Here is a 57,992-nt window from a genome sequence, read left to right as displayed (position 1 = left end):
AAACAGTGTTCTACCTCTATCCTTGGACTAGTGGTCTGGGTCCCAGAGGCCCCCTTGCCCTCCACCTAAGGGGTCCCTGATCCCAGCAAGCTACCCAGGGGCTTACCTCTCTCCCTGGACTTGCAGTCTGGGCCCTAAAGTCCCACTTGACCTCCAAATAATGGTTCCCTGACCCCAGCAAGCTACCCAGGGGCTAACCTCTTTCCCTTGACTAGCAGTTTAGGCCCCGAAGGGCGCCCTTGACCTCCACCCAAAGGGTCCCTGATCCCAGCAAGCTACCCCGGGGCCAACCTCTCTCCCTGGACTAGTGGTCTGGGCCCCAGAGGCCCCCTTGCTTTAAACCTAAGGAGTCCCTGACCCCAGCCAGCTACCTAGGGTCCTACCTCTATCCCAGGACTAGCGGTCTGGGCCTGAGAGGCCCCCTTGTCCTGCACCTAAGGGGTCCCTGACACCAGCTATTTACCCAGGGGCCTAATTGTCTTCCTGGACTTGCTGTCTGGGCCCTCGAGGGCCCCCTTGCCCTCCAAATAAGCGGTCGTTGACCCCAGCAAGCTACTCAGGGGCCAACCTCTTTCCCTGGACTTGCAGTTTGGGCCCCTAAGGGCTCCGTGGACCTCCACCTAAAGGGTCCTTGATCCCAACAAGCTACCCAGGGGCCTACCTCTATCCGTAGACTAGCAGTCTGAGCCCCAAAAGCCCCGTTGACCTCTACCTAAGCGGTCCATGACGCCAGCAAGCTACCCAGGGGCCAACCTCTCTCCCTGGACTAGCAGTTTGGGCCCCAGAGGGCGCCCAAGACCTCTTCCTAAAGTGACCCTGACCCCAGCAAGCCGCCCAAAGGCCTACCTCTCTCCCTGGACTAGCTGTCTGAGCTCCAGAGGCCCCATTGCCCTCTACCCAAGGGGTCCTTGACTCCTGCAAGCTACCCAGGAGCCAACCTCTCTCCCTGGACTTGCAGTCTGGGCCCCAGAGGCCCCCTTGTCTTCCACCTAAGGGGTCCCTGACCCCAGCAAGCTAGCCACGGGCCTACATCTTTCCCTGGACTTGTATTCTGGGCCATAGTGGGCCCCCTTTCCCTCCACCTAAGGAGTCCCTGCCCCCAGCAAGCTACCCAGGGGCCTACCTGTCATCCTGGACCAGCTGTCTGGGCGCCAGAGACCCCCTTGCCCTCCAACTAAGTGGTCCCTGACCCCAACAAGCTACCCAATGGCCTACTTCTCTCCCTGGACTTGCAGTCTGTGCTCCAGAGGCCCCCTTGACCTCCACCTAAAGGGTCCCTGACCCCAGCAAGCTACCCTGGGGGCAACTTCTTTCCCTGGACTTGCAGTCTGGGCCCAAGAGGGCCTCCTTGCCCTCCACTTAAGGGGTCTCTGACCCCAGCGAGCTACCCAGGGGCCTACCTCTCCCTGGACTTGCAGTCTGGGCCCTAGAGGGCCCCCTTTCCCTCCATATAAGGAGTCCCTGACCCCAGCTAGCTACCCAGGGGACTACCTCTCTCCCTGGACTTGCGGTCTGGGCCCCAGAGGCCCCCTGGACCTCCACCTAAAGGGTCCCTGACCCCAGCAAGCTAGCCAGGGGCCTACCTCTCTCCCTGAACTTGTATTCTGTGGCCTAGAGGGCCCTCTTGCCCTCAACATAAGGGGTCGTTGACCCCACCAAGCTACCCAGGGGCCTACCTCTCTCCCTGGACTTGCAGACTGGGCCCTAGAGGCCCCCTTGCCCTCCACCTAAGGTGTCCCTGATCCCAGCAAGCTACCCGGGGCCCAACCTTTCTCCCTGGACTTGCAGTCTAGGCCTGAGAGGGCGCCCTTGCCTTCAACTTAAGGTGTCCCTGACACCAGCAAGCTACCCAGGGCCCAACCTCTCCCCCTGGACTTGCAGTCTGGGCCCCAGAGGGCGCCCTTGCCCTCCACCTAAGGGGTTCCTGACCCCAGCAAGCTACCCAGGGACCAACCTCTCTCCATGGACTTGCAGTCTGGGCCCCAGAGGGCCCACTTGCTTTCTTCCGAAGGGATCCCTGACCTCAGCAGGCTACCCAGGAGCCAACCTTTCTCCCTGGACTTGCAGTCTGGGCCCCAGGGGGCCCCTTGCCCTCCAGTTATGGGGTTCCTGACCCCAGCAAGCTACCCTGGGGCCAACCTCTCTCCCTGGATATGCAGTCTGGGCCACAGAGGGCCCCTTGCCCTCCAATTTTGGGGTCCCTGACCCCAACAAGCTACCCAGGGGTCAACCCTCTCCCTGGACTTGCAGTCTGGGCCCCAGGGGGCCCCTTGCCCTCCAAATATGGGGTTCCTGACCCCAGCAAGCTACCCTGGGGCAACTTCTTTCCCTGGACTTGCAGTCTGGGCCCAAGAGGGCCTCCTTGCCCTCCACTTAAGGGGTCTCTGACCCCAGCGAGCTACCCAGGGGCCTACCTCTCCCTGGACTTGCAGTCTGGGCCCTAGAGGGCCCCCTTTCTCTCCATATAAGGAGTCCCTGACCCCAGCTAGCTACCCAGGGGACTACCTCTCTCCCTGGACTTGCGGTCTGGGCCCCAGAGGCCCCCTGGACCTCCACCTAAAGGGTCCCTGACCCCAGCAAGCTAGCCAGGGGCCTACCTCTCTCCCTGAACTTGTATTCTGTGCCCTAGAGGGCCCTCTTGCCCTCAACATAAGGGGTCGTTGACTCCACCAAGCTACCCAGGGGCCTACCTCTCTCCCTGGACTTGCAGACTGGGCCCTAGAGGCCCCCTTGCCCTCCACCTAAGGTGTGCCTGACCCCAGCAAGCTACCCAGGGCCCAACCTCTCCCCCTGGACTTGCAGTCTGGGCCCCAGAGGGCGCCCTGCCCGCCACCTAAGGGGTCCCTGACCCCAGCTAGCTACCCAGGGGCCAACCTCTCTCTATGGACTTGCAGTCTGGGCCCCAGAGGGCCCCCTTGCCCTCTACCTTAGGGGTCCCTGAACCCAGCAAGCTACCCGGGGCCCAACCTTTCTCCCTGGACTTGCAGTCTGGGCCCCAGGGGGCCCCTTGCCCTCCAAATATGGGGTTTCTCACCCCAGCAAGCTACCCTGGGGCCAACCTCTCTCCCCGTACTTGCAGTCTGGGCCCCAGAGGGCTCCTTGCCCTCCGCCTAAGGGGTCCCTGATCCCAGCAAGCTACCCAGAGGCCAAACTAAAATGCTAAATGATAGATAAAAATCTCATTCTAAGTCTATATTTAAAAAATAAACAAAAACAAACATCTGATTAAATATCTAAGAATGCAAATATGGAATATCTTTGGGTTTTCAATTCAATTTAAACAACAGTTTTAATCTAAATAATGGGTTTGTCCATATTTGGCCCAACATTTTGCTTTCAGTTAAATTTAAATTACACTACTTTTTGATATGAGATATCATTAAGTTTTAATAATTATTCTCAATGCTATACCAAACCATGTCCCTGTTAAAAAGTTATTTATATCAGCCAGGTTATCCTGTTAAAAGACGCCCACAGAAGCCTCAGAGAAGCAGCAGATGCCTTCACGAAAACAAACATTGCTGCTGTGAAACCTAAGATTTTCTCAATCAAAGTCAAGATCACATGGACGGATGGAAAAAAAGATTTATGGATGGATGGATGAATAAAAAGACATGGATGGATGGATGAGCTTTAGTTAGAATCATAGTTAATGGTTGTTTTCTATTCCCAGTTATCCCCCCTAAGCCCTATTTATATTGACCTTATTCTTCAATGCGGAAGTGCGCTCGTTTTTGCAATTGTTTTAGAATGTCCAATTCAGCTGCCTATGGGAGAAACGACTAGGAATAATAAACAACAGAAAATGATCAAAATACTTATTCTACAAACAAGTGTTTGCATGACAATACAGACAAAGTATAATGATATAATAAGAAAATGTCAATTTGCAACACCAAACAGCAAAACGAGCTGTTTTTAACGTCTAAAAATGAATGGAAGTCAATGAGACCGGAAGTCTTGAGCCAAAATAATTCAAATGGCTGCACCCACTCGTTACGCGGAGAATAAGGTGAATAGAACGTTCCAACATTTAAACATTAAAAAAAAAAAAGAAACATTAAAGCAATCTCTTTTATGTCTAATTTGCTTTCAAAGTATTTTTTGCAGTTCAGTTTGAGCTATCATCATCCTGACACTTGTGCTCCCTTCGTAGTGCACTTTGAAATCATTTATGCCATGTTGAATGCCGCCGTGGCTCATGACAAAAGCTATAGGTGACCTTTGGAATGCAGAATGTACATTATGTCTCCAAAGCTTGGGGAAACAAAAATATATTGGCTACGTTAAGGGTTTTAATTTATAGTAATATTTATAGTAGGCTATTTATTAAAAAATGTATGTAATGTACATGACATGGGCCTATAGGCTAGAACAGGGGTCACCAACCTCGGTCCTGGAGGGCCGGTGTTCCTGCAGAGTTTAGCTCCAACTTGCCTTAACACACCTGCTTGGATGATTCAAGTATACCTAGTAAGACCTTGATTACGTTGTTCAGGTGTGTTTGATTAGAGTTGGAGCTAAAATCTGTAGAGCACCGGCCCTTTAAGAACAAGTTTGGTGACCCCTGGGCTAGAACATTGCTGCAGCAGGGATTTGAATGTGTCAAATTTGTAAATTTGTAAAAAAAAAAAAGTAGACATTAATAAAAAAACATAATATACTAAAAAAAAAATAATAATAAATAACAAAAAAAAAAAAAAAAAAAAAAAAAAAAATATATATATATATATATATATATATATATATATATAATAACTCATTTCTAATAACTGATTTATTTTATCTTTGCCATAATGACAGTAAATAATATTTGACTAGATATTTTCAAGACACTTCTATACAGCTTAAAGTGACATTTAAAGGCTTAGGTTAATTAGGTTAACTAGGCAGGGTAGGGTAATTAGGCAAGTTATTGTATAATGAAAGTTTGTTCTGTAGATCATCGAAAAAAATATATAGCTTAATGGGGCTAATAATTTTGACCTTAAAATGGCTTTTAAAAAATTAAAAACTGCTTTTATTCCAGCCGAAATAAAACAAATAAGACTTTCTCCAGAAGAACAAATATTTTTAGACATATTGTGAAAATTTCCTTGCTCTATTAAACATCATTTGAGAAATATTTTAAAAAGAAAAATAATTTAAAGGGGGCTAATAATTCTGACTTCAACTGTATATATATATATATATATATATATATATATATATATATATATATATATATATATATATATATATATATATATATATATATATATATATATACAGTTGAAGTCAGAATTATTATCCCCCCTGAATTATTAGCCCTCCTGTTTATTTTTTTTCCCCAATTTCTGTTTAATGGAGAGATTTATTCAACACATTTCTAAACATAATAGTTTTAATGACTCATTTCTAATAACTGATTTATTTTCTCTTTACCATGATGACAGTAAATAAAATTTTATTAGATATTCCTCAAGACACTTCTATACAGCTTAAAGTGACATTTAAAGGCTTAACTAGATTTGTTAGGTTACCTAGGCAGGTTAAGGTAATTAGGCAAGTTATTGTATAATGATGGTTTGTTCTGTAGACGAAAAAAAATAGCTTAAAGAGGATAATAATTTTGACCTTAAAATGGCTTTTAAAAAATTTAAAACTGCTTTTATTCTAACCGAAATAAAACAAATAAGACTTTCTCCAGAAGACAAAAATAATATCAGACATACTGTGAAAATGTCCTTGCTCTGTTAAACATCATCTGGGAAATATAAAAAATAATAATATTAATTTGGCTAATAATTCGGACTTCAACTATATATATATATATATATATATATATATATATATATATATATATATATATATATATATATATATATATATATATATATATTTAATTATTATTAAGTAGGATATTGTTTTTTTTTTATTTTATTTCTTAATAAATAGCCTAATTAAACTATTAATGTGACAATTTATATATAACATTAGAATATGAGTTAGAGTTTTGTAAGTGATTTTATGTTTTAGAATAGAATATGGAATATTCTCAATAATATTCATAAAGGAAACATAGGCCGTATATGTGCCATTTGTATTTATTTCAATTAATATGGAAAACGAGTGCATGTTTTTTTCCAAAACTAATATTGGATTTTTTTAAAAATGCATGTGCATATAAAGCAATAATTCTCACAAAGAAAAAGTTATGGGGATTTTCTTGAAAGTAGTTGTTACTCTATCCCATTTCGAGCATCATTATGGACATTTTACTTTACAACTTATGTAGTTCAAATGATGGATCTGCGACAGAGCAAGTAAAGTTTTGGGAAACACTTGTCACTATATTGTTCTTTTCCCAAACGATGCATTGTACTATGAAAGTTCTGCCAAGAGTTATGTTGTTGTTTGGGAAATGCACCCCCACTGTAAAAAGTAAAGGTGCTTCAAGTACTCTGTTGAGTACTCAAGGAACTTCAACATGTATTTTAAGTGCCTCAAAGCTCTTTCTCTCAAAAAGGGGTTCCTTGAGGAACCACTGACAGTCTTTGCAGTGCTTGCAGGACCCTTTTGCAGTAACTGGGATCCTACAAGCACTTTTTTGTCAATACTGAGGTTCTGGAGTCACTGTTTCCTTACACTAAGACCTCGAAGCACTTTGAAAGTTATTGGAGGAACTCAATTTTCAAAAAAGAGTTACTGAAAGATCTATGAACTTATATAATGGTTCCTGGTGGATCTCTCCTCTAAAAGCTAGCACTTAAAGGAACCAAAAGATTTTTTTTTTTTGTTATAATTAAATAGACAATTGTGGAGACCAGAAAATGAGATGGATGTTAATTTACTTAATATTTACTTAGTTATTTGTGCTTTTAGAATGATATGAAATTTGGTGTTTGTTTTTCTTTTTTGTGTGGCACTCACTGTGAACACAAGAATATCATTGATAAGAGTCTAAATGTTGACTTGATTGCAGTTAGGAGACTGACTGGGAAATTGTGAAAAAATGTGAAAATGTAAAAGTAATTTTGGAGAATAAAATACAAATGAGCCACAACAGAGGAAAAAAGAGACAAAAACATGCACAGGCTTGTACAATTATGAAAATGATAATTATTATAGGGGGCTAATTCAATTTTCTGTCAATTTGTCTGTCATTTAAAACAATAATAATAACAACAACAACTGCTGCAATAATAATATTAACAATAATAATAATAAATATTAAGCTATTATTATTGTTGTTATTTTTATAAAAATAGAACTATTATAGCACAGTTCTTCAAAAATCCACTCATGAAAAATATTTAAGATATAACTAAACTTAAGTATATAGGCTATGGGCTCTGGGTTATTAATAAAAAGTATTCCTCCAGTTTGTTTTGATAAACCAACAAAGATAACTTGCTAATGAATGCAGTATTTTGTACATTTTTATTTTTCTAAATTAAATGTTTTTTTTCATCTGTTTCTTGGATTAATGGAATGGAATTAATTGTGTTGCCAAAATAAATAAATAAAAATTAACCGGAACTAACAAAATAATATAAACATGACGCGGACGCGCATCATCGTGCACGCGCAGGTCGCAGGAGCGTTTTCAAATAGCGAGTTGTAACGGCTCCTTTCCTCCATTTCATGACGGCTGTCATCTCTAACACACGGAAGGTGAGTAAGTTGGCAAAATAAATATACAAATTAGATACGATTTGCACACTAATATCTACACTTACACGCATCATTATGTCGTGTAACCTGTTTTAGGAACGTCTCGCGAAGCGATTGCTGTTGTATAAGATTGGGTAAACATTATTATTTTGCGATAATAACAATCGGCTGGATATACATAATCACTCAAATTACACGTCTACCTCACACAAATATAAATAATTTGATGTAAAATATTGATTTATGTCGAAATATTTTATTGTCATTGAACACGAAGCTTCCATGAAAGCCATTGCAAGCGACCGTTAATTTCAAATTAAACAGATAACGTTATACATTCGTACTTATTAGACGGCTTTACCCACAAATAGATTTATTTATTTATTGTCTTCCCTTACATAAACAGTGTGTAGCAAGTGTCTTGAGCAGGGTTGCTTATATTATTTTCTAGCCGCGATGCTATCTAATATTCTTTCCTTTTATTGTTTGTGAGTAATATTACGCATTTGTTATTATTTGCGTTTCTTAAACAGTTACCTGTGTGACAAATTGTGTCTAAGTTATGTACTTCAATATATTTTTTATTCATTCACACAAATAATGTACATAAAGCCTGCCTTTTTCCTTCTCAGAACCTCCACATAAACCCTGAAATTGTTCAGTATTCTCTCTCAAACAGCCGTTTGAGTCACCTCAAATGTAAGTATTTTTTTAAGTAACTAACTGAATTGGAAATAAATGTAAAAATACTTCATTTAACAAACAATATTCTTTGATAATCATTATCCAGCTGGGTAACACTGAACTAATGACATTAAACTTTTAACCTTTTAAGTGTTTAAATCACTCACTTATTTTCTCATTTGCTTGTTTCTGATGTATCCATATTAGGTGTAAATCATTGTGACAGATATAGACTAGAAATTTAAAGTTTGCTGTATCAAATCCAGGTAGCAGAGGGCCAGGTTAAAACGGTCCGATGCACTTCACTTGCAATGCAGATCATCATTTCTGGACAGCTTTCTACTTACTGCTGTGGACATGAAAGGTTCAGCAGACTTTTTGCTCTGAATGAATGGCTATTACATGGTGTGAAGAATTTGCTCTTTATTAACAATTGGAATCTTTTCTAGGATCGTCCTAGGCTTGCCCATGCTGATGGGCTGCACCACAGCAGTACTGGAGCTGAATTCCTGTCGGACAACATCTTCAGGATGCTTTGACTAGTTAGTGAAAATCCACATTTTAGTCATGTAGACTTTTGCTCGTCCCACTTTAATCACAGTAATGCATATCTGGCTAACTTCATAGAAACTGTCTGTTTCTCGCATTATTAGATCAAGAATTTAATTTACTATGTGTTCTAGAAAAAAATCTATTAAAAATCAAACCAGAAAAATGGTAAATAAGTGAAAATACTTTTTTTTTTTTTTTAAGTTCGGTCTTCTAAACGTCAGGCCACTTGCACCTAAAGCAAGTATTGTAAATGAACAGACAACAATCTTAATGCACTAATAATCCTAATCTTAATGTCTTACTGAAACCTGACTAAAGCAAAATAACTACAGTATGTGAACTTGAATTTAATTAAATTACATTTATTATTAGATAAAGCAACATAATGCTTGGGTAATACATTTAAAATTAATAGTTGTTCAATTAAAATAATATTTATAAAGTGTCCACCAAATTAAAGTTTTTTAACAAAGTAGTGAGTTAGTTAATACCACCTCACAAATAAACATGGTTTAAAGTAAATAAAAATTTTGTCATCATTTACCCACCTCTAATATGTTCCAAACCTGTTTGATTTTCTTTCTTTAGTTGAGTGCAAAACATTATATTTTGATTAAAGCTGAGCATTTTTAACCGTTAAAAATAAATTATAACCAGTATAACAAAAGTATGGATTGTGGTTATAGGTTTTCTGTTTTCAGTTTAACAGATGAAAGAAACTTAAACAGGATTGGAACAAGTGAAGGTTGAGTAAATGATGACAGAATTAAATTTTTTGGGTGAACTGTCCCTTTAAAGTGGAAGTGAAGCACTCAGTCAAGTTTACATTCATTTGTGAATTGATGTCCAGTTTAGTGAAAATATAATAAACAAACTCGATTAATGTAACCATTATTGAAGAAAAGAGCATGTTTTACAATAGTTTATATTTTTAGAGCTAGGGTGCAGCTATTTTGGAATATCACTGTCTGACGTCACAAGGTTGGTTCCGTTCCCTCAGCTGAACAGATACAGTGGAAGTAATGGACTGAACACGGACACTAGAAAGCCTAATTTAACACAATGCATAAAGTTTTGGATGTGCATCACAGAGCTGGTGCAAATACAAGCATTACATTTACAGTTAAAGTCAGAATTATTAACCCCCCTTTGAATTTTTTTTTTCTTTTTTTTAAATATTTTCCAAATGATGTTTAGCAGAGGAAGGAAATTTTCACAGTATGTCTGATACTATTTTTTCTTCTGGAGAAAGTTTTATTTCAGCTAGAATAAAAGCTGTTTTTAATTTTTTTTAAAGCCATTTTAAGGTCAAAATTATTAGCCCTTTTAAGTTATATTTTTTGATAGTTTACAGAACAAACCATCGTTATACAGTAACTTGCCTAATTACCCTAACCTGCCTAGTTAACCTAATTAACCTAGTTAAGCCTTTAAATGTCACTTTAAGCTGAATACTAGTGTTCTGAAAAATATCTAGTAAAATATTATTTACTCTCATCATGGCAAAGATAAAATAAAACAGTTATTAGAAATGAGTTACTAAAACTATTATGTTTAGAAATGTGTTAAAAAAATTGGAAATTAGGGAAAAAAATAAACAAGGGTGCTAATAATTCAATGGAGCTAATAATTCTGACTTCAACTGTATGTCCGAAACATAAAAATACATTTTTAAATTTTTCTTTTATTATCGATCAATTGATGTGCTTTGGTCCACTCTCTGTTTTACGATGCCTGACTGCCCTCAATGTCTTTAACAAGATCTGGTACCTGACGTAATGGAGGCGGGTACTTTCACTTTTCACTATATAGCCCCTCACTTCTGTTCATGTTCAAACCAAACTAAGATCGGTGCCGTTTTTCACATCACAGGTTTTTTCGTGCTTCATATTTAATGTTGAAAGATTATTGTAATCGTTGCATTAGTCTGAATGTAAATCACCGTGCCAGGCAGCGCTGCACCAGTGTGAGAGAGTAGACCAAAGCACATCAAATGAACAGTATTTAAAAGAAAAATAGTAAACATTTTTTAAAAAATTAGATTTTAAACACAAGTGTGTTCCTTGTATTTGTACCAGCTCTGCGATGCATGTCCACAACTTCACGCATTGTGTTAAATTAGGCTTTTCAGTCTTCATGTTCAGTCCATTACTTCCACGACATCAGTTCAGTTGAGGGAATGGAATCAACCCGGTGACACAGCGACATTCCAAAATAGCTGCACCCTAGCTCTAAAAACTACAGTAAAACATGGCATTTTCTTCAAAATGGTTACATTAATCGAGTTTGTAATATATATTTTCATTAAAGTAGAAAACAATTCGCAAAATAACGTAAACTTGACAGACTGCTTTACTTTCATTTATATATTTTAAAAAACAAGACCAACTTTATATTAAGGCACCTTAACCACAGTACTTAAAGTTAAATTAATAATATGGTACAATGCACTTATTAAGTACTGTATATACATGTTTTTACATTGTATTATTGTAAAAACTTATTGTTGAGCCCTGTAATATTAATTTCTGTATTTCAAAGGCCACTTAAATTGTCCAAAAACAATATTTGACCTTCATGCATAGTTGATTTAAATTTTTAACTCATTTAATTTTCTCTTTATTTAATGTGTTTTTAATCAACTAATGGTTAATTAAAAAAAAAAGCTAATAACTACAACCTGAATAAAATAACAATATCGCATATGCAGTACACTCAAAATTATAGTGCATTATCTGTGTGAATGAGTGGGAAAATATGTGGGGTGCACTAAGGAGGGAGTGGTTTCAGACAGCTTTTGTGTTGTCTTATTTCTGCTTGTGCTCAGATATTTGAGAGGTTTACATTCTATGAATTTTGCCTTTATTGATGTATACGGGCACTCTGCAAGCAGTGAAAAAAAATCCTTTTATATAAATTAAGACAATTCCTAACTTTATTGATGTTTCCTTTTGTTATTCAGAAATGTTCTGCATATCTTTTGTGTATATGTCTTGATAAGTAAAAAAAATGGCTCTGGGAATATTGTGAATTTCCTTTGTTTTTATAACTTCTCAGGTTAACTACTTTTTAATTTACTTTTATAGGGACACCTCCAATGTGAAGCAGTGGACAGCTAAAGATGTTGCTGACTGTTATTGCTAGACATTATTTAAATTTGATTATTTGCATTAAAATGTATATTACATTATTAATCATATTATGTGAATGTAATTGTGATGTATATTGATTAATAAAAGTAATTATTTAAGAAAAATGCAATTGTATTTTTTAAAAATCTATAAACATGTATAGATAGATAGATAGATAGATGTCTATTGAATTTGTGATTAAACATGTTTGCACAAACCATAAATTAAGAGAGATAGGAAAAACAAGCATTAAAAAATAAAATGGTGCTTCAAAGCACTCAAGGTGGTTCCTGGTCATTCTTAATAAGAGGGTTCCTCAGAGAACTGCTCCTTTTGAAATAGTGCCTAGAGGTTCTTTAGAGGGTTCCGCTGGCGTGGCAATTTGAAGAACCCCAAAAAGTGCCTCCATGAACCTTTCGTTTTTACAGTGTTAATAAGAGGGTTCTTCCAGGAACCCTTGAAGTTCCTCAAAGAACTGCCCTTTTTTGAAATGGTGCCTAGAGCTTCTTTAGAGGGTTCCGCCGGTGTGGCAATGTGAAAAACCCCAAAAAGTGCCTCCAGGAACCTTTAATTTTTACAGTGTGTGCTGTTGTGTTGGCATTTCAGTTACTGCAAACTCCCCATGCTGCATCATTGGAAAAAAAGGTATTACAAATTTGTTAAATGTGTTTTTAGTTGTGTAAAATAATGTGTGTTTTTCGAAATATAAAGTTATTTGTTTTGTAAAGCAGAGTGGCTTTTGATTTAATTAATTACCTCAGATTTAGGCTTATTAATTCGCATGTGATTTAAATGGTGTGGGACACAGAAGATAGACTCAAGCAATTTTGCCATGCTTGAAGCTTAGAAGTGGAATATAATTAAAGTTAGTTTCTGTGTGCACAGGAGGAACCACAAACCATACCCGTGTCTGCCTGAAAACAGTGGTTTGTGTGCGGTTAACGCAAACTTCACAGTTCACTTAAAGTAATCTTATTTGGACCAAATCATGGAAATGGTGCACATATGAGTTGGTCAAGCAGTGTATTTATGCATTTAATCACTCACTTTTCTTACACACACACTCTAAATGACCCTCAATAAGCAGATCTAATTTCTTATTTAAATATGCAATTCCAAATAATATTAAAATACAAGTTAATGCTTAGATTTCAAAGGTATACAAATAAGTATATGTACATGCAACATATATTTCAAAATTTATCAAAAACATTTCCAGGTTTTGATGAATAAGCTACTACATGTTGTAAGAGGTTAAATTATTATATGCGTTTGTTTACATGACAAAACATGTAATTTTGATTCAAGAAGGTCCATGCTAGCTCCAAAGGCAGATACTGATAAGATCAGGGCCTGGTATGTGGACTTTGGGGGTTTTACGATGTGGTCTCATGTTGATTGGTCAGTTTGAATGTCTCAACATTTGGGCTTTAGTCACATGGTCAAGAAAGATACAAAATACATGGTAAAACGCTGCTCTGCCTCTTTTCTTTTCCTGGCCTGTCTTTTCCTGGTCACTTTTCCTGGTCTGCTCCTCTCCTTCTCTGGAGTCTATCTTCTCTGACTTTACTGCTATCAGGCTAACTTCTGGGCCTGCTCTCTTTGTCTCTCTCTCTGTCCCTCCCCCTGTGTCTCTCCTTCTACCTCTGGTAACTTTAATTTTACATTTAAGCTGGGTACAATTTATATAATATGTTTTATCATTTCATATTTGATCATTTTATACAGTTATTTTGTAACTAATTCAGTTGTAAGCATAGAGAATTATTGTCATTAAATCATCTCATTTTCAAGTATTTGTGAATTACTTTTGATTTAACATCAACACTTAACTGTTCCATATTGCAATACAATACAATCACATAATATCAACGCTCTCCCACATTTATAGCTATTAATATTGCCCATTCGGCAGAACTACAGTTCGAACCGCTGTGGTTTTAAACCAAATCTTACAATGTTAATACTTTACATTTAAGTACAGCAGTTCTTTTTTTGACTTTTCAAGAACAGAGCCATTTTTGATACATTTTTAAAAGCACATTTTAATTTAAACTTTGAATTTTTTTTATTTATTTTTGTTTTTTTTCTGCAAGCACAGTTAATATTCAAATTATTTATAATGTTTAAAGTGGTTGACAATAATAACTATTCTTAATAATAGGAATTAATCTGCCTTGTTTTTCAACTGCGCAGTGCTGTGGCAGCTTAATTAGGTCTACTATGCTATGCTGACATTTATTTTTCTGAGGTGAAAAAAGTTTGAGAGCCACTGGCCTAAACCCTTGAGCACTGGAATCTACACTGTTGTGATGTCCCAATTGCATTGCATTCTGTGACATGCAGGTTCTGGAGTGTAGATTTTAGGCAGAGGGGTCGAGGGTATGTCCATGTAAGATTCTCTCATTTACTTGAAGTGGAATGCATTTTACAATGGCTGTGGAGATTCCTTTGAGGTGACATGGTTAGGAAACAATGGAACAAAATACTCTATGGGGAAAATAAATGATCATCTTTCTGATTGTCCTCCATTCAAAACAGTATGCAATTGCTGTACTTGTGTGCAATTGCTGATAAATAGTTGTAATATTATGATGTAATATTCAAAACAAGCACAGGATACAAATGGAGATGCATGATCAATATTGTTTTTTCAAAAAGAACTAAAATTATTCATTCATTCACTATCCTTTGGCTTAGTTCCTGATTTATTTATTATATTTATTTTTTATATTTATTTTAAAAAACTAATAAGGGGCTTTATTAGGAGTCATAAAACAACATAGTGGGTCTCAGAATTACAGGGTCACGGATGTGTCCCTGTATACCATGGTGACCCTGTAATGCTGGTGAGTAACCTGGTGTTTTGACCCTGTAAACCATGTATACAAGAACACACACACACACACGCACACACACACACAGAGACAGTTTACATGAGAATTGTTTTTATTACAGAATCAATACAATGGTTTGTGCAAATGTGCTGTTTAGTCATAAACACATTTCTGAAAACCACTGAACTGGTCATAGGTACCCTCATAAAACGGAGGGCAGATGCTTCACAAGTTACCAACAAATTCTTACAGTTTCACATTGTATACACAAAAGTCGACATAAAACATAATCCCTGACTGACTCACAATAAATAACTTGACATGCTTGATGAATTAACCACAAAAGAGTCTGACAGCCAGAATAGGGTTGGGTTCATGTAACTGCAAGGTTTGGAATATAAATTAATGCAGAAAAATTATTTTAAGAAACAAAAAAGAAAAGAAGATCCAAGTTTTGAATAGCTTGTAGCTACATTAATACAGAGATTGTCCATCCCGAATTGAACATACGGTCATTATTTATTCACTCTGGTGCTATTCCAATGAGTTTCAAACCAAAAAATTACATACTTTATGAGTTCCTCCTCACAGTTTTCCATACAACTTTAGTGAAAATCCAGCAACTATGTAATTTCCTGCTAATATACATATTTTACTGGCTGTTTTTAAGGAGCATTTTCTTATTTATTGATTTTTTTTTTTTTTTTGCAATCATGAAATAACATTCCCAAACTATTAAAGACATGATAACCTACAACCTAAAAATAATAACCTAGCCTGAATATTCCCTGCAGGTTATTATTATATAGATAAAACTGTGTAAATCAAGTAATTTTTTATTTCATAATTCTAAATTAGATGTCGCAAAATTACATGACAATACATCAAGTTAAATTAAGTTCATCACTGTTTTATTTTCATAAATCATGTTTTTTCACAAATGATCATGAAAAGCATGATTTTTGTAAATTATTAGAACAGTGATCTGTTTTGGCAAGTTAATTATTCTAATGTAGAAATTGCCAAAACATTATAAAAATGTTAAGAAAATTTAAGCATATAAACAAAAATATTTACGTATATAGCAAAAAACATCGAAAAAACAAGTAAACGAGAATCAACTGAGTTGGTTTGCTGTCTGCATCTACATGCATGAACAATCGTAAATAATTAACTAACAATTGTTTAATATCTTTACTTAATACTTGTAAAAAAAAAAACGAAATCGTCATCTATTTACAGATACTCGCTGATTACTATTTAGGCTATATTGACGTTTTTTAAAGGTCCCATGAAGTGCTTGGAAATATGCATTTTTATTCGACGTTTGACGTAATCTCAACCAAAATACGAAGAGAGGGTGGGGCATACTGTAGCTCCTCCCCTTTAAAAAAAAACTGTCAATAGTGTTTTGTTTTTATCACAGCTCTGTCAGTGAGAGCAATTGAGCTCAAGTGCATCAAATGAAAAGCAAACGAGAATCATCAGGGGGCAGGGCTTGTAAGATACTAGAGAGCAATTGATTGGTTGTGGTTTGATGAAAAACTAAAGTATGAGGTGACTTGGATAAAAAAAAAACGTTGATCCATTTAGGCGGAAATGACGAACTACAAGCTTTATATTAGTTTATATCAGTTTTATATGTTCTAAACATGAATTTTGTCCTTGTTTTAGAGCACACTAGCTAATAGATATCCTAAAAACTAACAATACTGATGCTAACATCTAAAACACTTTATTTTTATTTCATGGGAGCTTTAAATATCTTATGGTAAAAAAGGACATCCCTTACATGAATTAACTATTGTTTTACTACAAATACCTCCACAACCAAACAAAAAATTTTTTTTTTAGGTGGCAATAGTTAAATAGTAAAATTGCACTTATACGCGACAATTATATTACAAAGGTACGAAATCACTGCATCAAAAATGTATGGTTACCACACTTTTACTATATAACAACAACGGTTAATTTTCCATCAGAACAACACCAAGGTGAGTAAACAATGCCTCACTTTTTTCATTTTTGGATGGACTATCTAGGAGTCAAGCACAGAAATGCAATAAATACAGTACGTCTTAGGAAGTTAGATAGTTTCTGTAGCGCACGAGGATCAGGAAAGAACCTACTTCTATACTCGGAGGTCAGTTAAAGAGCAGTGGATCTGCTGTTGAAGTGCTGGAGTCTCTCTAGTGGTCAATCATATTTGAACATTGGTCTAAATGACATCCTGCAGCATCCTCCACAGAGAGCCTTTGTCTGTCCTTCGTTGTCTCCTATCTGAGGTGGTTCAGCTGGTTGCTCATTCCTGAGTAATCATCCATGTCTGAACTTCGTGAGCCACCTGGACCGGGGTAGATACGGGATTACTCACTTACATCCTTTTCTATTGACTTTATTCTTTCACTTAAAGGAATAGTTACTCTCAAAAATGAAAATTCTTACCCCATAATTTGCCTCAAGCCAGCTCTTATGTATATGACTTTTTTATTTTTATTTTAGACAATTTAAAATGTTATCCTAGCTTATCGATGCTGTATAATGTTGTTGAATAGTGGATTTTATTTTGAAGCTGCAAAACAAAGGCATAAATCTGTTGTCTAACCAACCCATATGCCACCAGGGGGTTAACCAATGTCTTATGAAGCAGACTGATGTGTTTTTTATAAACTCCAATCACCCACTGACCCAATATTTCACCTGGGAAGCTCCGGTAATTTGAATGGCCCAATCTAGTTACGAAAAATCCCTTTTTGTACATGTTAGTCAGGTTGCAAGATCTTGTATGAAGCTCATCGCCTAATGAATTTGACGACACAACTCATCACCACACAATTGACTAAATATTCAAAGCATTTTTTACCAAAATCTGGCAACTCCCCAGGTCACCCGGCAGACAAATATTGTATGCATATATGTATAACTCATGACATAAGACAAGTATATGTGCAATGGCATTCTTAGTGTAATATACTCAGTGTTGGGGTAATGCATTAACAGTAACATAATAATTACATAATAATTTTACTTTTTTAAAGTAACCCATTACTTAAAAAATTTATGATAATATTTGAGTTACTTTTTTAAAAAGTAATATGTAATGTGAGTTACTTTTTATTTTAATTTGATCAGCTTTTAAAAATAAATTGCTGAAATAAAGTTGATGTAGTCACGAACACGCACTCAATGCGAGAATACTTTCATTATTTTGAACGCATTGAATAAAAGGATGACGACTGTCTCAATGGACAGCAATTTTACAAAACTAATAAGACAAAATTAAGTCTTAGCAAAAGTACAGAAAAATAAAAACAACAAAGGTAATGTAACGCATTACGATAAAAAGTAAGCTCAGTATTGTAATGCATTACTTCAAACGTAACTTTCCTGAACATCGAATATACTGTATAATGTTATCCAGTAACGCCAGGCTAACTAGCTTCTTATTTATCGTCATCTTCTGTGCTAAACAAACTGTGATAAATAACTCTCACAAGACGCATCTATTCTTGAAGATTCTGTTTTATGTCATGTGTCATAACTAGGCCCACACGGAATTTGCACGTGCAGAATTCCACAGATTTCCACAGATTTTTAGCCCATCATTAATTCTGCTTATTTACTTGAGTAAATGTGTGTAAATCTATATTTATTCAGTTTTTAAATAAATTACAGTAATATTATTGACTAATATGAAACTGTTCATCTGATTTATGTACAATACAGTTTATAAAGTAATACTTTCTGTCTTTTAGTTGATATATGAGAGACTTGCTTTGTTTACCAAATAAAGTGAATCTAATTGGATTTGCATTTTAAACATTAAAATAAAAGTAAAAAAATCATATTTTATTATTTCACATATTAAGATTTTAGTTATGATACTCCCAAAATAATTCTGCAGAAATCCGCAGATTTTTACCAAAATTCTTCGCAAAAATAGCAAAAAACGTGCACAGATTACGTCTGGCCCTAGTCATAACGTCGTTTACATCAGTCGTGCATAACAACTGAACAATTATAATTAAAAAAATATGTAAGTTGAAGTCAGAATTATTAGCCCCCTGTCTTTAATCTTCCCCCAATTTCTTTCAATTGACAGATTTTAGCACTTTTGAATAGCTTCAAAATAAAAGTCACTATCCAACACCATAATGCAGCATCCAGGATATAAAATGTAAAACTACTTGCCCTAAATGGAACATCACTTTCTCAAGACTATTCTCATTCACTTCCATTGATATTAAACTATACAATAAAACAGCTTGTTAGGCCGCTTGATGTTGCAATCTGGTAATTTTGTTATATTATATTAATTAAATTTTTGGAATTTTGGAATAAACACAACCGTTTATAGACAGTGTAATTGTGGACTTTACTGCCATGTGTTATTTCTAGTTATTTCCCCAATAAAATAATGAAAGGGAAGTCTGAAAAGAATCGCAGAAAAGAGCTTTACATAATTAAGGTTTTTTTCTAACCAACTCACCTATATGACAGCTGTATGTCCATATCCTGTATCCATCATAGCGGCACTTGCACTTCATGACGTTGTTGGTGTAATCTGATTCAGCGACATCATAGTTTGGATTGATTACCACCTGTGTGACAGACAGAGACATGTCAGGAAAATAACATTTTTGATGCTGACTTTTGATTAAAAGTTTTTAAAAGTCTCTTTATGCTCAACAAGGCTGCAGTTCTTCAATCAAGAATAAAGGAAAATAAGAAAACTAAGACAGTCTGTAAATTTTCTTATTCTGTATTATATACTACTGCAGTATGTATGGTCTTGTTATATACAAATAAAAAATAGAGTAAAAACAGTAATATTATGAAATATTAATACAATTGAAAAATACCTGTTTTCTATTTTCATTTATTTTATCTTACAAAGTTGACTTTTCAGTTTTTATTGGACTATCAGGAATCTAAATACTCGAAAGTTCAAAAGAATGGCATTTAAATGAAATAAAAATATATTTTGTAACATTATATATATATATTGCTGTGACTTTTGTCGCACTCTTCTTTGATAAAATATTAATTTCTTATTTTCTTTTTTTTAAATTATATCCCCAGTTTAAATGGCATTTTATCAGTTTCCAAAAATATATTAAGAAGCACAGTTTCTACAATTGATAATAATAATAAGTGTTTCTTGAGCACCAAATCAGCATACACAAAATGACTCAAAGTTGATTTCTTGGATTTACTAAATTTATTTGAGTTAAGTGGATTGTAAAAAAATTATTTGGGCTCAATTTAATCAAACAAGTTAAATTGAACATTACATTACAGACCAACAGTGAGCTGAAATGGTACCTGGAAAATGTAGTCTCCTGGTTTGACATCTGTGACATCAATCCACTGACAATCAATGTCATGTCTGTAAGTGTCCCAGCAGCCAACAGTGATGCCCTGTTCACCAAAGTTAGCACAATGGTACCGCTTCGAAATACCTAGTCCAAATAAAACAACCAGTTAGGTCAGTTAGACAGCTTCAATACGAGTTGACTAAAACTGACAGGCTACTCATATTTGTCAGCTTGAACTTAATAAAGTTCAGGGGATCAGCCCTCGCGTTCTCACCTTCATCACAATGAGTGTCCTCTAGACAGAAACTGGCCTTGTGACCCTCTGCCACCTTGGTGCCGTTCAAGCTCAGCAAGTCATAATGAGTAAAAACCTCCATGCTGTGATAATGCCTGTGCAGATACACAACAATACAATATGAGATTTGTATCCTGTATCATACTGAAGTGCCCCAATTGTGCTATTTTAAAGGTCAATCCAAAGTCAAAAAGCAATAAATTTACTCATAAATAATATACATTGAAACTCTTTTCTCTCAGTGTCTAAAATTAAAGTCTCTTTAAACCTCTCCTCTGCTCTGATTGGTCAGATGGCCTTCATCAGTAAACTCGAACAAATTAACAATAAGAATGGTGTGTGTCGGTTTTACTGTGTCAGTTAAAGTCTTTGGAAGAGCATTCAGATTAAATGCACTTTTCAAAAAAAAAAAAAAAATCACAATCTTTTTATGACACAAACCAAACTCTTCCATGCCTTAGCTATGGCGTTTGAGGGTCAAGGTAGATGTTCATGAGGAGCCAATGAAATTACTGACTGATATTTCAGAATATTCTTTATGTTGAGAGATTATAATTACAAAGGTCTGTACAAAGGTGGTTGATTGATTGCTGTCGTCAATTTACATAAAAGTTGACAACATTAATATAAATTTGTCATTTGCGTTAGCAATCTGAAGCATGTCTGTGAATGTGCTGGCAGTAGCAGGTCTCAGTATGTGGTGCTCTGCACCAATAAAATCTATGTACACTCACCAGCCACTTTATTAGGTACACCGTACCTAATTACTAGTACCAGGTTGGACCCCCATTTTGCCTTCAGAACTGCCTTAATCCTTTGAGCATAAATTCAACAAGGTACTGGAAAATTCCTTTGAGATTTTGGTCCATATTGACATGATAGCATTGCGCAGTTGCTGCATATTTGTCGGCTGCACATCTATGATCGAATCTCTCATTGTACCACATCCCAAATGTGCTCTATTGGATCTGGAGACTGTAGAGGCCATTTGAGTACAGTGAACTTATTGTCATGTTCAAGTAACCAGTCTGAGTTGATTCACGCTTTATGACATGCTGCGTTATCCTGCTGGAAGTAGCGATCAGAAGATGGGTACACTGTGGTCATAAAGGGATAGACATGATCAGCAACAATACTCAGGTAGGCTGTGGTGTTGATACAATGCTCATTTGGTACTAACAAGCCCAAAGTGTGCCAAGAAAATATCTCCCACACCATTACACCACCACCACCAGCCTGAACCGTTGATACAAGGCAGGATGGATCCATGCTTTCATGTTGTTGAAGCCAAATTCTGACCCTACCATCCGAATGTCGCAGCAGAAATCGAGACTCATCAGCAACGTTTTTCCAATCTTCTATTGTCCAATTTTGGTGAACCTGTGCTAATTGTAGCCTCAGTTTCCTGTTAACCGACAGTAGTGACACCCGGTGTGGTCTTTTGCTGCGTTCAGAGATGCTCTTCTGCATACCTCAGTTGTAACGAGTGGAAATTTAAGTTAGTGTTGTCATTCTATCAGCTCAAACCAGTCTGGCCATTCTCCTCTGACCTCTGACATCAACAAGGCATTTTCACCCACAGAACTGGCGCTCACTGGATATTTTCTCTTTTTCTGACCATTCTCTGTAAACCCCAGAGATGTTTGTGTGTGAAAATTCCAGTAGATCAACAGTTTCTGAAATACTCAGACCAGCCCGTCTGGCACCAACAACCATGCCAAGTTCAAAGTCACTTAAATCACCCTTTTCCCCATTCTGATGCTTCCTGTCTTGACCATGTCTACATGCCTAAATGCATTGAATTGCTGCCATGTGATTGGCTGATTAGAAATTTGCATTAACTAACAGTTGGACAGGTGTACCTAATAAAGTGTCCGGTGAGTGTATATATACATAATATATCTATATCTAACATGCATGCCCTCAAGAACGAACACATGAAAATGTCCATACAAATATTCATCACCATACTAAAACTTTCCGTAATTTGTCATGACAGAACTTTCCATTAGCAAATAGCTTCATTACTCACAGCATGAACGGTGATTTTTTGAAAAAGCAAACATATATAAGTACACCCCTTTTAAAAAAATTATGTTTTTATCCATTTCTAAGTGAATGTAGACAATATGCAGTATTTTGGTGCATTTAGTTTAATAACAGTTTCATTAAACAGTTACATTCATTAAAATAAGAATATGGTCACCTGATATTTTTAGGAACAGGAAGACAACACAAACATGGTGTTGCAAAAATAAATTAAACTAAATGTTTTTTTTTTTTTTTATGGTTCTCTTTTATTATTGAAATTTTGTTTAATATTTTTCCCAACATATTCATAGTTGCTGCACCACAATCTTGTTATTTTGTTAGATTAGTTCCAGTTTTGGCTTTGGTGGTGACTACTCTAATGTATATGCATGAATATCTGTTGTGTAGCATCCTATAAAGTATAAATAAGAGAGATCTGTGTGTACTGATTTATGCTGGGCATTGTAACGGGTGGTTATATTCATCAAATTTTTGCTGTTATTTATTATTGGGAATAGTATTGGTAATAATCTGTGATCATGGAGTGATGTTTGTGGGTCTTACCTGTGACACTCGTGCCAGGTCCAGGCGTGGTATCCCAGTTTTGGTCTGAAGTCGGATTGGCCCACGTTGTGTATCTGTGAAGAAAAGCGTAGCAGGCGGCGGTAGGAGCTGTGGTCATTCTTTCGGGCAGTGCTGGACAGGCAGTTCTCTTCTAGAGCGCACTGAAGAGCATACATGGGCCGGTCCTCCAGATAGGTGGTCTGCTCCACCAACTGAGCGTTGAGCACCAGGTCAGGGGCCGCTGTGATGGATGCCGTCAGAGGTCAGAGTCAGACAGAAACAAATTCCTCTGTTCAAATTAGTCTGGAGCACTAGGGCTTTTAGCTGCTTCTGAAGATCACCCATTGTGAGTTGATTAAAGGGCTAATCATCCAAAATGACAATTCAGTCATCATTTACTCATTTACTCCAACTATTTATGTCAGTGGGGAATGTGGTATCAACTTTACCAGCATATCTTATGTATGTGTCTGTGTGTGTGTGTTAAATAGAAAAAGAAACTCATGCAAGGTTGGAACAACTTGAGGGTGAGTATAATGAGAGTAAGTTTGGATTTTTTAGTGAACAATCCCTTTAAGTTAATCGAAAATCTTCAGTATTTTCACTCTTTGGTCATGTTTGAAAAGGAATAATAGCTCAGGATACTGTTTTCTGTTTACCCAGCACACATTACAATCAGTGGTGTAGTAGGGGCTATACGCACGTATACTCAGTATGTCTACTTTTTTCCACTAGCTGTTTGGGTATTACGACTTCTGAGGATCAATAATTGCGTATACCCTCAGTATACTCACCTGTTTTGCTGATTAGACTTCCCTAATTTACGTGTATTCGCATCCCCTTTAACTGTATACCAAATGTTTTTTAACTCTCATCTTAATTTGTTTTTCTGAAGTCAACTGAATGATGTCACGCTGAAACGTTCAGGTAAAATTATAATACAGCATGGGCGGGTTGGGTGGGTAATAGTACACCACCTTTTTTTTAGGACTACACCACTGATTACAATATATTGTCTGTTTTAATAAATATATATATATATATATATATATATATATATATATTACAAGTTCTGACATCAGTAAATCATACATTTTTTTATTTGTTTCTTCAATATGAGGTGAGAGACTCACTATCAGAGCAGGACACTCCAGCGGCGAAGCGTCCTCCTCCTTTGGGGCAGTTGATGTGTTTGCCGTGATGAAGACACTGAGGAAGACTCATCTCAGTTCCTGAGCATCTGACTCCACTCATCACAACATTATCTGCATTCGCATCTCCAGCCCAGTACCAGGTCTCCTAAACAAACATATGATACTTAAATTAGCAAGATTATTAGTGGAACCGCTGTAATTTAATCCCACTGTCTCATTTTAATTGCGTCTTATACCACATTATAAACGTATTTCCTCTGCAGTGACTGAGATGAAAAGGAATTTGTAAAATACTCAGTCCACTTTGTAAACAAAATCGATGGGTTTACTGAAATGAAGCTACAAACAAATGATTGAATTGTTGATTCGGTTAGCTTGAAATGTTTAATCGTGTGTCTTAAACAGACTTTTCTCCAGCCTGATGAAATTTCCATCACCATTTAACTTGTAGGCTGAAACAGCTACAATACAAACAATCTGCAAAAAAACGGCTGTTGCTTTATAGTCAGTCTAGTTGTGAAATTCTAACACTGCATCATTTATTTCCTGAAGAAATGACAAATCAAACAATGATCATGAAATGGAAAATTTGTTGCTTATTTAACACCACATGTGTTAAGGCCAATCCACTTCTAAAGTGTTAAAAGTTTTTCTACCTGGGTTATAAGCAGGGTTTAGAAAAAAAATTAACATTGGATTTTATTCCTAAAGACTTCATTTAAAGGAACATTAAGTTTTCAGCCAACATCCCGGTTTGGCAAGAGTATTTTTAGCGTAGCGTAGCTTAGCATAGATCATTGAATCAGATTAGACCATTAGCATCTCTCTCAAAAATGAACAAAAAGTTAAATACTTATTTAAAGCTTCACCTTTCTGTAGTTACATCAAATGCTATTTTGTAGGCCGATATGGCCAGAAACTATATACCCATTCTGGCATAATAGGAACTATGGCTGTAGCAGGTACAATAATCGGCACCTGAAAATCAGCTAACTTCCATCAATATAATAACATTACTACCTGCTTAAACGGGGAGCAGGCCTTACAACAATGGCTGGATAAATTGGTGGTTCATTCCACTGTGGCGACCCTTGATTAATAAAGGGACTAAGCCGAAAAGAAAACGAATGAATGATTCAGAACATGTTAACTTTAATGCAGATAAATCTGAAAATTATTGGTCATTTTTTGACGAGATACTAATGGCCTAATCCAATACAATGATCTATGCTAAGCTAAGCTAAAAGTGTTCCCGCCAGACACTTAGATTGGCTAAATGGACCAAAAAAAGGTACAGCTTAATAGTTTTAAAAAAGGAAACCCCCTTTAAATGTTTTTATGATTGTTTTGTTTCCTCAACCATATGAAGACTGATCTGTCGGTCATTACACCTTCTGACCAAGTGAGGGCAGTTTAATCACATTTTACAGATCATCCAAATGTTTCTGATCGTGATTTGAGCATCTGCTCTCAAGATTGCTTTTCATTACAGCGGTTGCATGAGTTTAGAGGTTTGAAACATAAGACAAGCTGTACCCCACAGATTGGGAAAGTCTATGTCAGTGCTGATGACTGCACAAACATATGTTCATGGTGAGTCATCTTCATCTAGCATTATGTTCTGTTTTCCATGTGCTTTCCATGTGATGTGTCTTAGACGGCACAGGCCTGAGTCACAGCCTCCCCTGATTGATAAGCCTGCCGGATGGCCACCACGGGCAGGGGGAATGTGGGCACATTCTGTCAGAGTTTCCATGGGCTTCCTTTACCCCCCACCCCATTGTTGATCCACTCCCACACATGCTGTCTGGAAAGACCCACCGGTCCAGACTGTCAGACAAATCATGTTTAATGGCCACTCCAACATCTGGAAGTTGTATCGTGCACTTTTTGAGCTTTGGTAACAGTTTTAGAGAAAACGTGACCGACAGCATGTCAGAAGAAACTAATGCCTGAATTATCTTGAATTAATCACTTTACTATTAAAGAGATTGTTCAGCCAAAAAGTTTTATTTACTTGCTGTTTACGCCCCCCTCAAGTGGTTTCAAACCTTTGTGAATTTCTTTATTCTGTTAAACACAAAAGCAGATATTTTGAAGAAAGCTAAAAACCTGTATCCATTTACTTCTATAGTAGGAAAAACAAATACTATGGAAGTCAATTGTTACAGGTTTCTAATATTTTTTTTAAATGTTTAACAAAAGTAAGAAACTCATAAAGGATCTGCCAAATCATTTTAGATCATTTAAGCAAGGTACAAAGAACAGAACCCTGGGGTCCATTCTTCGTACGTAGATTACTCAATTAGCTGGATTTGGTATTGATGATTTGACACGATCCAGGATCATTTCGTTCTTCAAAACTTATCCCAGAATTGTTTTCATTGCAACAGTTCTGGTAGCTCAAACCTGCTCGGAAGCAGGGTTATTTCATTTAAACAGGATTAGATTAGGTCATTTGAAGCAAAGGTAATATTGAAAGCTTGTACCAAATGCTGATATTTTCTTACAGTAGTAGTTATATACACTTGGGAAAATAGTAGAAAAAAATTATAAAAATAAAAATAGTTACTGTTTAAGTTTAAAGTAAAAAAAATCTATAAATAAATTGTATGCAATCTGCACTGCGAAATAAAAGTACATACACTGTCATGGGTGTTCTCTCCCCAAGGGGTTCAAAGTGAACATTTATTAATATGGACTTTTTAGATACAAACGCATACTTTTTTAAGGTACCAACCAGCTTTAGTACAATTTGTGTATGATAATAGACATGCACAATACTTGACTGTTTTTTTTAAGGAATAATAAATTATGCAGTCATGCTCGTGTTTTGACAGCAAATATGCCGGTGATTTGATGCTTTGCAGATTTTAAAATGCTTTTTGATGCTTAATTAAATTAAACATCCAGTTATTCCTTATTCCTATTCCTAGGCCTAGGCTACTATAATAAAGAAAATCCGCTCTAAATGTAAAACTAAATAAATTGCTAAATACTCTTGACACATGAAAGTGTAAAGCATGCAGCCCACAACAAATGTGCAAAGTTATTGCGTATCATATTTAACAAACCGTTTCCTACTAATTTTATGTAATTTTGCTCACGTGGATAATTGAATATTAATCAGATGATGTCATTACGCTGCTGTGCCGTCAGCCAATTGTTACATTGCTGATCATGATTTTGAGGTTCGATAGATCTGTCCTTCACAACACACACAGCAATCTCAGATCAGTTCATTCAGACATTTTAATCTGATTCGTGAACCTGTTTGAAGAATCAAATTAGCCAAAGATCAGTTATCAAGATTAAAAGATCCAGGATCTGCCAAATCATCTTAGATCATTTAAGCGAGGTACGAAGAACGGACCCCAGTTGAAAGTTTTCAAAAAAACAAACAGACCAGTATGACTAGGCACACGAGACCTGCACAAATCATTCATGCTAGCCTTTTCAGAACAATAATATATTAAATTTAACTGCTTTAAGTCCCAGGGCCGAAGCTATTATGGCCCTAATGTTTTGACATGTGGCCACATGCCTCCACTAGTGGCAAATTTCAGTCAATCTTCATAATAACACTTAATCATTGCATTAGCCTGCAGATGCACTTTAGCATTTCCACTCATAAAACCGCCCATCAAACTACTCCTTCCATACTGTTTGTAATGCAGTAATAGTTTCCAGGCCTGTATCATTATGAGTTTGTCACTGAGCTGTTAGCTATCCCTCTGTAGCCCAGCCACCTCAGCACTTGATAGTGCATGACATTACAAGCTCATTCAGTTATGATTTAAATGAATGGGAATGAGTAGGACTATGGCATCCAGCAAACTTGTGGTGGAGAAAATGGATTGGCTACACATTGGCTACATTATGTGTGCTTGTAGAACAATATGTACGATCGCACAATGTGTACGATTTCTCAATAAAATATGCCAAAGCCCCTAGAACAGTGTTATATATTTTGATGAATTATGTACTTACATTATACTAAAGGTTTTTGAGAATGTTCAATAAACAAAATGTAACTAGTGACACAGACCATGTCCTGTGTTGCCATGCTAATGACGTCTTGTTTTCCGATTTAATTTCTTATAAAACACAACTTAAAGAACTGGAAGACTGTGCCATAATAAAAGCTCTGCTGCTTTTGTAAGCGGTGAACTCATCTCTTATCAGCTATTACTTCAGTGGTCTATTTTGCTTCGACAGCCTTCAACCTTACTCTTTATACTACCACAAGTCCCATGGGGTATAATTAAGGATGTAAAGAAGACCACAAATTCCATGATTCCACACTCAGACATGGCATCATCAAGCTACACCTTTGTTTGTTGTAAATATCCACCATCTAGTGGCAAAAATGACATACTGCACCATTAAAGTTCTTCATCTACACAAACTACCCTTGAAAATGAATGAGTGCTGATCAATGTATACCATCATTTTGACTGCATTGAGGATACTGATCTGTTATGAGAAGTCTTATCATAGAGACCCTGGAATTGAACATGAATTCAAATGCGACTCTTGTGACCACTTATGTTCAGATTGAATCAAGACCCTTCACTGTTACTTAGTTTTCCTCTACATCAACTTTGCAGGACTATGGGCAAAAAAGGACTATGGCATCCAGTACACATGGTGGATGAAATAGGAACCCATATTGGCTGCTGAACGTTGATTGTCATTAGAAGGTTGGCTGATTAGAAGTCTGATCATGGTAAACCTGGAATTCAACATGAATCCAATTGCGACTCTTGTGACCACTTATGTTCAGATTAAACAAGACCCTTCACTGTTATTTCGCTTCCCTCTACATCATCTTTGCAGGAGCACTCAGTGTGATGCATGAACACTACTGGCTTTAGAGTGAGTGTGAAAGCAAACGAATGAAAAGGTGGACTACAATGCCATGAGTATGAATTTCTTGTTTAGATGCTCTTTTTCATAGCGTTCATGTGTTCAGTAGAATAGTAGCTTGTATTCTGTGGCTGTTTAAACCCATTCGATTAACAATTTTACAGAATTTTCACATTTAGTGAGTAGATTTACCTGGAACGCATGACTGGCGAAGCCTAATCCCAGCTGTCTGCAGACCACCATAGCCTCTATAATACCCCAGTTTTCACTACAAACGGTTCCCCAAACCAGAGAACCGTTCTTCTCAGTGAGTACTTCCACACGTCCTTCATATGGGTTTCTTCCACCACTTAGTCGTATCTGTTGTAGTCAAAAGCAATCAGTGCTTCGTAATCATACTGATTCATGAATTTAAAACTATTATTAGATCAATTTGTAAATAATATTTAAAAATCCTCACCCTTTTCTCAAAGCCCATAGCAGGTACATTACAGCGAACAGCGGCGTCCTCCTCATGACTGCATCCCAGCGCATCATTATTAAAGTAGCAGTCAGTGAGAGATTTCTCAAATCCAGAGCACTCCACCTCATTCATGTGGACCGGACCCATTCCTGACAAAAAAAAGTACACATTAAATGCATTGTATATGTTGAATTGGGTATGATTACGCAAAAGAGTGTTCATGGATAGGAAATTCAGAGTTCAGATGCAAAAAAAAAGTGACTCTGGTGAAAGGTAACTGTGTTTGACATGTGGTTGATATTGAAGTCCTGTTGAAACTTCAGGCACCAAAAGGTACCAAATGAGGTGTCTATTTGAAGAGTTCAGATGCAAAAACCTCTATGTGCCATCTGAAATGTTCTTTTAAAATGAGCATTTTTCCTAGCCTCCTATATGTTTATGTTCAGCTATTTCTCTTTAAAGGCAATCAAAATGATCTGTCCTTTTTCCAAAAAAATTTTAATTACTGAACACTGAAACTGTAAAAATGCCTAATTTAAGAAGAAAAACTCAGATGGCACTTAAAAGTTTTTGCATCTGAACACTTAAAATAGACACCTGACTTGGTACCTTTTGGTGCCTGAAGTTTCAACAAGAACTCAATATCAACCAGATGTCAAACACAGATATCTTTCACCAGAGTCACGTTTTTCTTTTCCTATTAGGTCAGCTCTGCCAATCACATCAGATGAGAGTAATCACTGTGAATAAATAGATTATAGGAGAGTGCTATGAGAGCACTGAATAAGTATTTGTTCAAACTAGGCAAATAAAATAGTTGTTTACCCCAATCTTAACCTTCAAAAGAATGAGAAAATTAAGTTTAGAAGTACCACAATAGCACTTTTGTTTTGGAAAAATGCACTGCAGTGTAAAACAAAACACTTTGGCAGCCATTTTAAAGAGTTCTCATAGCTGAAGGCGAAAGTAAATATAAAGGTAGACAACCAACTTGTGGGTCGCATTATGCCACGTTCAGACTACACAATATTAACCTTGAGTGTTGTGGTGATTTGTAAATTGTTTTATCTTATTTGGTGTGCCCAGGAGGAAAAAAAAAGAATGCTATTTTTGCCACAAATACACCAAAAATAACCTTCAAATGTTGTCTTTGTTAAATATTTTGGAGTTATCCTTTTAATTTCAAACCTGCATAACGGAATAAAAGTTTACAAGTGTGCAGGGTATGAATTGCAGGGGTGTGATCCCACTTAATTATTGCATGATCCCTCCCACCTCCCCCCAAAATAAGATATTGTGAGGGAGGGGTCAGCCATTTAAATAATGGAAAATAGTTTGATCTGATAGTGTATGTAATTAATAGTAGCCCTCCCTCATTATTAGACCCCCTGTTTATTTTTTCCCCCAATTTCTGTTTAACGGAGAGATTTTTTCAACACATTTCTAAACATAATAGTTTTAATAACTCATTTCTAATAACTGATTTATTTTATCTTTGTCATGATGACAGTAAATAATATTTGACTAGATATTTTTCAAGACACTTCTATACTGCTTAAAGTGACATTTAAAAGCTTAACTAGATTAAATAGGTTAACTAGGCAGGATAGGGTAATTAGGCAAGCGATTGTATAACAATGGTTTGTTTTGTAGACTATTGCTAAAAAATATAGCTTAAAGGGGCTAATAATATAATACCTTAAAATGTTATTTTTTTTAATTAAAAACTGCTTTTATTCTAGCCGAAATAAAACAAATAAGTCTTTCTATAGAAGAAAAAATATTATTAGACATACTGTGAAAATTTCTTTGCTCTGTTAAACATCATTTGGGAAATATTTTTAAAAAGATATTAATAATAAAATAATAGATTATAAGTAGTGTAAAGTAACAAATTACAAATACTCAAATTACTGTAATTGAGCAGTTTTTCTCAGGAATTGTAATTTACTAAGTAGTTTTAAAAATGTGTACTTTTACTTGAGTACATTTGTAGTGCTGTATCGGTACTTTTATTCCACTACTTTCCTTCAACCTGCAGTCACTACTTTATTTTTTCCTGCCTATGGGGATTAGAAAAATCCGTCCTGTGATTCCTGTACAATCAGATCATACTGAGAAGGTAAATCGCATCATAACGAACTAACTCAAAACATGAGTGATTTCTAAATGCAGCAAACTGTTTGAAAGCATTAAGAAATGTCCATTAAGTTTCCAAGAAGATGTCCAAAATCTTTACACACATTGACCCAGAGACGGTCACTGATGAGAAGATGAAGGATGTTTATTGTATGATGACCGAAATGTCCTTAAATATCCAGAAGGCAAAGACGTCAACATGACGTCAGATTGACATTGTACCCAACGTTGTGGGATTTTGCATTTTGTTTGGAAATGAAAATCGAGTTGAGGTCAGAACTCAATCATTAAATGCACTACAGAATGTTACACTTACACACATCCACAAATTACATGTTAATGCATCAGCTTTTTACAGCGTGATACACACTACTCTTGAGTACTATTGAAATGGCTACTTTTTACTCATACTTTGAGTAATATTTACAACAGATACTTGCACTACATTTTTAGACAAGTAATGGTACTTTTACTTAAGTATGATTTTTTCAGTACTCTTTCCATCACTGTAGATTATACATAATATACATCTGAACTTCTATAATGCTTTAAAGCATTGTGAATCGATGATCCCACCTAGCAATCTATTCTGAAAATTATTCAGTCAGCTGTTTAAAACTGGCAAATCTAGCCCACTTATAGACACAAGTGTTCACAAGTCACTTTTCAAGTAAAATATCTATCTGATATGTGAAATATCTATCTGATATGTATCTATCTGCAACAGACACCTATGCTAGCACATGGAAGTTAAACAATAAATGAAATCTTCCATGGTCATCAATTTACTAGTGCAAGAAAACAAACATGTCAAAATTTATTTTATTTCAAAAACAAGTCATCCGTATATGTTCGTATATGTTAAAATAGCCAAATGGAGGTTACTGTAGAACAGAAACACTCATTATCCCTTGGAACACTGAAAAAAATTCATAAATGAGATATAACTGAATTAAATATTAGAATTGGGTTAGCTGAAGCATGCATATTTAATACACAAATTAACATTATGTACATCCATAATATACATACATAATCCCCAATCCGGATAGTCAATGTATAATTTGCACGCTGCAAGTGCAGATGTCTCATCATCTCAGAATATCTCATCATCTCTCAGCAAATGGACTGAAAGGGATTTTAAACCGCTAGTATGAGGACCCGTCCAAACATCAGCTGAGGAGCAGCACATGCAGATGTTTCGCTACGCATGAGTCTCCTGGCTAAAGAATGTTCACATCTGCCTCTAATGCAGTGAAGAGCTTTAGTAAAGAGCAGCGAACCATGAATATCTGATGAATGCCAGAAACAGGCTGTTGTACATTGTGTTGTTTTTAAAAAGGACAGCATGTGACATGACTCTTGCTTGGATATTCATGTTTATTCAAATTTTTGAGAGGTAGAAAGAGAATTAACATAAAAGCTGTGCGTGGCTACTTGTATTTAATTTCTTTCTCAGCACAAACATGTGGCTAGAGATGCTATGAGTTCATATTATTGGAATTGACAACACTTTCAATTTATTCAATTGATTGCTCAGTCTGATCACTTTGCTTCATGAAAATAGAGCAAATATCAGGAGCCACAGCTATAAATTATTTAGTTTTACGTATATATTTTTTAAACTCTTAGACACTGACTTGCATTTTATTAATTACCAAGAACCACAGCTATAGCTAAAAATAAAAAAGTCACTTATTTTAGGAGAAAAAAAGTCAACATCTTTGTGGTAATAGATTTTTATATTCAAAATTCTGGCCGAACAATAACTTTCAGGCTCCTTTGGGACATGTAGTAGTTTGGAAATCAAGGTAAGAGTGTTCACTCTTGATTCTCAGTGCCTCCAAATCATCTCAGTTTTACAAGCACTGATAAAACATATTATGCATGAAAAGCCACACAAACCTTGTCCTGACTTGGCTCCAGTGAGAGCCTCTTTGGCACTTCCGAATCCCAGCTCTCGACACACAACAGTTGCAGCCTTCAGATTCCAGTTATCATCACACACTGTTCCCCAAACACCATTCTTCAGCACCTCTACTCTCCCTTCACCGACATTTGCACCTCCCCGTAGACGCACCAGCGGTTGCTAAGGAATCAGAGAGGGAAAAATTAGCAGGATTATCAATCCACACACCCTCAGTGACCCATGTTTGTACAGTCTAGCTCTCTCAGTCTGTGGATCTGATCCAGGTGATTCAGCCTTTCAGATGATTTTCCCCCCATTTGCCTGTATAAACAAACTCACTTCAGCTCTCTGGGGCCATGTTTAAATATTATGCAATCTTCTTTTTATCCAAAAGAAAGCATGATTTAATGTACTACATGATTTTTTCAAGTGTCACCCTGACATCCAGCCTGAGAGAACATGATGATCTACAGGAAAACATTATTTCCAGGAAAACAATTCTTTCCAGAAATGTGAGGAAGAGGCTGAAGGATGAGGGAAAACAGACTCGACTTCAACAACCATAAATCATCCCAGAGAAGGCCTGAAACTCTAGTATTCAGCCATGAAAAAAAGAAAAAATGAATTAGCACATGCAGAAAAGTACAGTCTGTGAACTCAGTGTTAACTGGTAACCGCTAACTCCTCCATGATGTCATTGCTGATGCCATAGTAGATTTTTAGGAAAGCTATTTGCTATTTATTCCAGCATCAGTCTTTGTGCACTTCAGTGCTAAGCAGGGCCAATCAAGAGGCAGCTAATGCTAACTTCATGCTTTGTTTATTCCACTGACTTACTATTATCCAAATTGGACATGTTTTACAGTTGAAAGCCACTAAAATTCAGTATTTACAGAATTATGGCTTGTTTATTCATACAAACAAGTAAATGTTGACCCCAAGATCTTAAAAATAATATTTAATTCTACCATTACTCACAATTTTTTGCTTGTTGTGAAGCGCTAGTAGCTAAAACTCACTATTGTCCATGTTGAATATGTTAACACTTATATAATATTATTATACACTAATATAGATGTTAACATATCCAACATAGACAATAGTTAGTAATCAAACAGTATGTCTCTGGCTAGTTTATCAGTAGGCTACAAACAACTAGATAACAATGCCAGCTTCGATGCAATGCAAAATGAAGCAAACACCTTCAGTCCTGTGCAAACACCTACATTAAATTATATAAGTTAGCACTAATGCTAACTCCATGCTCAATCTGTTGTTCATGACCTAAATGACCAACTATGACCACTGTTGGTCAGGATTTAAAAGTCTAAAATCATAATTTAATGTTGAATAGTACATAAACAAATTTCAGGTTAGCCCAATGCTAATCAAGCTAAACAAGTTTTCTGTTGCTGATGACACTGTAAACTCTTATGACTTTTGTTTCAGCCCCATTTAGACATACACACGTGACTCCAACTACTCAAATTATAGCTAAAGCTAATTGTATGCTACCAACCTCTGGTCTGTAGGCTTTGCGAAAGCCGGTGGAGGATGAGGGGGCAAAAGCTCTGCCAGGCACACAGCTGACCACCACAGGCAGGCCACGTCCACATGTGCCGTTCCGCTTGGGCTCCAGAGCTTTGCCTAGTCTACAGCTGGACATGTGGGCTTCATTTCCAGTGCAGTTCACAGAGAAACCCCAGTAGTTCTTTTTTTTACGCATTGACAGTGATCTGCAAATCAGAGCCGCAGGGAAACTTCTGTTAATTGTGGAATTAAATTTAAGATGATTCATTACTATTTAGGGGAAATCACAATGATGATTCAGAGGGACACCTGTTAAAATTATTAAGCGCATCGGACATTGCCTGTGGCTGTAAACTTGCGCTAACCCAAGAAAACAGAACATTTCCTTTGATTCCATGGTACAGAGAAAATCAGAGTGCAGGACGGGTCAACAAACAGCTGGATTTTTTCCCCCTGCACGTTTCCTTTTCTCCAGATTAAGAAACTGGTTTAATAAGTACAGCCTGTTCTGGGTTCAAAGCAAGTGCATTTAATAAGTGAGCACTTATTGGTAATGTCTTTATTACTAATTAGCTGTGATTTAAAGGAATATTTCACCCAAAAATATGAATTGTGTCACCATTTACTCCCCCAACATCCAGAATATAGGAAACTACAACTCCATAGTATTTGTTTTTTCAACATTATTTAAAATGTCTTCTTTTGTGTTAAATAAAATGTAATTTTTTAGACATTTTGGTGCCACTTTACAATAACAGTACATGAATAATGATGAGTTAATGTATGCACTAATCATGAACTAATTTAAACTCATGTGACTCATGATGTAGTTAATGTGTGATTAATGGCTACCGATTTACAACCTAAAACACTCATAAATATTGTGTTTTACATCTGATTGCCTCAAGACCTTATGATATCCTCCACACTATGCACTTGCACATATAAAAGTGATGATCACCTCTTTCATTGAATTTTGAGTGTTTTAATCAATCTTGTTACACCTGTGTGGTGTTCCCGGTCAAAAGTGACAGCCAGGAAATTAATGGGTATCCAGACTATATTCAACCATCAGACAGAAAACATACCCATACACACCACCGCAACTCACTCACTCACTCACACACACATCTAAACCCATCTATGTGTCTTTCTTTCTTTCTTTCTTTCTTTCTTTCTTTCTTTCTTTCTTTCTTTCTTTTTTTTCTTTCTTACTTTCTTTTTTTTTCTTTCGTTCTTTCTTTCTTTGTCATTCTTCATTCAACTGGGTGTAGCAGAAGCACTTTTAGCTTAGCTTAGCATCAATTATTGGATTAGACCATTAGCATCTCGCTCAAAAATTACCAAGTATAACGAGTGGTACAGTAGTTCTGTGTCCATGCTCACCATCTGTACCCTCGGTCACTGTTGCCTATATTACTACTATATTAGTAGTATAACTAATATAATCCAATTGAAGGACTGAATGAGAATTCGAGCACTTATTACACAGGAAAGGATATCGTTTTGTCTGTGCTTTGCTGATTGATAAATCATTCAGATGGATTAAAATGTCAATTTCTTTGGTCAGACCCTCTGATAGTTATTTTAGTGAGCTGTCTATTAGTAACCAAACAAAGTATTTAGATTTCTGTCATCTATTGTTTATTTTGCAATACATATTCAGTGCCTACTTGTATTTTCACTGCAGTTATTTCATGTCTAATTCTATAAATTTATGTTAAACACTACTTTAAGACATTATTCACAGCTAAAGAATGTTGAATATAAATTTGGTGGTGAAAAATGTTTTTTTTGTGCTAATTTAAGAGCAGTTAAAACAGACCGGTCAATTTTGACCAGGAAAGCTAAAGTAAGAGGCAGGATGTGAACACGACATAAAGGTTAAACACAGTAGTTAAGGATAAGTTAACGGTGATGTGCCCCTCCAAGTAAAGTCATGTTGGTTACATTTAACTTAAAGTTAAATGTAAATTAATGCAATAAATAATAACATGGACTAACAAGTAATTAAGGTAGCCAATATTCACTCATGTTGTAGTTTAAGTTAGTTCATGATTAGTGCTAGCCTTAACTTCATAATAAACTAATGTTTAGTTTACATATTAACACATCATTATTCATGTACTGTTATTGTAAAGTGTTACCGACATTTTTGGGTGAGCTCTATCTTTAAGGCCATGTAATGTACCATGCACACCATAGGTCTCAAACTCGATTCCTGGAGGGCCGAAGCTCTGCCACAGTTTTGCAACCAACCGTAATCAAACACAACTGATCCAACTAATCAAGGTGTTCAAGACTACTAGAGACTATTAAGCAGGTGTGAGTTGGAGCTAAACTATGCAGAGTTGTGGCCCTCCAGGAACTGAGTTTGAGACCACTGATGTACACAGAGTGTCCCATTTATTGCAAAGCATGAATAACATGGAAGGCCCAGACTTAAAATACATAGACTCACATGTCCAGTAGTTAAACGCCCTACATTTCTGAAACGTTCCAACTAACAAACTGTCACGGATTGGCCAGGCTCTTCCACCAGCATCACTCAACGATCACCGTCACCTGAGTATTAACCACACACAGCTGCACCCAATCACTTAGTCACTATATAAGCACACACCTCACTTCACTCAGTGTCCGGTCTCGTTCCTACGAAGCGGACTCTGAGTGAAACACCTCCTGGTAATCACTAGCATGTCAACCTCAGTATATTGTACTTATCTGCTCTTTGTCTCTCCTAGTTTGTCCAGTGTTCCCGGGGTCCTGTCTGCCTTGTGTTTGTCATCAGTCTGTCTTCCCCGCAAGCCCTCTGGTGTGTGCATTCGGTCTCCCTCAGTATCAGTCATCCAGCCTGCCACCAAGGATCATCCAAACAACCAGACTCCACTCACTTCTCCTCCGTTCTCCTTGTGTGCTCAAGTGTTGTAAATAAACATCATCAATAACTCACTCACCTTCCTTGTCCGTCTGCTTCTCATAACAGAAGACCGGACCAACTACAATCAACAGCATGAGCACTCACGATCCCATTCAGGAGTTGGTGGACTCGCTGAAGAGAGTCTTGTCACCATCTGCTCCACTTCCCGAAGCACCACCAGCACCGAGCACTTCTTCACCGTCCACCCACTCATCCAGTCCCATGGCTCGACCAGCGCCCTACTCTGGCGGGGCGGAGGAGTGCAATGGTTTTCTGTTACAATGCTCTCTAATATTCACCATGCAACCTGAATTATATCCCACAGATCGGTCCAAAATCGCTTTCATCATCTCCCTTCTCTCTGGATCGGCTCTTCGGTGGGCAGAAACCATCTGGCAACAGTCTGGGCCGGTAACCAGCTCCATTCAAGCATTCGTCAAGCACTTTAAGGAGGTTTTCGGTCGCGCAGATGCAGAAGTAGCAGCTGGAGAACAGTTGTACCATCTCAAACAGGGAGCCATGTCCACTCAGGATTATGCGCTCCGGTTCCGTACTCTGGCTGCTGCTAGCGGATGGAATGAGCGATCTCTCCTCACCACCTACCGGCTCGGACTGGAGCCCAGCCTCCGACTACAGCTAGCAGCCCTCGACGATACCATGGGGTTGGAGAAATTCATCCAACAATCTCTCCGCTGTTCAGATCGTCTGAGGGTCTACCAGCACGATCTTCCATCTGCACCCCAAGCACTCCTCCGTTCGCCAGAGCCAGCAGTCCCTCCAGAACCAGAACCAATGATCGTGGAATCTGGTAGACTCACCATCACTGAGCGACAGAGGAGGCTGACCCGGGGTTTATGTATGTACTGTGGTGCCGAAGGACATGTCAGGCTGGACTGTCCCATTCGTCCAGCACGTCCTTTGGTGAGTGTATTCAGTTCTCCCATTGAAAAAATGCATCCTCTCACCACCAATGTCCAGTTAACTACCCCTTCTGTATCTGTTTCAGTCACGGCCCTCATCGACTCCGGGTCAGCTGGAAATTTCATATCGTACGCCCTCTGTCGCCAGCTCCATCTTAACACCGAAGCCTCGACGCACGTCTACCAGATCCAACCCATAACCAACGCAATCCATTCCCAGGCACGTATCCATCGCAAATGTGAGCCTATCTATCTCCAAGTGGGATTGCTCCACAAGGAGGAGATCCAATTTCTGGTTCTGGAGGGTGCATCCATGGACATCATTCTAGGGCGCCCGTGGCTGGTGAAGCATGATCCCATCCTCTCTTGGGGCACAGGAGAGATAAGAAAATGGGGTGAAGACTGCAAAACCAGATGTTTTCCCGACCTACCTGTTCAACTTCAGAAACCCCTTACTATCTATGTCACGTCAGTTGAAAGTCCAGTAGATAAACGATCCATTCAAATCCCGAAGATATACTCCGCATATGAAGACGTTTTTTGCCCCAAGAGAGCTTCCCAGCTACCTCCACATCGGCCATGGGACTGCGCCATAGACCTGCTGCCAGACGCTCCTATGCCCAAAGGTAGGATCTACCCGTTGTCCCTTCCGGAAACTAAGGCCATGGAGGAGTATATTCAGGAAGCACTGAGTCAGGGGTATATCCGCCAGTCCACGTCACCCGCTGCCTCAAGCTTTTTCTTTGTGGCCAAGAAGGATGGAGGGCTGCGTCCTTGCATCGACTATCGAGTTCTGAATCAAGGAACAATAAAGTTCCGGTATCCCCTTCCTCTCGTCCCTGCGGCCTTGGAACAACTCCGATCAGCCAAGGTATTCACGAAGTTGGACCTCCGCAGCGCATACAATCTGGTTAGAATACGTGAGGGGGACGAGTGGAAGACGGCGTTTGTGACCCCTACAGGGCACTACGAATACCTGGTCATGCCCTATGGTCTGGTCAACGCCCCCTCCGTATTCCAGAACTTCATTCACGAAGTCCTCCGGGAGTTCCTCCATATCTCCGTCATAGTCTACATTGATGACATCCTGATTTACTCCCGGAGTGAGGCCGAACACCGCCACCACGTTGCGGAGGTCCTACAAACCCTCAGAGACCATCAATTGTACCTCAAGGCTGAAAAATGCTCCTTCCACCTACCGTCTGTTCAGTTCTTGGGGTACATCATTGATCATGAAGGGGTTCGCATGGACGAGGGGAAGGTCACTGCCGTTGTCTCCTGGCCAAAACCAACAACCATTAAAGAACTCCAACGATTTCTAGGGTTTGCCAATTTCTATAGACGTTTCATCCACAACTACAGTCTCATTACCGCTCCGCTTACCAACCTACTCAAAAACCAACCCAAGAAACTCTCCTGGCCTCCCGAAGCCGACGCAGCCTTCCAAGCCCTCAAACAAGCCTTCACTCAAGCTCCACTCCTGACTCACCCAGATCCTGAAATCCCGTTCGTGGTCGAGGTAGATGCCTCGACAACTGGAGTAGGAGCCATCCTATCACAACATCATGGTACACCAGCATTACTCCATCCATGCGCCTATTTCTCCAGGAAGCTCAGCCCGGCGGAGAGAAACTACGACATCGGAAATCGGGAGCTATTGGCTATAAAGCTTGCCCTGGAAGAATGGCGACACTGGCTGGAGGGAGCCAAACATCCTTTCCAGGTGATTACAGACCATAAAAATCTCCAGTACCTCAAAGAAGCCAAAAGACTCTGTCCTCGTCAGGCCCGATGGTCCCTGTTCTTCTCCCGATTCCAATTCTCAATATCTTACCGACCTGGGTCAAAGAACATCCGAGCGGACGCACTGTCCCGAATTTATGATCAGCCAGAAATCATGGAGACCCCAGCCAGAATCCTTCCAGAACAGATCACGGTCTGTCCTATCACCTGGTCCGCTCCTACAGTCATCGCCACTCCCGAATCCAGGACTCCGCCGGGCTGTCCCCCCAATCGTCGCTTCATTCCTGAAAACCAACGGGTAGATCTGATCCATTCCACCCATACATCTTTGGGCACAGGGCATCCCGGGACCAACAACACCCTCTCGTTGCTATCCCAACGCTTTTGGTGGCCGCACATGGCGAGGGATGTGAGGAGATACATTCAAGGCTGTAGAGAGTGCGCTATGTCAAAGAGTCCTCGCCATCTACCTGCAGGTAAACTCCATCCCTTGCCCATCCCAAACCGCCCCTGGTCACACCTAGGAGTTGACTTCATGACAGATCTCCCATCATCTGAAGGTAATACCTGCATTTTAGTCATTGTCGACCGATTTTCCAAATTCTGCCGTCTGATTCCCTTGAAAGGTCTGCCCACAGCCCTAGAAACCGCCGAAACCCTATTCAACCATGTCTTCCGATGCTTTGGGTTACCTGAAGACATAGTCTCGGACCGAGGACCCCAGTTCATCTCCAGACTATGGAAAGCCTTCTTCAGACTCCTAGGTGTGACCGTCAGCCTCTCGTCTGGCTATCATCCACAGACCAATGGCCAGACAGAGAGGAAGATCCAAGAAGTGGGGCGGTTCCTCAGAACATTCTGTCACGGTCATCAAAACTCCTGGAGCCAGTTTCTGGGCTGGGCGGAATACGCCCAGAATTCCCTGCGGCAACCTACCACCGGACTTACGCCATTCCAGTGTATTCTGGGCTTCCAACCTCCACTATTTCCCTGGGATGGCGAACCTTCTGATGTCCCCGCAGTGGATTACTGGTTCCGGGAGAGCGAGAGGGTCTGGGACGATGCTCATCACCATCTCCAGAGGGCAGTTCGCAGAGCCAAGGAGGTCTCCGACAAGAGGAGGATTCCAGGTCCTAGCTATGCGCCGGGGCAGAAAGTTTGGCTCTCCACCAGAGACATCCGCTTGCGACTGCCCTCCCGAAAACTTAGTCCCAGATTTGTTGGTCCCTTCACCATCCTGGAGCAGGTCAACCCCGTCACGTTTAAGTTACAGTTACCACCACAATATAGGATCCACCCCACATTCCACGTTTCACTCCTCAAACCCTTTCACGACCCTCTGATTCCCTCCACAGAGCCTGGCCATGAAGAGGAACCTCCTCCCCCACTGATGTCGGAAGTCGGATCCATTTACAAGATCAAGGACCTTCTGCGGTCCCGACGTCGTGGTGGTCAGCTGGAATATCTTGTCGACTGGGAGGGATACGGTCCGGAGGAGAGATCTTGGGTCCCCAGATCAGATATATTAGATCCTGCACTTATGGAAGAGTTCCACTCCAATCACCCCGAGTTTCCAGCACCTCGTGGACGTGGTAGACCACCACGGCGTCGGAGGTATAGGCCCTCAGGAGCGGGCCCTGGGGAGGGGGGTAATGTCACGGATTGGCCAGGCTCTTCCACCAGCATCACTCAACGATCACCGTCACCTGAGTATTAACCACACACAGCTGCACCCAATCACTTAGTCACTATATAAGCACACACCTCACTTCACTCAGTGTCCGGTCTCGTTCCTACGAAGCGGACTCTGAGTGAAACACCTCCTGGTAATCACTAGCATGTCAACCTCAGTATATTGTACTTATCTGCTCTTTGTCTCTCCTAGTTTGTCCAGTGTTCCCGGGGTCCTGTCTGCCTTGTGTTTGTCATCAGTCTGTCTTCCCCGCAAGCCCTCTGGTGTGTGCATTCGGTCTCCCTCAGTATCAGTCATCCAGCCTGCCACCAAGGATCATCCAAACAACCAGACTCCACTCACTTCTCCTCCGTTCTCCTTGTGTGCTCAAGTGTTGTAAATAAACATCATCAATAACTCACTCACCTTCCTTGTCCGTCTGCTTCTCATAACACAAACATAGACATTCCTTGTCTTTAAATATAATCAGGCATTACTTTCTTTAGTATGTGGCATATTTCAGAGAAATAAACCCATGAATACATCTAACAAACCAGTCTCAAATGTTTCCTGCTCTATTTTTGAGAATGTATACAAACATATAAACATTGGCTATGAACATCTATGTGTTTTGGTGCACAAATGTGGTTGAACCCCCCCTAAAACTATAATTCCAAGGCTGTTTTACTGTTAAATGTCCTTTGCAGAGTTAGAGAGGAAACACAATGTTCTCTGCTAGAAGGGAAACAGCCAAGACTTATGTTGGGAAACAATCTGGGCATGATTCACTCAGGGAGGCGTTTACACACACACACACACACACACACACACACACATCTGAGGGCTAAATAACTCCTGCTGAATGTTTGTCAAAGTTAATGTTACATTTGGGGAAACCTGAAAATCTCCATGCAACTTGTTGACATGCACATCCAGCATCCTTTTTCTGCCTTGATACTTAATGTATCATAATCACAAAAGCCTCTACAAGGGAAATGAAAAGATATTACCATTGTGTTTCCAAAGGAATGTTTGGCTAATGTCCATTTGTCATGCAAAGGAAGACAGTGAGTATTTTTCTTACCTGTAGACTTTGTTGTTGTATTTCTTTTCTCCAGGGAAACCATACATTCCACAGGCGACTCGGCTGTTTAAAGGAGTCCACTCCCCATCGCAGATCTGCCTCCATTTCCCCCGCTCTTTAACCTCAACATAGCCTTCTGTAATGGGTATGCGCTTGAGGTGGGATGATATGGGTCTTATTCGGATTTCCTCAACTCGTTCTTCAAGAGTCTGTGAAGTAAAAGAAAAAAGCACTTTATCAGCAACTAACAGAATTCACACTGTGTTACCAGAAGCACCAACATGAATCATTAATTCAGATAATATTCTGAAGTAGCAGAGGAAGTCCTGGAGATCTTCCCGTCACTCTTTAAATCAAACCTCTTTCATGGTGGAATCTGAGGGCCAAACAGAGGAGCCAGAAAATTCATGAATCTGACAAGGCTGACCAGATAGGGTTGTAGTTGGAATTTGGCCCAAATAATTCACTTTGATTTCTTCAGAAATGCTCTCAAAACATTCCTGACAAGTTTTGTGGTAGTTATTCTACATTTCGAGAAGCAGTTTTTGACCTTGAAGAACAGTACCACATTAATCTGTCATACAATCCATTTAGTTTGGGGAATCTTATAGCTTGGAGGAATATTGACTGGTATAAAATTCAAAAGCATCTTTGTTAGCTCCAAAAAAAAAGCCCCCCGATGTGCCCTCACAAGAGTAGCTTGCAATGATATCAACTAAAAGGAATGTTTCAGATGTTAAAAAGTGCTATTAAGAGGGAGGTGGTTACCGGACATGTTTCAGCTGACCATGGTAAACATTAGATGAAGACTGCGGGTAATTTAATTCCAATGTGTTTAAATGTGCATGTGTGAGCATGAAAGAAAAGAAAGCGAGAAAGTTGGCCGGTGGAATAAAGCCAAAGGAATGTGGTGGCCTCACGTGGACCTAAATGTTCTAGACGCAGAGTGAGCAGATCTGATGTAAATGTAAATATTACTATATAAAAGCCAGACGGATGGGTTGGGTATGGTTGAAGTGGGATTTTGAGTCAGACACGGCCCTGTTTGCCCAAGCACTGGAAGTCTGGAGGAAACCAAAGGGCTGAGTGTTAGGGTTGAGGGTGTGAGTTGGGGTCATCCAGCCAGATGCGAGGAAGAGCACACGCCTGTTGCCTGATAGTGTGACCTCCGCCTAAAGAAACCAGACCAGACATATTCCAGTGTGTATTTTTACACTAAAGAGATGCCCTGTTTGATCAGTCTCAGGTTTTTCCCATATAAAACTTTCAGAGGTTGATCTACTATGATGATACAGGTGCATTAGAGCTTTTTATACATTTGGAATGTTTTATACGTGCACTATGCCAGCTAAAGTAGACCTACCATTCAAAATGCGATGCAGGTGTTTGGTACTATATCAAGTACCTTTTAAGAATAAAATATTAGGCTAACTGGACAAATTCTTCATAACATTTAAACCAAAAATCTGTGCCTTGTGAGGCGTGAAGAATGTCTAGTCCAAGACCTGACATGCAGCAACTAACAATGAAGCCAGTGTTAAAATCTCCCAGACTGATAGAAGGACAAGTAAGACAGTATAGTCATCAAGACTTCAAATACAATTTTTTTGTAGGGAAAATATGCTGCAATGGGACACATTCCCATTGCCTTTTGGAATTGTAATGGACAATATTTTGAATATAACAAGATATGGTATCTTGTTTTTGGTTTGTCTAGATGTCATTGGTCTTATATGTTCATAGTTAAGGTTAACCATAGCAGAGTTAATTCCTTCCATCCAGGTGTTTTTTGTATGCGCCAACAGATGTGTCATAAGTAGGGGGAGGCATAGTACATATGGTTCAAAGGATTTGAGACTGCACTACCAACTCCCCGTCCCGTCCCTTTCTTCAGTGAGGGAACTCAGAACCAAAACCCATGCATACAGCCCAGATTCCTAGCAATGTAACTGTGCCCCAGGGTTTAGATTATTTCACATTTATAAAATGTATGAAATAAATCACATTAAGAGAGCACATTAAACAAGTTCGGTTTACTCAAACTAAACCTGCCAAGTGTGAGCGTATACTTTGACATTGCACTGAGTCATTTTTAAATCAAAAGAAGCAAAGCTGAAAAAAATGTGTCACACATTTTCCTTCCGTTTAGGTCCTTATTTATCAGGGGTCACCACAGCGGAATAAACCGCCAACTATTATGGCATATATTTTAAACAGCGGATGCCCTTCCAGCCACAACCCAGTGTTTGAAAACTCTTACATTTACACACACTCATACACTACAGCAAATTTACTTAATCCAATTCATCTATAGCACATGTGGGGGAAACAGGAGCACCCGGAGGAAACCCACGCCAACTCTGGGACAACAGGTAAACTCCAAACAGAAATGCCAACTGGTCCAGCCGGGTCTTGAACCAGGACCGTCTAGCTGTGAGGCAACAGTGCTAACCACTGAACCACCGTGACCATGTGACCAGTCTTAATGGACAAAATAAATACTGCAAAACACCAATAAGCAACTGAGATTGCAGATCAGGCCAATGCAAATCTCAATCTATTAAGTTAGTCTATAAAAGCTAAGATTTACCAAAGATTCTTCAGTCCCTGTATCTGAATACACCCACTTCTCTACTAGTTAAACAACAGTACAAGGAGCTTGTCCAATGTGTGAAAAATACTTATATGACCTACAACTTTCAGCAAAATCTAAAGTGCACAACTGATGGACCCTTTACTATCCCTTCATAAAAAGTAATACTTCGGCAACAGCACGTAACTGAACTGTGAGGTTCATTAAAGGACCTGTGAAGTGCTTTCAAATGTGCATTTCTTTTATTCAGTGTTTGAACCATTTTGTTTTATCACCGCTTTGCCAGTGAGAGTGGTTGAGCTCAAGCAAATCAAATGTGAAGCATCTTGAAGGGGGTGTGGCATGTCAGATACTAGAGAGCATTTGATTGGTCAAGATTTGATGAAAAACAAGTTGACCGTTGATCCATTTAGGTGGAAGTGACAAACTACAAGATTTACATGTTAATATTGCTTTTCTATCTTCTAAATGCAGATTTTGTCACTGTTTTGGTGCCGCAATAGCTTATAGATATCCTAAAAACTAACAATATTGATACTAACATCTTAAACACTTCGGCTAGCCATATGCTAGCCACTGTTAACATGTGCATGACCAAACAGACATCATCTTTTCTTGATTACGTGTGGGTTTTTGGTATGACAAAGAAGTCTTTGAGACTATAAACGCTGTCTGTCAGCTCATATACCCTGCTATATCCATGACATAAGCACTTACACTCATTCAAGTGAAAAACCACATCTGCCTGCTTTTAAGATCAGGGGGTCCATGCGTAAATGATGGAAATGGTAGCAGTGAGACTTCATGAGGGTGGAGGAAGCCCCTCATAGTCCAGACATTCCTCTGTTGCTAAGGAGCCAGCTGGGACAAAACCACCTTCTTTTCACATTTAGGTATCCAGATATCAAAATATTTACTCGCCGTTAATGTTCCTCCATAGGGCTTCTCAAAGTGGGCGAAAGAGAGGTGAGGGTGTCTGGTGCGTACGTGCAGTAAAAATCTCCTCACTAATTTATTTCCTGCCTCATGTTTCACGTTGGTCCTCCACGTGCCTGTCCTAGGGACACACTTGTTGATTAGGCAGGTTCGTGGTTTTGGAGAATGTTCGAGGGAGCAGGAATTTTAGGCGCTTTTTAAGTAAGTAAAAGGATGAAAGGGAGGAAACCTCTGAGGATTCAGCTGGTATATAAATTCCTGTTTAAGTAATCTCCAAGAAAGGGGCCACACTGAAAACATCCGGAATCTCTGAAGTGAACATATGTTCACACAATCATTTCCCCCCAAAAAAAGAGCTTCAACAGCTCAGTGTGTCATCCCTCTCAAACATGAGACATATTCACACTGCTACTCCAAATCCAGCCTGTCTTACAGCTGTCTGCGAGGAATGGCATCATCAGACTGGCTTTTGTCTACAGGGTCATCTCTGTGTCAGGACATCAACTCTGTGTGTGTGAATGAAAAGTGACGGAGGACAAGAAAAAAAGATGGCACAGTGAACTCTGCAGGGTCACAAGGGTCCCACGAACAAGTCAAATCGAAGGAAACTCTTCACGTTGATGTGACTCCTGAACTCTCCTTTCACAGAGCATTTTTGAGGGATTTTTTGGCCTCAACCTTGGAGATTCTTCACAGACGACTGGTTTTCTACAAATCAGGATCAGCTTTGAACAGCTTGAGGATAAAGAAACGTTGTTGAAATAGAGATTTGAGTTCTAAGCCAACAACAACTTTTTAGTCTTCAGATTAAAACTCAATGTAGCTATATGTCTAAAAGTTCAGTGAAGCATAGTAACGTACTAGAGCTGTGTTTCTCAACCACGTTCCAAAAGGATCACCACATTTTCCAAGTCTCCTTAACCAAACACACCTGATTCAAATCATCAGCTTATTAGCAGAGACTGAAAGACCTGTAATGGGTGTGACAGACAAAGGAGACATCCAAAACATGCACTGTTGGTGGCCCTCCAGTAATAGTTGAAAAACACTTTTGATTCAGATGAATTGACAACTCTGTGATTAAGTTTAATGACCCTTAAATTGAATATTTGATCACTGTCCTTGACAATATCTCCATACAAAACACAATTGTGTCTCGATAAGAATTTTGATGAATAGCTTCTGGTGATGTACAGTGAAATATTTTCTAAATGGAATCGTGAAAATAAGGTAAGCATATTTGCAAAAGGTTTCAGACTTTTGATGCTTTCAAAATGGTTTTACTGGCTACCAAGCACACAGTACTCTGCCGTAAGAAAAGTACATTCTGTACAGTATGAATGTGAGCAGTATGAATGGAACTCGGACATACAACATCCACCATTTTGTCATGATCGCATGAACTACCCGCATCAGTTGTGTCGCTTCTCTCCCATTCAGGAATTCTCTCACGGGGCGTCATGGGATAGTGTAGCGTCCATTCAATGCACACTTCAGAATCTCGCTGGAAGTAGTAGGTCATCTTCTCAGAAGGTACTTCTCGCATACTGTTTTCGAAGTCTATAAATTCAGACATACTATATGGCTCACATACTGTTTTTAGCGTACTATATAGTATGGAAGTAAGCAATTTCGAACACAGCCTTACACCATTACAACATTTTCAATCAAATCACTGCACCTTTACGGAATGCTAGTGTCTAAATTTGTCATACCAAACCCCAACAGTTTAATTGTTTATGTATCTCAGTTTCACTTATATGGTTTTAGGAATGTTTATCAACAGATTCCATGCTAATAAACTTTTGAATGACTTCCTAACCTCACAACTGACCTTTCCTCCCTATACTTCCTTTAAAGCATAACAGCTTTCATTGTCTAGAAATCCAAAGTATCTTAAGTTTCCTCCTCTTGTTTTAAACCGGAATCCATCAGAAGAAAGCCAACACCTCTTAGCCTGGTGGAAAAACCTGAACTTCGACCTCTCTATGCTGCATTTAGCATGTACATTCACTACTGATGCATTCTGTTGAGACAGATACTGCCTTGTTGACTTAAAGCATACTTTAGCGAGAGGGGAATATATATTCAAATCAATCGTTATGACAAGCATAGCACAGTCCATTATGAGCACTGAATCATCTTTAGGTCTTGTCTTATTACTTATGAACATGAACTTAACGTTTAGATGGCTAACTTTCCACCACATGTCAGGAGAATGCTGCTTCACATTTAATGCTTTAGAATCAGAAAACATCTGACTAGTTTTCGTCTCAGGTCATATTGCATCTTAGCAAGTTGTCTAAGAGCATGAAGTTGTGCTGGTGGAAAACATCTGCTGCAGACAAAAATGTAAATAAATTATATAATCGTTACCTGATTAATTGCAAAAATTCGATGAGGTCACCCTAAGCAAACAGCTTGTAAACCTTTGGTAAGCACGATTTTTTCCATGTGATTTGGTGGACTGTGTGTTGTGGTGATGATTGCGATAAGCTGTTCTAACTGAATGTTTACAGGAACACAAAACAAACCATTTGCTCATTCGCTGTCTATTCTGAGAGTCTGTCTTTTGTCTTTCTATTAGTTTAGACGCTAAGTGAATGTAGAGTTGCGTGTGGTCAGAAATTAAAAACTGTTTAGATTTCAGAGTCCCGATATAGAGTGGGAAAACTGTAAAAACATAAACAATATTTGACTTAATGTATCATTCCAAAAAGAAGTGATTGTGCTACAGGTTTTTGGTAAAATAACGTGAGTGGTGTTTTTCCAATAAATGTCACAACGCTTATGAGTAGCAATTTTTCTTTGTGGTTGCTAGGTTAATGCAGCAATTTCAGCAATTGCCTTCATTACCACTAAAAATCTAATGGAATTTCCTTGCTTCTGCTAAAACTTAACCTGTCTAAATGCAGCTAAAGCTAATGGCATCTTAGAAACGCATTCATTACATCAGTGTTTCTCAACCATGTTCCTAAAGGATCACCAGCTCTGAGCATTTTTCATGTCTCTTTAACCAAACACACCTGATTCAGATAATTAGCTCATTAGCAGAGACTGAAAGACCTGGAATGGGTGTGACAGAAAAAGGAGACATCCAAAACATGCAGTGTTGGTGGGCCTCCAGTAACGTGGTTGAGAAACACTGCATTACATGAAGTGTTTTGTGCTTTTACTAAAGGTCATCCTGCTAAACAGTCTTTGAATGACTTCTTAACTATTTAACAAGCCATTACACTCAGCTAGCCAAAACAGCTAAACTGCACTTAAAGGCTAACGCTAATGTTATCATTAACCACAACACATTTCCAGGGTAATGGAATCTATTTTTTACACGCAGACATTAAGCTAACATGATCTTTACATGGTAAAAATGTGGTAAACTTCTTCTAAATCTTTGAGAAAGTTCTTTATGAGGTGATGTTTGCTGGGTGGAGCACACACTGGCTAGCTGTGCTGACACCCAGGAAAGGTAAATAAAAGCTGGCAAACACACTTTAAAACATAGTTTGTATGTATATGACAGAAAAACCCTAATTTAGCAATTTTCCAGCTTTGGGAAAGGATAATATTTGTGGAAGTGTTTCGTAATGCGTACTAGTACATGATGTGTTAGGAATTCAGCACACTTTGACTTCCAAGCGACACTGTGTCATATTCATTCATTTACTTTTCGGCTTAGTCCCTTATTAATCTGAACCGCCAACTTATCCAGCACATGTTTTACACAGCAGATGCCCTTCCAGCTGCAACCCATCACTAGGAAACACCCATACACACTTATTCACACACATACACTACGGACATTTTAGCTTCCCCAATTCACCCATATCACGTGTCTTTGGACTTATGGGGGAACCAATGCGAACACAAGGAGAACATGCAAACTCAGAAATGCCAACTGACCCAGCCGAGGCTTGAACCAGTGACCTTCTTGCTGTGAGGTGACAGCGCTACCCACTGCACCACCGCACCACCCTCTGTCATATTGTCACATCAAATTGTCCATTAATGAGAAAAAATACACAAAATGAATGCTTACAAAAACATTGGCGCTGGAAGAACGCCTGAGGAATTTGTCTGTCTAAGTTTAGTTCACCCTGGTATGTTGGTGGTTGAAAATTCACTTATACAAGGTTCACAGAGGAACCTTTGTGCCTCAGACTTCTAGTATGTGACTCCGGAAAAGTCAGGATTACACCTACCAATAGCTAACAACTTCTCACATTCATTCACAGACCATCGCCTGACTGGTGACATCATAGGAAGTTGAGGTGACATTACCTGACGGCTGGTGTTTTTTCAAACCAGTCCAAAAAACACTGTGTCTCGGTGTGCTTTTCTCAATTAAAGAATTCACATTTAATGAGAGGGACTCTCTGTTTTCAAATCATTCCTTCCATTAGTCAGCAATCCCCAAAGAAGGCGCTGGAGGAGTAGGGGAATATCTTGTGGGAACAGGAAAAGGATTACAGGGGGGAGACATACAATGTGGTAAAGTCATTAAACCTAAGGGTTGTGGAAATGGAAAAGCACACCATGGGCTCTTTGATCCCTCTTATAGGACTGCCTTTAAACCTGGCTGCCTTAGCAACATGGCAAATATACAAATATTAGTGTGGACAGTGTGGCATGTGGACAGCTGGCAATGCCATAAAATGAAAAGTGAACGCTAATAAACTATTCTAGAGCAGCAAACTTTGGAGAGGAATGCGTGGCCTGTGAAAACAGACCTTCGCTTCCTTTTTATCCAAGAGATAAAGCGACAAAGGAATGCTGAGAAAGCTAAAGCTACACTCAGAACCGAATTTCCGGATATGACAAAGTATGTGGTTGTTTCTCTAAGACATAATGGCTTTTGGGAGTACAATTCTGGGCTTCTCTGATGGGAAACCCTGTGGTTTTGATGATACACTGTGGTCTTGAGCACATCTTCATACTTTGAAACTTGCAAAAGCATTTCAAGGGCATGTCAGGCCTGTTTCAAACCCAGTTACCTCTGAACTCACATCTGTCTTGCATTTCAGTAATATCCCTAGAGATTAAGCTCTGTCAATATCGGTTAGGTTAATAATCTAGCATGACTACAATGTTCCATGAGCCTAGGGCAGGGGGGTCAGACTCCAGAACCTGAGGGCTACAGTCATGCACAGTTTAGCTTCAACCTTAATTAAGCACGCTTGATCAAACTAAGGATGTCCTTACGGCTTGTTGGAAACCTGCAGGTAAGTTTTTTGAAGAAGGGATGGAAATAAGTAGAGCTGCAGAGTTTAACACCCCTGGCCTAGAGTGGGTTGACTTACCTCAACATTGTTGTTGTTCATGGTATTGATGAACCTGTGACCAGGGATTCGTTTCTGATTGCAAATCACCCCAACATCCTCACTGTGCCTGCAGTCCGACACACCAAAGCCATTGGAGGGGCATGCGGCTAAAGAGTTTTCTCTGCCTGTGCAGTGGACATTGTCGAGCCAGATGCGACCTGGGGAACAAAGAACAATTGTTGGTTTTGACAATCACCAGCAGATGGTGGCTTTTGGATGGTGTGACTACTACCAGGCTCACATAAAGGAACAGTTTACTCCCAATCGCTTTCAAATTGAATTACATTTCAGTGTCTACCATAAAGCAGCTCTTCAGTGTTTATGATTTTACTTGCAGATGTCTAGCTCAACAAAATGAACAGACTAAATTAACTGGAGGATTTTGTCATGCCCACCTTCGCAGGTAGTTTTATGCTATTTTCCAGCCAAAGCAAATTGTTTTGGATAGTTCACTGGATTCAAACTTTAGATTTTAAGATTACATTCTTCTATTTCACTTGAAGTACACTGTATATTAGGGCTTTAACTATACCTTATATAATTATAAACTTGTATGACATTCATAAAAGATTAGTTTTTGAAGAATATTATTTAAAACACACCTGAATAACAGATAATATTTAATTACTCCCAGGGCAGTTAATATCAAAGTTGATATTTAGCCGCACCATATAGGTGTTTTGTGACATCTCATTTCTACGAGGTGGGTTGTTAGCCCAAAGCTCAACCACCAACCAGGGGTGTGTTTCCCAAACAACGACATAACTTGCAGCTGAACTATCATAGTATGATGCTTCATTTGGGAAAAGAACGATGTAGTGACGAGTGTTTCTATAAAACCCATAGTTTCTCTGTTGCAGATCCATCATTAGTTAAAATGTAAAACGGCCATAATGCTGCCCTAAACGTGGTGGTAAAACTGCTTTAGAGCAGAACCCCATAATTTATTTGTGCAAATTATATTGCTTTACACGCACCCGCATTTTTGAAATAAAAATCCGATATTATTTTTGATAAAAACATGCACTTGTTTTCCATATTAATTGAAATATATGTAAATGGCACATATAGGGCCAATGTTTCCTTTACAAATATTGAGAACATTACATATTCTAAAACATAAAATCACTTACAAAAGCTAACACGTATTCTAATATCATATATATATCATATAAATAAATAAATAAATAAATAAATAAATAAATAAATAAATAAATAAATAAATAAATAATGAGGCTATTTATTAAGAAATGAAATTTAATATTTATTATTTATTAGGAAATGAAAAAAATCCTACTTTAATAATAATAATAATATTAATGATTATGATGATGGTGATTATTATTATTAAGTAGAATATTGTTTATTTATTTTATATTTTTTGAAAAGTCTACTTTTACAATTTGACACATGCAAACCAATGCAGAACTGTTCAATTGTCATATACAGTACTGATCCTTAATAAATAACCTACTATAAATTAAAAACATTTTTGTATGCTGTTTTTTGTTTTCACAAGCTTTGGAGATGGAACATAAATTCCGCTTTTAAATAATAGGTCACCTATAGCTTTAGTCAAGAGCCACGGCTGTGTTCAAAATGTCATCAATGTTTTCAAAATGTACTACGAAGGCAACGCAATTGTAAACATGAAGATCACTAAAACTGAACTGTAAAAATACTTTAAAAACAAATTACACCTAAGAGTGATGACTTTAAATATTCTCCTTTTTTATAATTCCAAGTTTAAATGTTAGAATGTTCCAAAGGAATTTGGCAAAGGGGGATAACTAGGAATAGAACACAGCCAGGAACTATGTTTCTAACTACAGCTCCAGAGGTGTAGCGGCAAGCATACAAGTTTGTGAGGCAGTTTGTGAATGTTCATTGGAAAGATGGATATGCTTGTAACGACCGAACTTGCAACCTTAGTTAGCTAATGATGGTTTTCAGAAACGCACAATTTAGTGTACCCAATTCACCTGCAGTGCATGTCTTTGGAGTTACGGGGGGAAACTGAAGCAACACAGTGAGAACATGCAAACTCCACACAAACATGCTAACTGACCCTCTTGCTGTGAGGCAACAGCGCTACCCACTGCTCCATTTTTCGATGCTCAATTTTAATTTATCATTATTTAATTTTAATTAATTTAATTTAATCATAATTGTTTTTTTTTATTCAAAACTATTTTCAATTTTTACTAACTTCAATTGCTTTAATATAAAGTGACCAATGACAAATGACAAACACTTCCCGTGTGTTCTCTTGCTATGCATTACATTCTTCATATGATTTTGCTAACTCTATGGAAATGGGGATAAGAGTGGAATAACCAGTGGTCACTCTTCCATAGGGCTCAATCACAACCACCCACTGAACTGTGGAGTTTTATTTACAATCTTTAGACAGATTTATTGACACAAATCAGCATGTTTCTATAGTAAAGAGACAAAGAGATGACATTATGTCTGCTCTTGACTTTCAGTCTTATTTCCATACTTTTCCCTAAAGGTAACAACAGTCGGATGGCTATCATTTACCCTTAATGACTAAAACATAATGGATTACCAATGTTATTGAAGAACATGTGCACATAGTGGATCTTCCATAAGCTTTTTGCCTACCTTCTCCTTGTCCAAACTTTGCAGACGGAGACCAAGCGACAGCGCCCAAGAACCCAAGCTGTCTGCATGCAACATGAGCGGCTTCAATTGAGAAGTCATCATCACACACAGTTCCCCATTCATTGTTGTAGAAGACCTCCAGACGACCCTCGTAATGCTTGCGTTTATCACCGGCTAGACGGAGTTCAATCTTAGGTTGCTGGGGTTCAGATTGGGCCTGAACTACAACCAACAGACTGAAGACGCACAATGCAGAAGACAACGCCATGGCTAAACTTCAACCTGCAAGAGCATTAGGCCCAAAATAGAATTAAATAACGTAAATGAATCAATCTAATTATTTTAAACACTTTAATAATTAATTAATAATGATCATACAAGACTATTTGGGGAAAATTCTTTAAAACCTGTGCTTTAAAAAGAGGTAAAGTTCTTTACTAATGCAGATATGTGTAACCGTACTGAACTCTGTCATTCATGTCAGTCCACCCTGAGGCTATAGCTGATGGTTGTGGTGTACTTTGTCCATCACTCACACTAATCTGTCAGTAAAAGGGTTTTTGTAGAAACAAGTCCTGTAATTGAGAGGTTATCTTTGTCGTAACGAATTGTTCCATGTCTGCTGCTTTAGGGTTAGGCAAATCTGACTCCAAGAAAAGGATAGCCCAGCTTTCAATCATGATGAATGGCAGCTAAATAGTTTCCTGGATGTTTCTAAAAGGCTCCTATATTATTATGCAGAGTGAGTAATTGCATAGACACTTTCAGCTATGCGGGTTTTGTTCATAAACATTTATGTACTTGTGACTTGATGCTAAAAATAGTTGCTGGTTCAGCAAACTCCTGCAGATTAGTTGCTGGAGTCCAGTTAGATTAGTTTAAGATTAGTTGCTGGAGTTCTCCTCATCTGTCTGCAGTTACTCATAGGTAACATTATATCCAATTTCCTGACTCAGAAAATCCCTTTCTCTAAGGAATTCGCAAATAAATCACTCGGAGCTGCCTGGTCGATGAGTCATTTTATTAATTTGAAGAGGCTAAAGCATGATGTCATAACCACTGTACTACCAATGCAAACTCATCAAAAGGTTAGAGAGCAAGCTTTAGATCATTTGACTTGGTGACTCCTTTGTATTTAAATAACATTGTTGTTAAATTTAGCTTACCCTGTGTTTGCACTATTTATTTATACCGTGTTTAGCGTTCCTACTATATACTACTACTGTGTTTGATTTATTTATTTTATTGTATTAAGTTTCATTTATTGTACATTAATTGTCTTGTTTGCTTGTGCTGTTCAGAGGCAATGAAGCTTATATGTACACTACATATATTATATTGCATATATTAAACATTATATTCAATTATTTAAATATTAAAAATAACGAGAATCATAGCTTCATCAAATTTCATAAGCATTTCAGGATTTTTAAACAGAACAAAATTTAATTATAAATGATTAAACACTCAACATTTGATTATGTTATTCGGAGGCAATTAAGCTTATATGTACAGTACACCATATAGCCTGGAGCATTTAATAAATATTCTATAAATTATTTAAATATTCAAAAAAGATCAAAATGAAAAAAAATCTGAAAAACATAACAAGGTAGTAAGAATTATAGCAATTTTTGATTTAAGGTTTGAAGCATTTTAAACATGAAAAATTACTGACAGGCTTTTTGAAAAATACATGGTCTAGCAAATCCAATTATTGTTTATTATGTCACAACTTATATTAACTTAAGGTATACTTGTATTTTTGATGCAATGTATGACTACACTACTACTTAAAGACATTTTAGGTCTGGCCAAATGTTCAAATATTGTATGAAACCATAATGAGAATCATTTCTCCCAAAGCTCTATCTTGTCTTCATTAAAGACATCCAAAATCAGTATTTCAAGACTTTTCAACAGAACACGATTCAATTCTAAATAATTAAACACTTAACATAATTTATGACTGCTTAAATTTACCTCTGAAGAAAACTTTGTCCTCGTGAAGAAACGTTGTGAATGTCCACCCGCAGCTGGATGCAGGAGCGCTGGGTCTGTCTGAATTCTGCAACACTTTTAAACGTGTTCTCGCGCCTCATCGCCTCCCACCAGACCTGCAACCTGAAACCCCCATCGGCGTTATGAAAGTTACAGACGCCCCATGTGTGTCTGTGCCCGTGACCGACGTCACACAGAGGATGCCCTGAAGAGCCGCTGCGCTACGTGAGGATCCTCCTGTAACTAATGCTCGCTTTTCCATATTACGGGAAACAAACTGTTGGAGACAGGGAGACGCTCACGCTGAGGAGTCTAGAAGATATGCAGACGGAGAGACAAACATGCAGACAGTAAGATAGACATGTAGACAAGATAGATAGACAGACAGACAAGACAACTAGCATGCAGACAGACAGACAGACAGACAGACAGACAGATAGATAGATAGATAGATAGATAGATAGATAGATAGATAGATAGATAGATAGATAGATAGATAGATAGATAGATAGATAGATAGATAGATAGATAGATAGATAGATAGATAGATAGATAGACGGACGGACGGACGGACGGACGGACGGATCGATGTGTCTGCAACATGTAGACATGTAAACAAGATAGATAGATAGATAGATAGATAGATAGATAGATAGATAGATAGATAGACAGACAGACAGACAGACAGACAGACAGACAGACAGACAGACAGACAGACAGACAGACAGACAGACAGACAGACAGACAGACAGACAGACAGACAGACAGACAGACAGATAGATAGATAGATAGATAGATAGATAGATAGATAGATAGATAGATAGATAGACGGACGGACGGACGGACGGACGGACGGACGGACGTGTCTGCAACATGTAGACATGTAAACAAGACAGACAGACAGACAGACAGACAGACAGACAGACAGACAGACAGACAGATAGATAGATAGATGGATGGATGGATGGATGGATGGATGGATGGATGGATGTGTCTGCAACATGTAGACATGTAAACAAGATAGACAGACAGATAG

The 57,992-nt window shown here is 38.5% G+C and overlaps 1 protein-coding gene and 1 long non-coding RNA gene across 2 annotated transcripts; one reads left to right on the top strand and one right to left on the bottom strand.

Annotated features, from left to right (window-relative positions):
* Positions 1 to 7,529: 7,529 nt before the first annotated feature.
* On the top strand, positions 7,530 to 12,068 carry LOC130220192 (uncharacterized). Its single transcript, XR_008836149.1, has 5 exons — positions 7,530 to 7,656; positions 8,289 to 8,355; positions 8,607 to 8,704; positions 8,790 to 8,882; positions 11,979 to 12,068. It is a non-coding gene; the product is annotated as an uncharacterized LOC130220192 (long non-coding RNA).
* A 2,886-nt stretch (positions 12,069 to 14,954) lies between these two features.
* loxl2a (lysyl oxidase-like 2a) lies at positions 14,955 to 57,140 on the bottom strand. Its single transcript, XM_056452568.1, has 14 exons — positions 56,939 to 57,140; positions 54,956 to 55,237; positions 52,307 to 52,485; positions 43,475 to 43,683; positions 35,125 to 35,341; positions 33,602 to 33,785; positions 29,555 to 29,706; positions 29,287 to 29,454; positions 24,205 to 24,370; positions 23,072 to 23,312; positions 20,456 to 20,571; positions 20,189 to 20,325; positions 19,353 to 19,464; positions 14,955 to 17,207 (listed from the first exon to the last, which is right to left on the bottom strand). Exons 2-14 carry the CDS (start codon positions 55,221 to 55,223, stop codon positions 17,140 to 17,142), a joined length of 2,217 nt encoding a protein of 738 aa, XP_056308543.1. The 5' UTR covers positions 55,224 to 55,237; positions 56,939 to 57,140; the 3' UTR covers positions 14,955 to 17,139.
* Positions 57,141 to 57,992: the final 852 nt, after the last annotated feature.

The sequence above is a fragment of the Danio aesculapii genome, unplaced genomic scaffold, assembly GCF_903798145.1.
Source record: "Danio aesculapii unplaced genomic scaffold, fDanAes4.1, whole genome shotgun sequence".
Classification (NCBI taxonomy): Eukaryota; Metazoa; Chordata; class Actinopteri; order Cypriniformes; family Danionidae; genus Danio; species Danio aesculapii.
Note: the sequence above shows the minus strand (reverse complement) of the source record. Positions and strands in the feature narration are given on the sequence as shown.

What these genes read in the sequence shown, in the direction of transcription:
- loxl2a (XM_056452568.1), bottom strand. Translation starts at nt 55,223, where the DNA reads ATGGCGTTGTCTTCTGCATTGTGCGTCTTCAGTCTGTTGGTTGTAGTT. An exon ending in TACAACAACAAAGTCTACAG is followed by an intron (nt 35,342 to 43,474) that starts GTAAGAAAAATA and finishes TCTGATTTGCAG; the next exon opens with ATCACTGTCAATGCGTAAAA. An exon ending in TGGAGCCAAGTCAGGACAAG is followed by an intron (nt 29,707 to 33,601) that starts GTTTGTGTGGCT and finishes TTTTTTTGTCAG; the next exon opens with GAATGGGTCCGGTCCACATG.